Raw genomic sequence first — 72089 nt, 5'->3', positions numbered from 1 at the left:
TAGATCTGTCAGAGGGCGCTCTGTCTTTAGAACTAATTACTTTTTGGCACGCATGCTGTACCCAAATTAACAAAGAATCGTCGATAACTTGTTCATCATCAATCAACTTTCATAAGAAAGCATCAGGCACTCAAGTCTGTGGACGGATTCAAGTTGTTGTTACAAATTCTGTTTTACGTGAACAATACACAAAGTTCCTGCACATGCGCAGGAAAATAAACTCACATATCAATTCAAAAACACAAAAACACCAAAGAGCCACGCTAAGCATGAACCTTTGGTGATTTATAAGGCACCGGCGGGTAATATAAAACCGACACTCTAAAAGTTGACTGACCTCCTCTCGAAATGCTGAGCAAAAAGTATAACTCGTCAAACCATATACATGTATAGGAAACTTGTGACTCAATATTTTTGATCCACACTTTTTTTGCAAGATTCACTTCCAGCCACAGGTGACCTAACAAAAGCGCACCACACACGACTGTATGCAACCTAGAATTGTCGTGAAATATCAAAGTTTGTCCGTTCTTCTTGTTTCACAAGACGATGAACTAATCTCAACACATCGACTTACACGTTCGCTTCAAAAATGCATGCGTCTGGGCATAAGCGTAAGGTTAATCTGGACTTCCGTCTAAAAACCGCGCAATGGCACGTCAGCTGCACTGGTACCTGCAGGTAAGACTTAACTGAAAGAGTGCGTCAAATAGTCAGTCCCAATTTTTAAGTGCCCTGAATCCGGAACTCACGTAGGACTCGACGGATTTTATCCACAAAGAATTCGCTTTCCGTTCCGCGAGCCACCGACTTTACAATTTCCTTTCGGAATAGAAGTCCGACTTCCGACAGAACAGGCATGAATATTTGAAACCTGCCCGGCTATTTCAACTCCGTTAGTCTCACAACTCAATGACCCTACTGATCACGGTGTTACGTCAATACAGACGTCCACGGGAAACTTTATGCAAAGAATTATAGCTTTGCTGTCGTGTAACGAATGAATTGTAAGGCTTTATCGTGATTGCCTGGAAATTGACTTCATGTATACATGTATATAATTGAACCTGTCTAGATTGATCTTGCTAGCTAATACCCAGAGTTTGCGTGTTCGCCTTTTCATTGTTGTTATTTTGTTTTGTGCTTACGCTGAGAAAAGTAGCACTGTTCGAAATCGTACGCATTTTCTATGCTGCTTCCATAGCTCGAGTGGAAAGCTTTTAAGCGGAACAAGCTAAGAGAACATATAGAGACTATAAAACCTTATAGTTATATGAAGCAGGTAAAAAACAGAAAATTTAGCAGTCAAAATAATGGCATAAATTTACACAAGAACACGAAACAAATTTTTGTGAAAGAATTCGAAGCTCTGCTAAAGGTATCATTGTTTTACGGTTTCTGTCGAACTGGGCATGATTGCAGGGTAGTCTCATAACTGCTGACTCAAAATTCTTTCATGGTGCGCTTTACTATCTCTTCATGATCTGTAACATCTTCGTACTATACAGTATTGACAGCTCTCTCTCTCTCTCTCTCTCTCTCTCTCTCTCTCTCTCTCTCTCTCTCTAAAATGTCGTCCTGACCTGCAATGGCACATTCCCTCGCGGCTCCTCAAAGGTATGGAGTGAGAGTCACAAGAAATCTGCATCAATTACTTCTTTCACATATTGTATAACATTCACATATCGGCCGTTGCCTAGCAATTTCTCATGCATAGTCATTTCTATACTGGGTATCTTTTTTGTTAAGAGCATGAATAGACTTCACGCGGTCCTGTTTCTTATTACTTGCAGTTCACCGAAGATACGGATGACTCGTGCAATAATCTACGCACTCAGGTATTTCTAGTACCCTGATTTTGCGAAATTCGAATTTTTGTTTGATTTGAAGAATCGGGCTCTTTCATGTTTACCCGGCAGTGATGCACACGTATACCTGTTCCAGATGCTTTCAACTCTCGGCTTTTTCATTATTCGTTGCGATCGCGCTTATCATGATTCTCGGTCCGCTAAATATCGACATGCGCGTTCGATATTGACATCTTTGGGAGAAATTTGTGTTCTCTTCCGTAAGTTAGTGTTTATTGTCGAAGATAGTTTTCCAATGCCCTGGCATTGCAAGAGACTGACGCCAAATTGGACCATTTTCTTTGTTCTCTCGTTACGGTATTTCAAACTAATAAGCTGTTCTTATATATTAAAAATAGAATTCTGACGTCATTGGGAATCGGGCCTACTCATCGTCACTTCTCTTTTTTTCTTCCTTGCTTCTCCTTTTTACTTCACAAAAAAGGTGAGAAAGGTAATAATATATGGCTTTATGAAACCACTCCAGATGAAATCGCCATATTTCGCCATGGCAACAAGCCTGTCGGACGTTCGTGTATTTTAATGCGTTGATATCGGCATTTGATATTGAAATGTTACATTCTTCCGAATTAAGGTTCCAAGACAAGAAATTGACCCTTTTAAGCTAACAATTCTCTAGTGCTTAATAAGCTCAAACCCCCCGTAAATTAGATATTTATTTTTTTACATTTGTGAACCGTTTAGAGCATTTTATTGATTTACGGTATAGAAAAATAAAAATTATTATTAAAATTATTATTATATTTTCGGAAAGCCTAGATACAGAGCAACATTGTGGTTACCATAGTGTCACCATTATTGACATAACTATCACGTGACAGGTATTTTGCATAACCTTTCAAAAATCGGTTTTCCCTAATTCTGTTTCAATGCTTTCAGATATGTGGCTGAAATTTGTATGAGTGCAAGCTGTTTCAAGGATCTTTCAAAGTGTGTCTCAGAATGTTTTAAACTTTCATAAACAATTTTTATGCCAGAAAAACTGCCAGAGATGTGACTTTTACCCTAGTTGATTTCTTTAAAATTCTGCTCAAATAAAAACTAAGCAAGATATAAAAAATCTGAGACATTCTTTTGAAGACTGTTGTAACAGCTTGCATTCCAGCAAGTTTCAGTCAGATATGTTGAAGTATTGAGACAAAACATAGAGAAAAACAAATTTTGAAAGGTTATGCAAATTACCTGTCACGTGATAGTTATGTAAATAACGGTGACACACTGCTTACCAAAATGTTCCCTTATATCTAGGCGTTCAGAAAATGCATAATTTACCGGGGTTCTGAGCTTATTAACCAGCAGAGAATTGTTAGTTTAAAGAAGTCAATTTCTTGTCTTGGAACCTTAATCAGATTTTAACTCCGAGGTCCCCGTCCACGGGGATCACGGTTTCTAAGAAAGTGCCTCATATCTCCGACCTGTAAACGGAGTTAATGTTGTTAATTTTACTTTGGAACTTATCTTGGGTGTAATTTGCCAAAGCTGCGATCCCTATATCTAAAGCCGATTTCTTATTCCTTTAGGCTGTACTTTGAATATCATTCAGACGAACTGCAATAAAACGTCATTTCTCAAAAAAAATTGACTAAAAGGTGCAATTAGAGCTACGAATCGACAGTATTAGTGAAAGGATTACGGGTCACATGACCAAATTTGTTGATGATATCGCTGATTGAGAAATCTGGCCTTGCCGGATGTTCTCGTGACCCCAGCAGATCAGCGTCGGATGATAAAATCGCGGAAAGAATTTACAAGCTCATTTCTACTTCTCAGTTTGAAGTATGAGTTTTAAACTAGCAAGCTATACCACCGCTAAAACGCTGGATGCCAAATTAAGTGATGTTACCCACAATTCTCTGAGATCACACTGAGATCACTCGTTGAACTAGAGCTAATTTCTTTTGTACACAGTACAGCTTTGTACATATTTCCAAATTCTGACAGCATTTCTTTGATAATCATGATTTTCTTATACCACTTTGAAAAATGATAAGATCAATCCCTCTTCCACGGAGGAGATAGCAATTTTGTAATTTTGTCAACAGATATTTTTGACAGCTATATACAATATTTTTAAGGAAACTAAGGGAATAAGTTGTATCAGTGTAGACAAAAGAAGGGGCATTCATTTTTGTACTGTTCATAATAAAGAAAATTTGCATGTCTGACAGGTTTTATGATGACGTAATCTCAGTTGCTGACTACTTTACCTTGACAAGTGTACACTTTTTAGTTTTTTTGTAGCACCTATACAAACATCCTTCGTATTAAATGATTTTGGAACATATTTTCAACAAATAGTCTTAAACTTAAATTCTAAGTTTCAAAAGTTTGGAAATAAATAAAATCGAATCAGCCTTTAGCAAACAGTGTCTAAGTGCACAAATCAAGGTGAATTGTGGGTAACCTCACTTACTGTGGATGCGTTAAGTTTGCACGTGCAGGTAATATAACCAATTTTATATCACCGCTCTCTGAAAGTGGGTTGAGCGATGCTTCTTGCTCTGTTTGATATTATTTAACCCTCATTCATTGCAGCCTGCGACTGAGTGACGCCAGTAGAGCTAGAACCGCAGTCTGGCTGTCCCAAATTAATCAAATGTTTCTCAGAAACTCGCCAAACAGATCATTATTTGGCGCGTTGGGGTTTCCCCGTCGAACACGCGATTACCTGTAAAATGAGGACGGAGAGCCTTCTTCGGAAACATGAAACTCCTAATCTGTATCTGCTCTCAAGGCGCGACATTTCGTTTGCATTAGTGTAGAGCACTGATTCTGTGAACATTTCTGTCAGACAAAGACTCCATCTTTAGGTAACATTTTTAAAGTCGGGCTGCTGACGACAGAATGAATGAAAGATAGAATGCCTGGCAAGGTGTTTGGTCCTATGAGACCAGATAGAGTTCCGTGCCGTTAGCATGATTCTTGTAGGAGGAAGGCTTTACATATAAACAGGCTCTCTCTCTCGAGCGCGGCATCTGCTCGGTCGACATTTTGAATACTGTTCTCGGATTTGAAAAATCTCTGAAAATGGACACATGCATATGAACCACTTGTCAAAATCTTGAGGAGCTTGAGAGAGAGAGAGAGAGAGAGAGAGAGAGAGAAGAGAGAGAGAGGAGAGGAGAGGAGAGAGAGAGAGAGAGAGAGAGAGAGAGAGAGAGAGAGAGAGAGAGAGAGAGACCGACCGACAGACCGACCGACCGACAGACAGACAGACAGACAGACAGACAGACAGCAGAGGGAGAGAGTGAGTCTATTACGTAGTTGAGTATTTGCATAATTTGCATAATTTTATTTATCTATATTTTACCTTCGAAACTACGAAGATCATATCTCATATTCAATGAAGATTTCTTGCATTCTATAAGCTCTGAAGAGTGCGACTTTTAAGGTTTCATTTTCGGTGTCAGTTTTCCACCCGCAAAGTGCGTTCACCAGAACAGGTAAGCTAGTTTAATGTACACTTCAAAAAAATGCCAGTCTTGTTTGTCAGTATTTGTTTCTCGGGGTGAAAGGTCGCTAAAGAACGCCAGCGTTCAAGGAAAGTCGTCTTTGTTTACTGAGTATGCCGGCAGTATCATGGCAGAGACAGCATTATCTGTAGTTCCATAGAAAATGAGAACGTGTCCTCTCTCACAAGCCACTGCCTCGAGGCATATAATCTTTCTGCCGAAAGAGAACTCCTGGCTTGCATTCACAATCGAACATCATGTACACCGATATCTTTATCCCAGCGCAGTTGTGAGCCGAGCCAGCGCTGTAGCTGTACAAAATGACTTTCAAATTTGTTGACAACTCACGGGCTAGCGGCGATGATGTATATGGAATTACAGCGAACTGGCGGCGATGCACGGGCAATATTCGCTTTCAACTTTTCACTGAGTGTTCACGTGAAATTACTCTTGATAACACACATGGCCCGGACACGCAGAGCACATCCCTGGAATGAAAGAGCATTGATGTACATTATTGGTCCCGGGGAAGTGATAAATAAGGAGAATTGTTTTTGGCAAGCGTTTTCTTGATTCATTATGAGAACGTCGTGAAGAAAGCAGTCAGAAAACGCTTTGATACTATTTTTAGTCGTTCAGAAAAGCAAAGATTTGCGAACTTACATCATGTCGACATAAAATTACGCGCGTGTACTAGTTCGCAAGACATTCTTTCTTCCCGCTTAATTTTTTTGGATAGACCCAGCATGCCCAGGCCGCCAACGTGTATGGAAGAAAACTGCTTCGATTTCGCAAACGACGTTAGGCATATATCAATTATATCTCAGTATAATTTTGAAATGGTCTGCCGGTTGAAATCGATTTGTTAGCGAGAGTTTGAAGAGATGAGTAACAAGCGTCCTTGAACGTCGAATGCCACATTCTTATCAAAGGCATAACCATTTTCCTTTGTATGTATTTATGCCTGTTCACGGGACAGGGAGATTGACGTGATCTGTGCTTCGAAGAAGAGCATGAGTACTGCTATGAAAAGCAGTGCTCAATTTCGTCATCGTCATCATCGTCATCATCATCATCATCATCATCATCATCATCATCATCATCATCATCATCATCATCATCATCATCATCATCACCACCATCATCATCTCCATCTTCATCATCATCATCATCATCGTCGTCGTCATCAATACCACCACTGTTTCTTATGCGGGTTGTAAATGTTCATATTGCAGATCCAAATAAAAATATATAAACCGTTGCCATGGTAATGGCTACACCAAATCAGACTTGTTTATTAAAAATTGCGTTCATATGTTCATAGTCAATATCAGACAACAACCCAAAAGATGAAAATTAAACACAGTGAAAAAAAGACGAAACGTTGATGTTGTCTAGTGCAGTGAAAATCCTCAATTGTACTGTTCTCGGTGAAAAAGTTTACCGTGTAATACGTTTCTATGCAGCTGGAGTTATATCTCGACACAGTCTTACAATCAACAGCTCAGAAGAGACATGGCATTACATTTCTGCTTGCTTTCCAAAGGAAAAAAGTGAGAAACGCTCAATTAGTGGTTATAGTCTCCCCAAGCTTAATGTAGCCTTCTCGAATATATCCGGCTGTAACCATCAAAGTTCTCCGAGTCGGCCAGACAGACCGTGATGAAGTTACATGTAATAAGGCTACTTTCTTCTTCACTGCTGACTGACAGGGAAATGAAAAGGCTGAAGATTTCTGACTGAATGCTTTTCAGCGGATCAACAGCGCCAGTTCTGAAGTCTCAATAACAAGGAAAACAGTGAGAAGAGTTGACTCACAGATGACAAAATGACTGGTATCCATGACAACGAGAACACGTCGAATCTAATTTGCGCGCAGCAATTCCCATTTAAGAAGCGTCTAATGTCATTAGACGGAGAAGGTGTGAATAGGTGTGTATATGGGCAGTGCAGAGAGTCCACCATTTTCACTGAAGTAATAGATTGCGCCAAGCAATTATATTACATGCAGACAGCACTGACGCTGTAGATATCAATACAACGGCTGGGTTTTTTGTCAAAAGCAGAGATTAAGGTGACCCTGAATGACCTGAAAGATGGGCATGCCTGTGATGCACATGTTATTGGCATTGCGAAGATTCGCGGTATACTTTTTGATTTGTGTTCAACACGTTTGTGACAACTCTGTGGTAACTCCAAGCGAAGTTTTTAAAGAGCCTGGAGACGGTAGTTGAAACCAGTCGCAGGATTAATATTCTGTCGGTACACTCGAATTACTCGAGTCGAGATTGGCCAATTCTCTGAATGTCAATCCATCTCTGAACGGATGAGATGTGGTCCTATATTTTATTGCTGAGTCTCTTTGATCAGGGCCACACTTTCTGTTGAATGTATTCTCGCTACAAGGTTTGCAACACGATACGTCGGGCGGTAGGTGGAGTAAAAATCCACGACGACCTCCATTTAGCGATAAAATTAAACTATGTTGCTTTGTATGGTGCATTAAATTGAAAGAAACACAAGAGGTGTACACTTAGATGCTATTAAAGTTATTCTTGGCTGAGTATACCCTGATGGCATGCAAATCACCTGCTCGCGCGGCGACACCATTTTAAAAGTGCCCTTGGGAGCGATGGAATCGTACTCAGTGTAGCCGCTGAGGGCACTGATATATTTTACACCGTTCGTCGGAGTTTTTAAGGTGAAGTAGGTAAGGTCATGACACACAGAGATAAAAGTCGTTCTTGTGAGATTTGATTTTACGAGCAGACAGTATTTGTTTGTCAACCTTTTATAATTGCTTCTGATTCATGTTCAGAACATTCGCCCTTTTTATTCCTCGCTAATAGGCTAATAGGCTCACATGCGTCAAATTTTCAGAGATGTCAGTGACAACTAGGCATTTCGTGTGATTTACCAGCGGCAGGTCAGAAGCCGACCAACGGTCTCTATTTTAACAGACGATAATAATCACCCCTAAAATGCGCTCGCGAACTCTGTGCCGAGGACATTTTGGAACCGCACGGCAGTCGAGTGGGGGCGCTGAGCATGACAGTGTAGAATCAGAGGATAATGATTTAGTGGGAAAGTTTACATGGAAAGGTTTTACTTTGCGTCTTAAACCTATGCCCCACGCAGGATATTCCTTGTAAGCTATCCAGGGTGTTATCTGTTTTCAATCAGATTGTTGTGTTCACAACGTATCAATTACTCAGTATGAAACGAACGTCTGTGAAGACCTCAAAGTGGTCCCCGACTTCAAAGTGGTCCCCGTAGTTGTAATTGAACTAAATTTTTACGCAGTCCAGGGATTTTTTCAGACGTCCGACTTTTCCTCAAGAAATATCTCCATAATGAGCATCGCACTTGTGAACAACAACTTAAGCAACGATGTTTTTTTTAAACGACGACAAGCTGGGAAAAGATAGCAAGTGGTTTTCTCGCTACGTTCTCATAATAAACAATTTTTTAAAACTAGAATGAAAACGATAACTACAAGAACTATCGACATCTTTACCATGTGCCTTGCGCTAGAAAATTGACAACGAAGATTTGTGAATATCATTATTTAGAACAACGAGAGAAAAAACTTGATCATTTAAATAAACAGTATCGCCATGACAACCAGGTCATACAATAAACCAGATATGAACTGAATATGCTCACGTGTTTTACAACAGGTTCATTAATAGTAGTACGCTTCACAGAACAATAAGATATATATATGTTATCACTAAATGAAGCAGGTTTTTTTCAACATCGCACAGTACTCTCAGATTTTAATCACTAATTACAAAACTTTATTTAATATGCAAATGAGCTGTTAATTAACTTGACACTGCTCAATGCTTCATGGGACAATTAGATATCCATCAGATCAACATTTGTAGCACGTTTTATTTAATTTAGTGCAGTAATTTTAGAGTAATGTCACTAATTACAAAGTTCATTAAATATGCAAATAATCCCTAAATTAACTTGACACTGTTCAATGATTCAAAGCACAATTAAATATTTATCAAATCAATATCTGTAGCACGTTTCACAAAATTTGGTGCCGTAATTTCAGAGTTATATACCTAATTACAAAGTTTATTAAATATGCAAATGAACCCTTAATTAACTTTACACTACTAAATGCTTTACAACACAGTTAGATATCTGTCAGATCATTATATGCAGCAGTTTTCATCACATTTGATGCAGTTATTTCGGAGTAATATGACTACTTATAAAACTTCATGAAATATGCAAATGAGCTAATTAATAACTTTACACTGTTCAATGCTTCTCAGTACAATTAGATATTTATCAGATCAACATCTGTAGCAAGTTTCATCAAATTAAACGCTGCAATTTTGGAGTAATATCACTAATTACAAAGTTCATTATATATGCAAATAAACCCTTAATTAACTTCACACAAGTAAATGCTCTACACCACAATTAGATATCTGTCGGATCAGTATCTGCAGCAGATTTCATAACATTTGGTGCAGTTATTTTGGAGTTACACCACTAATTACAAAACTTCATAAAATATGCAAATGACCTATTCATTAACTTGACACTGCCAAATGCTTCTCAGTGCAATTAGATATTTATCAAAACAATATCTGTACCCAATTTCAAAGACTTGGGTTCCGTAATTTCAGAGTTATATACCTAATTACAAAATTCGTTAAATATGCAAATGAACCCTTAATTAATTTCACACTACTGAATGCTTTACACTAAAGGTAGATATCAGTCAGATCAGTATCTGCAGCAGATTTCATCATATTTGGTGAAGTTATATCGAAGTTGTATGACTAATTACAAAAATTCATAAAATATGCAAATGACCTATTTATTAACTAGACACTGTCCAATGCTTCTAAGTATAATGAGATATATATCAGATCAATATTTGTTGCAAGTATCATCAAGTTTGGGGCAGGAATTTCAGAGTTATCTCATTGATAACAAAAGTTCATTAAATATGCAAATGAGAAGGTAATTGACATGACACTCACAGTATCATCATAATGTTCTGAGATTGTCATCTGTGAAAAGTTTCATGAAATTTTGTGCAGTATTTCTTGATATATGTCTACACTGTCATTACTGTCTCCATAGGGAAACCATTGTACGGAAAAAAACAATATTGCATAACTTCATTAATATGCAAGCCACAATAACCAAAATCTAATCAGTTCTTGCAAGTAGCATATGGTACCTGTGTACCAAATCTGACTTGAATCCGTCCAGACGTTTTTGAGTTATCGTGTAAACAGACAGACAGACAGACACACACACACACACACACTAACACACACACACACACACACACACGGACAGACAGACAGACATCGCTATGACAATAGCCCACGTGTTTACACACGTGAGCTAAAAAACTAGTTATATCTACTGGGGTTGAAAATTTGATTCAAAATGTCTAAAGTCTAATCCATCAACCGGACGTACCTTGTCCACATTGTTTGAAACCCCCGGTTCCTCGCAGATTGGAGATCTCTTGCGGAACTTTAAGAAGTATCGCATACCGTTCTATATTACTTACAGATCCCTTCAATAACTGGCGCCACCCGTCCCTGTCATGTCCGCATTGTCACTCATGTTTGCCCAAGGACAAGAGTAAGTTTATTGATAAAAAAATGTCAAAAAGTGTTCTGTTCAATAAAGAGATAATGCATATCAATGGCTTATCATATCGTCGTCAATTTTTAACTCAAGCCACAGTTGCAATGGAAACCGAAAGCGGCCATTAGCTGTCTGTCATTAGGCAGGATACAAAACAGTTATATTTCAAAGTTTCAAAGCACATTTTATGCAGCCAGTGCTCTGTTTTGTTCCCGATTTTCGTCCCTTGCAAAGTTTCTGTTTTATTTCGAAACTGGCATTTTTGCAACCTCCTTCAAGCTCAATTGGCTATTGTCTGCCGAATAAAGAAAAACGCCTTCTCCAATTAGTAAGACCACTAATTAATTATAATTTGACTAATTAATTGATTATTTTATGGATCGAGTCTTCTTTTATATTAAATATAATTTGATACAGAAAAGTGTCTTCCTAATCTAAAAATGAATTGGCCGATTAATGGATTAGTAGACGTCATAATTGGAAGGGGATTGAGAAGAAACAATGGTGAGTGTGACTTTTAATTAATGGTCTATACACATTCGACAAACCAGCGTTCAAGTAGCCCTGGGCCAATGTCCTATTCAATCGTTTTCTTCATCTCGCAGTACCTATGGATCCAATTACATCATTAGTTTGTAGCTCACGGATGTTGGCAAACCTAAACAAAAATAGTCATTACACACGCCCATAACTCTGTCAAAACCAGGGCTAGACATATAGGACAGTTACCTTAGAAGAGAAAACAGGCCAAAATATGTCTTGGTCATCCTACATATCCCGCAAAAATAATTCGGTGATGCGATGCTTATTTCATTTTTATTTATTTGATTTGATTTGATTTTATCTTATGTTGTTTTATTTTATTGCATTTTGAGGATACAAGTAACGATATGGCCTGGAAGAATCACTCTTTCTCGGAATCGCAGCCTCTACTGTAGCCAATTTGAATATTTGTTGAAATTACGTCACATGTAAACATCCGCATTGCAACTATATTTAAGTGCTGTTGGTGATTGGTGATGCTTCTTTTGTTTTCTTCTAGGAACACGTGGAAATGCTAAGAATTTTTTCTGTCAACGAATACTGCCTGTATATGCAATATCTCTATTATTGTGGATACATTGTAGTTTTCTAAAATCTAGGCTGCAAAACGATCATCGTTAACTATGTAACTAGTTGGAAGTAGCCGTTTGAGCGCCAAAGTCAATTTTTGTCGTCTTTATGAAATATATCCCTGTCAGTTTTTTTTTTGAGATTTTTGCTAAAATTTTGATAGAGAAGTGTAGCCAATGAAATGTAATATACATTTGGTCAAAAATTATCAAAAGAATTCAGTTATAGTAAAATGTTGCACTAAAATTTTGGTGGGAAAAATTACAGCACTCAAAGGGTTAAAAAGTAATAATAGAAAAGTCGCTCGCGGCCTCTGTAGCTTTGCCACAAAAACCCGACGAACAATATTCTTTTCCTCTGGTTTTTAGAATGTTTGCACATTGCACACAGCGATAATACTGACTTGCAGAAATGTGCGTATGTTTTGTGATACCATCCGAAAACTTGATCAAAATGTGATAACGTTTTGAACAGCTTTAGGTTTTGACCGCACTGGAAAGTTCTATGTACATGCTATACATACAGCTAAATCTGTATCCTGGAACTGCCACACAACAACAATCAAGTCGAAAAGTTGAATAAGATCGGATCCAAAGTAGGGAACACTATCTGCAGTCTTGGTTACTACTTGCTTGGAAATCGGTGTATTACGCGCATGTGCGATCTTCACTTACAAATCTTTTTTTTATTTTCTGAGGTACACATGGCACTCTGTCGAGTTTAATTTTTATTGGATGGCATCCAAAGTTGGAAACACTAGCTACAATCTCGGTTGCTACTTGCTTGGAAATCGGTGTACGACGCGCATGTGCGATCTTCACTCACAAATTATATTTTTTATTTTCTGAAGTACACATGGCACACTGTCGAGTGTAATATTTATCCATCCTTCGAATGAAAAAAGCTTGACTTGTTTACGTGCAGAATGAGAAACGAACCAATCCCTTTGTCGACTTCGTTGCGATCTTTTTACCCTAGGACAGAAGGAATTAGATTCTCGGGACGTTGAAATCTAATATGCCGGATAACAAATGAAAGAAATGCCTCAAGACGTATCAGTGCTGAGTTTTGAAATCATCTAAGAATCCTGACTTACATTTGCGATCACGTTCTCCAATGAGAAAGAACGACGTGTAAAGCAGCTCAGCCGACGAACATAAAGGAACGTCGCGGAGTTGAAACTTATTGTTGTCACTTCGAGGTCGTCTGCCTGTCTTTCCACCTTACCATCAATACATGCGAGAGCCGCGTCGTGTGATGGCGTCCAATTGACGTGATATTTCCGGGCGCGGGCGGTAACATTGCATGGAACCACTAGACTATGTAAATATGTCCGTCGTTTGGGTATCAGATTATTTTCAAGTAAAACGAAGTCAAGAGGATTTAAAAAAACATACAGGGAGTTGAAGAGAGAGAGAGAGAGAGAGAGAGAGAGAGAGAGAGAGAGAGAGAGAGAGAGAGAGGAGAGAGAGAGGAGAGAGAGAGGAGAGGAGAGAGAGAGAGAGAGAGAGAGAGATGTGGTCGTGTCTGTCATTAATGACGTGTTTTGCCTGCAGGGTCTCGACTCTATCCAAAAGCCACCTAATATTGTCCGCAAACAAACATGTCTAAATCATGAAAACATATTATTAAGCGTGGAAACCACGTTTCACCCAACAAACTCCCTACCTAATGATCCTTCTCTTCGTCAGTTATGGCATTCGTTTCTGATTACATGCCTCTGTGATCTGGAGAGGAAATTTAATGCGTCGTTTCTTTGAGTATATTGGGGCAGATATCAGGTCAAAAGTCAGCAGAAAATTAACATTTGCCCGCTTTTTGAATCTCAATGACATACATGTTTGCGAAGTAATACTTCTATCATCAGTCTCGGACTAAAGTTTTTCATCGACCTTTGATCTTTTTTTCTGAATAAAATATCCTTGGGCAACCGGTTAGAAGATGAACTCCATTTTAGCATGAACGGAGTGTATAAACGTGACAGGCACATTGTGATTCCTTGATTGGGGAGACTCTGATGAGTTAGGGCCTGTGAGTCTTTTGACAATAAATGTCAGCATGACCGTTTCGTGCTGTCTTTGTCCCGCTCCAAACTTTTCATTACACAGGGCACAAATAACAACAGATGTAATTAATCAAACAATGTTTCAGTTGTGCATTCGATCGCGATTACGAATAATGTGCAATCTAGGCCGTACTTGCCTCACTTTTACGAAGCAGTATGTGAAATGTGAAAACCAGTCTGACTACAAACCAAACTCAAACTGAATCAGCTATGTTTGAACCATCAGACGTATTTTTACATTTGAATAGGTCATGAGCGGCTTTTCGTAAAGAACATCGTTTGCTTAACAATTGCGTCTGATCTGATAATATAATATATTATATATATATATATATATATATATATATATATATATATATTGAAGTATACAGATGTCCTCGAGGGAAATTACAGTGCTCAATGCAAAAAGCAGAGCGTTATAAATAAACAGATTACTTCAAGTACAAAGTAATGAAATCTATTACTTAAGTTTCATGCATCTTGCAATCCTCTATCTGAGGATTGCAAGATGCATGAAACTTAAGTAATAGATTTCATAACTTTGTACTTGAAGTAATCTGTTTATTTATATATATATATATATATATTATATATATATATATATATATATATATATATATTATATATATATATATATTCGTTTGTAGGATATTACACACGTACCAATCTTCTGGTTCAAATAGTTTATTATAACAGCACAACGTTTCGTCCTAAAAGTAGGACTTCCTCAGGTGCTACAGATCAAAAAGTTTCAACACGGAGTAAGTCACAGTGTATTAACGTACAAAGTTACATGTCGGAGAAAATACTAAGTGACAGTATGGTGAAAATACAGGAGTTGTTTCTTACCTATTTGAATGGCTCAGATGTTGAATGGCAATTGGGAGAATGTTTGAATGTGTATTTATAGTGTGGCTGGGAGGGCGCTAGTGTTGGAATTTGAATAAAGACAATGGGAGTAGCTAGCGGTGAATATTTAGGCCGTCAGGTGTTAATGTCTTTAATTTGGAAATCCACAAGGATTCCAGTTTTTTTCGAAGCGGGTCGTCCATTTTATTGATTTTCACAATACCAACTATTGAAACGTCTTGGATTGTGTGTTGATCTGAATTGAAATGGAGCGCTACTGGCATGTTTGAGTTACGACGGATGGTGGACAGATGGTTATTGAATCTTAATCGAAATTCTGTTTTGGTCTCTCCTACGTACTGTTTTTTGCATTTATTACAGGTTATAAGATATATTATGTTTTTAGACTTGCATGTGATGTTTTGTGTAATAGTGTGAACTGTATTATTTGAGTGGCTATGGAAACTGGTGGCATTTGTCGAATGTTTACAGATGTTGCAGCCCCTGGTTGAGCCACATTTGTAGAAACCTGCTGGTGCATCGGACTGTTGTAGTTCACTGTGAACTAATAGATCTCGCAGGTTTCTACTACGGCGGTGTGCTATGATTGGAGTTTCAGCGATGGCACTTTTACAACATCTGAGCCATTCAAATAGGTAAGAAACAACTCCTGTATTTTCACCATACTGTCACTTAGTATTTTCTCCGACATGTAACTTTTGTACGTTAAATATCACTGTGACTTACTCCGTGTTGAAACTTTTTGATCTGTAGCACCTGAGGAAGTCCTACTTTTAGGACGAAACGTTGTGCTGTTATAATAAACTATTTGAACCAGAAGATTGGTACGTGTGTAATATCCTACAAACGAATTTATCATAACCACGCCACCGACAACACTGGGGACAACCTGAAAAACCACAGTCGAACATATATATATATATATATATATATATATATATATATATATATATATATATATATATATATATATATATATATATATATATATATATATATATATATATATATATATATATAAAGTCAAGTTTCTTATGTACTTTGCCCACCTTGGCAAAGTGGACAAATGATCACGTTTGTACCTGAAAGAGTGTCTTACTAGTCTTTTAAAATCGTTAAGAAATATAATCACAATCATACCATCCAGAATCCAACAACAATGGTCAAAATTCGTCAACACATGGTCAATTGTTACAAACACAGACACAAATAAGCACAGAACAGACAACAAAGTACCGGTACATACAATTAAGTCAAATCTATATTTGTAATCTTATATGAACCAATTTTGGTGCCTTCATTTCTTAAGTACAGCATTATTTTGCAGCATCAGCTTTCATCGCCATCTGAAACAACGTTTATAGATATCGTCCATTAAAAATATTCAAACTTAGAGAGGATACTAAGTTTGTTTACGATATGATAATAACAACGTCATCCAAAACCTCAAAGGAGTGACCTAATATCAAGGGCATATGTGCACAATACACTCAAATGCCCACCGTTAAAAAATAAATGACGCGTCGACTATGGTCCAATCATTACTTAAATACAAAAGCTACAAAAATTGAGCGGTGAAGACGTCAAAATGTTTGCGTGATTCGCTTTGAACCGACAGACGAAATTATCGTCTGTAAGGTTCAACCGCAGTTTCTCACTGATCCAAAATGTTTCGATATTAAGCACCTTGGTGTAAATTGAGAAATTGATAAGAAGTGAATGAAAACTCTATGGCTTCCTATTTTGTAGCTTGTTTAACAATGATTCAATGAAATTTTGTCAAATTTGATGTATCCGCTCCTAATATAGTCACCGTTTCTCTGAAATGTGCAGGTCATAGAAACCCAATTAACGGATGTAACTCATAATTTGATTAGTTTTGAACGAGAAGTTCTGTTTCGACAAAATATCCTATTTATTAGTTTATGCTCATGAACAGGGCCTAAAGCGAACAGACTCGTGATCAATCCATGATGTGATAGGCCCTTTCCTTGAAAGGGATATGGTCGTCGGAACTGCGCCTGTGCGAGTTTCTCGTTTACAAACACTGTATTTCGTGCACGATCTCCAGATGCACCTCATCATCATAGCATCATAGCTGCAACACTATAAATTACACGATGTAGATTACGACAGTCATGTTTTAACTTTCATCAATCACCATCGTACCTTGGATACAGTGTTGCCTTTGGTCGTATGGGTCCCATACGACCTTAGAGTCCAGTTCCGACGACTATATCCCTTTAATTGTGCACCAAATATTTCCCATACCATTCAACCCGCCAATTTATTGTAACCGCCTATGAAAAAGGTGACATTGCCACACTATTTGAAGGACAGGTCGTCGAACTTTGATCAGCTGCACCTTGTGAAATTTACGTCAACAATTATCCCACACATTTGCGATAAAATGATGGCTAAGAGCAGATTTTGAGGAATGAAACGTCGTTAGGGGCGCAAAAACGTCTGTACGGTTGCTGAGCGCTGCCTTACTATCTGAAGCACGCAACATGTTCCTGACGTTTGGTGGCGCTAGTTCATTATGCTCAAATACTGGCATAGATTTGTTTTATCAAATGACATCTTACTGAGATCTGCTTATACATCCAGGTTGAATTCAGATTGGTCTAATTTGAACAAAGCATTTTTAACTCTTACAGTGGGAGTGATATATGGTCTTGTGTTTGCAATATCAATTCCACAGTTAATAATGTATATGATAGTTTATGTGAAATGTATGAACAAATATGGCTGAGAAACATTCATAATGATACAAGGAAGTGTGGAATGCAGAGGAACAAGCTCCGAACTTACAGACTATTTAAGACAAAATTTGAATTTGAAAGTTACTTGCTAGATATGAGATCTTTTACCTATAGGAGGTGGCTGAAAAGTATTGTAAGTCTTTAGTTGGGGATGAATTTCACTTTGTAATAGAATGTCCAAAATACAGAGCTTATCGAGATAGTCTATTTTCATCCACAAGTTTGTATAATCCTGGCTTTCTTGATTTGAATGACAGAGAAAAGTTCATGTATATCTTTACTCACAAAGATGAACTACCTCTTGCCGAATTTATTTCTTGTACGTTAGTTCCTCCCCCAGCAGCAGCTTCATCCAGTGTTTGTTGAGTTTTGTAATGTTTGCCTTACCACACTCCTTGAGTGTGTTGTTGGGCAATAAAGTAAAGTAAAGTCATTATAACGTTATGGGTAACAGGAACTGCCAACCGCATGACTCTGTGCAAGGGAAAATATGCTTACAGTGGTCTGGCGCCACCACTCTTCAACTAATGGTTACCGCACATACAGTTTACATTAGCTGGATTTTGCATTCCATCATCAAACAAAGGTCGACTCCATAGCTTCCAGTCGCCACGGTAACCTTACCAGGTAATGACGCTATTCACCCCGTGCGCGCTGTAAGACTTACGTTCGTTGGCGCCACAGCTTCGTTGTTAATTTTCTTATTTATTGCACGTCAACACCAGTCTCTCTTCGTTACCCGTGGAGAGACCATGCACTGTGACCCATTCTTGCGGAGATACGTTGCCGATCTCCGGGAGAAAACGGAGATATAAGCCGCTGATATACACGGCGGCAACACGGTTGGTCAAGGTAATATTAACTGTTATGCGCTTTAAGCGTCACGCATCCACAACATCATTGTAATGCCGCCCTCGGAGCAGTAACTTGTCGATACAATAAATCGTTATGGGGGATGCCTGTTTTTACGGCAGCCGGCTGGGGTGATCCCCGTGACATTTTCCCGACTAATCTACCACCCCCTGCGTTTACTCCAATAGCAAACAAATCAGCTTCTAACTGAGGACATTATTTCCGGAATTAAAGAACTGTAAATTGTTCTACTTCATTCCGAATAGCATACGAACCGGGGATATTTTCGAATTCTCAGTTGAGAATACATAGTACGAAAGAGTATCCGAGAACTTGCATTTTAGCTTAAGCCTATATCGTTTATCGGAATTCTGATTTCTCTATCATCTGTCCAACTATTGAAATTTATTTAATTTATCTGACTTTCAAAGCAATGAGTTGAGAAAAAAAACAGTGAAAAATTTATATATGGAACAGAATGTGCAGTCATGAGAAAATTTAGATTGTGAACTAATTTAATACGTCTTGTCACTCATAAGGCATCGCATATGACGTAGAAAAGTCCGAGCTTTCTTCTCAAGATTCATTAGACTGGAATAGAATTGTTATGTGTAACTCACGCAATCTTTTTCATATCGGTACCCGTAAGCAAATATCAGAATTTTTAGAAATTCTATTCTAATGTTTCAGACATCATTACGTCCCACGAAAGTCATTACACTCCGGAAGACAAGATGCATCATGACGCACTGTCCATACATTTTTAAAAAGTTTTACTGTATCTGTGACGCATTGGTTTTGCTTTGAGTTGTAACAAATACACAGAACAATGAATTGGGTATTTTTAGTGTTCAATATAGTACAAACATTGGCGGTAACATAGTTCGGTAGCCAGAAAGAGGAAAAGCATATTTTGACGATCGACTTTGGTCCGTGACAATGACATAAGATTGCGTGTTTGTTATGTGCTATCGGTAGGCTTATTTTCGCGCGTACGAGACGAAAGTTCAGTCAGGTTTTTTACATGAATCCAATATTAAAGAATCAGTATCAACGGCAGCTAAAAGTGTACATCCCTACAGAGGGATCTAAGACCAAGAACGCTATACAGGCTGCTGTGTACACTGAAGGTCACAGAATGTATAGTGGTCTGCTCAGCTCCTATCACAGTTCTGATTGGTCCTAGGACAGTTCACGCATGAAAGGTGAATGAACTTTTCGAAACGTTTTGCGTTCTGAACAATTAAAGTGTCAGAAACGTCGATTTATACCATGATAGGAAACAAGGGAGAACCGAAGAGAACCGACGAAAAGACGACTCACTTTGAATTTCGTAGCTTAATATGTTCCTCGATATCGTTGTTCTAGGAACGACTATGTTTCTGAAATTTCCGAGCATCTCATTATACATGCACCATACATCAGGAAAGCGCTCATTGAAAGACTTACAATTTCAAGACATATTGCTCCACATTTCACACGCAAACGAATCAATATGTATGTGTGCCTCACCACCTTTCGGGCAGGAAGCAGCGTATTTTGCGCAATTTTTTTCTAGCCCACCTTTCAAAATAACGCACAGTAGCACTGAATGATGCCTTTCCCATCAATTGAGTAATTGTTCGCACGCTCACAAAAGTCTATCATAGTTTACTAAACACATTTTTTCTTCAAGGGGGATTCACATAAGCTTTGGGTTTATGAGCGTCGGTCGACCATTTTGGATCTCGGTTCAAAATTCCTACGGCACAAAACTTGTAATCGGAGACGGTCATGCATTAAATTAGTATATTAGCCGTCTTATACGCTAAAAACCATGCCTCTTTTAGCTTTCTCATATTGGTAGACGACGCAGTCATGATTCCGAATGCCTTTCGGACTTTTCGCCGTCTCCTTTGTGCGGCCGCGGCGTCGGCGCGCTCACATAGACGGCGATTTGCGGATCACTGAAACGAAAGTAGTCGAAATAAATAGCAAATATTTGTCAATTTGGACGAAACAGAATGAGGTCTTCACTGAATCGAGGACGACAAGACATCAAAATCGCCAATATAGAGATCTGACGAGGAAGATCAACTAAAATGAGCCTTCATCAAACTGTAGAGTCATGAGAAAGCGAAACCGTACATTATAATACTGCTTAGCATTCGAGTCACGTATTCGTCAAATTGTGTAATTTTTTAATGATTTGACGGAACGTCTGTCGTCGCCAGTTTGATGTTCTCCATATAAAATTAAATGGCTGAGTGCAGTTTGTTTCTAAGTCATTTTATAAACAGATTACACAAGAATTCCCAATTTTTCAAATCTTTTACTCCTCGTTTCTCTTCGCTTCAGAAAATGGAGTCAATAGCATTCTGTAAAAACGGCATGGTGTGACGACAATCGAAGATATGAGAACAAAAATGAACCTGCGAATCCTTTCTGAAATCGGAGTAGATTTTTTGGTCTTCCGACCAAATGCAAATTTAGGGGCCATGGATAATTAAAACACGCGCACAGTAAACGCAACTTCTGTGTTGGGGGGGGGGAGGGTTGGCTGTATTTCGATTATGGTGCGCAAAATCGCACAACAAGTTTTCCTATCGCAACATCTCGCTACACATTTTTCTGTATCGCAAAATATCGCGCTATATTGTTTGGCGTGTACTAAGCCAGTACGGCACCGGCGCTACACCAGCATTCTTCTGACATACTTGTGATGATCAGTGCACGAGTAAAATAACGTAAAAATCATTTTGGATACAGTTTCATTTTATTCTATTGGTTGCGTCATTGTTGAGTTGGCGCTGAACAGAGATTAATTTTAGAGGGGGTATGCAGGGGGGGGGGCGGTCAGTAGAGTATGCGTGATTTCATAGCAATATAATTACAGATTGTTGGATGCAGATACAGAATGAGGCTTGGTTGAATTTTCGCACTTCCAAACTTTCGTTTAGGGGAGGGGGAGGGGGGGGTTGAGGCCAAACGCACTTAGTTTCGTTTACCGTGCGCATGTTTTAATTATCCACGGCCCCATAGTGACCCGCGCTTGAAGTGTTGTCTGCGCTTGCTTACTCCAACCAACGTTGCGCACCGAAGTCTAATTTTTTTGACGTGAATATACAAAGCTGACTGCATAGACAATTCTCGATATCTCGAACAAGGGTCACACTGGTCTTCAAGGTCGTTCGTCGGTCGGGTCGTGGCACGGGCACAGAATATGTAGAACAAATGCGACTAAAAAAGCAAATGCGCCATATACTTAATCCTCAACGAGTGTCGACTCAGTTCTGGGTTTAATATACAGCAACGTTTACGCTTTCAGTTGCGGTTATTCGGCTTCAAAGGTAACAGTTAACAGGCAAAGAGAACTAGTAACATTGACATCCCTCAACACAACAAATTTCGGTCCATATATTTTTGGCGTGTTGGACGGTAAGCAAAACACCCACAAAACTGCGCAATAATGTACGCAAGAATATCATGATGACAAATAACAGAATGGCACAGAAATTGTGTTCGATACCAGCTCTGTTTTTTATTAGGTAGCAACATATGTTTCATCGACAAATATACACGCAAGGAATAAATTATGAACAGAGGAGATAAAATAGATTAAAAAAACAGTTGGTACTTGTTTTACAGTAACTCACTCACCATAAGTAAACAGAAACATCACAAAACCTGGTGATAGTGTTTCTGTTTGAAGGTTTTCTATCCTCGCCATGTTTGCTTTCGTCTTCACTGTAAGCAATCCGATCGATTGTTTAACAGTAACTCACTCACTATAAGCAAACGAAAATTCACAAAAACCTGGTTGTAATGTCTCTGTTTGAAGGTTTTCTACCTTCGACATGTTTGCTTTCGCCTTCACTGTAAGCAATCGGATCGGTGTCGTATTTCCATTGTTAGGTCTTTCCAAATCTTACAGCACGTGTCGAATTTATCCAGCAAAAATTCCACTTGAATGGGGTTTCTTTTGCTCGACTGACCTGGGTATGAGGGCGTCTGTTATTCGTGACAAGTGAATTTCACGGTTTTGGGGTACTGACCATCGAATTACAATAAACGTATAGGGGTGCATTATTTGTTACCGAGAGGTTTAATGTAAAGTGAATGCACATACACGGTCTGTGAATTTTGCGATCTGAAGAGGATGCCTTTATGAAGGATTTTTGTTCTGTATTCAAAGCCAGAAAGGAGTGATCGAGTCAGATGGGTTCTGATGGGTTTTTGTTCCAAGTAGAGTTAAAAGAAGGGAAAGAAAGGACCCATCGTCGTTTGTATTAGTACTCTGAAAGACAATGTAGTGCGTTTCGGTTAAAATGTTGTGCTTCAATAACTAGACCGCGAAAGATCAATTTAAGATTTTTGACTGTATAAGAAACAAAATATTACTCAAGACTGAATAAAAAATACACACTATTTTTAATATAGCATATGCACATGAGAGAGAGAGAGAGAGAGAGAGAGAGAGAGAGAGAGAGAGAGAGAGAGAGACAGAGAGAGAGAGAGGGAGAGAGAAGAGAGAGAGAGAGAGAGAGAGAGAGAGAGAGAGAGAGAGAGAGAGAGAAGGGAGGGAGAGAAGTAGACAGTTTACTGTTGCAAATATGCATTTTTAAAATTTTGTAACAATAGCATATCGTAAGCGAGATCGACGACACGTCAGGTATCCTGCGTTTCAAAATCAAGAACTCCACTCTGCAGCAACTTGAAAGCTCAAAGTTGCCAAATTGATTATTCATGCTTTGCTGAAATAAAACGGAGAACGGTTCACTAGTCATCGGTTTGAAAACAAACTATTAACAAGTGAGAGAGTGTTTGAAGGAGAACACGTGGGGATTAGACAGGTTCCCAAAGACTTTGCACTTCTAAGAGGACAGACGTAATGTTGAGATTAATCAACTGTTCCTTCCAGAATTCATTTAACGCAAACAGTTCAAAAAGTAGCCGTATTTGATTTATCGATGGTGACGATTGAGCGGCGGATAGGTCCCTACCTGGACGCCAACAAACTTCCCCGCTAAGTCCTTTTAAAAAGCAACTTAAGTGTTCCATTGATGGACGCGGCTCAGGAATCTGTCGGCGCACAGCAAGATAGTAATCAAATTCCGGAGATCCTTCGATCAAGCTGTCGGCCACGTTTTGGATGTTGCCGACCGACTTTGGCGACCATCGCCCAATCAGTGTCACTAAACTTGATTGATGGCTCGCAAATTCAACCAATTGGCCAGTTTTTGGAGCCTGCACAGGACAGAGATACAAAGTCCAAAAAGGGTGTACATCGAGCTTTCAATCAATCTCTCTTGCTTGTGAATCAATTTGTATGGGATTGATGAGGCATTGAACTTGCCTGTGGTGTCGTATTCCTTTTGGGCAAGGCCACTTTTTGCGCGACGACAACCGAGAAAATTCAATTAAACGAATCAATAGGTGAGAAAATTGCCATGCTTATCAAGCGGATATTTCCTAAGAGTGCGCATGCGTATCGACTTCGTTCCCGACCACCTGCTTCCAGTGGAGCACGAGAAGTTCATTTAGATTTGTAGATTTTCAGTTCTTTCAGTGTTTGATGACGTCATTGGCGGTTGACGTTCACGATATGCGGTCCTGTGAGAGATGGTTTTCTTTTAAAACACTGGCCGTCTTCGCTAATTTACCGGCATACTACTTCTTCCCATATTGTAGTTTGATGAAATCAAAGTGTTCTGAGTTCAAATGCGACAACAATAACATATTCTATAAAGCTCCTATTTTTCAGCACTTGAGATAATTGCTGTTCTAAAATTTACTAATATATGCTACCGTTGATTCCATTCAAAAGACAAGTCTAAGAAGATTTTCTACCATTGAAACAATGTCTTTCTTTGGTTTATCGTTCAATAACAGCGTTGGTAACGAAAGAAATCGAGAGCGATCATTACCTAAAAGGGGTATGCTCCAATTCAGTTCCCGCACCCATTTTACTCGGATCTTTACGTTTTTTTTCAGGTGTGGGGAATGTCGATGACCGTACTTAACAGGTATACAAAGGTCAACGATGTTTTGCCATTATGGTAGTCTTAGTGTTAAGTGTATACTTCCCACGGATTGTGAACGTAGTTTACAAGCGAACAGCCCGTTCAACGAAATTGTGTCTGCCGTTTCGTCTCATCACCGGGCTGTCCAAACTGTCATCGGAATCGCTCATAAATGGGTTTGAGGAAGGCGAATCGCAAACGGTCATTTCGCAGTGGTTGCTATGGAGACGCCTCGCATTGGCCGACCGAGTCCTCCTGGTGTAGACCGGCTTCCCGTCGGCCATTGCGATTATAATCGTCCCCCTCTCCCTGGCACGTGATTTCTTAGCCGATCGGCAACAGGAGAAAACCTCTTTGAAGCGACGTCGAAAGTTCTCGCTCATGAAGGCGTAGATGATGGGGTTGACGCAGGAGTTGGCGTACGAGAGACAGTTGCTGAAAAGCTGGAAGCCGTAGGTCACGAGGTCAACGTGCTCCCTGCTTCCGACTCGCACAATGATGTTGACGATGTGAACGGGCAACCAGCACATAGAAAAAATCAGAATCACCACGCACACCATTCGAGTCTTCCTGATCTTTTTGCGCTGTCGGGCTCGCTGCGATTTCGACTGGGTCGTCTGGAACATGGTCGACGACTTCCACACCAGTCGAAGTATCAGGCCTATGCACACGGAAATGATCAGCAGCGGGACCAGGTAGGCGGCCACAAACATGTAGACGTACCACACGAGCTCCCAGGTAGGCGACGGCCATGCCTCGATGCAGAACGGACGTGTGCCATACCAGTCCATATATCTTTCCTGTCTGTATTGAGCTACAGGGATGCACATCAGCAATGAAGCTGTAAGGAAAAGAAATATCTAAATTTATTTAAAATCAGTCTAACTCGTTTTTCGCATTTTAACATTTCTGATATACAAACTCGGTGCATATGGTCGACTGAAAGTTTTAGTTTTGTGAAAAGGCATGAAATTTTACTTCTTGTATAACAGTATTGCAGAGGTCATGTTCAATAAATCGCACGTTGTCGTACTTACAAATAACCCCGTTAGTTTATTACCTATGTTTTCTTTACAAGAGTCATCAACACTTGCGCAGCTTATTTGTTTCTTAGAAATTTATCAATTAATGAAAATTACCTAAACAAAATTCGTGCAAGAAGAATTTGAAATCTTGGAGGATTGAGATTTTGCAGGATCAAATTCTTCACAACCAGAGGAAGTTCTTTAGGTCTCCTGAGTGAGATCTGAGTCTGAATCTGAGCCGTAGGCGAACGTTATGAAAAGTCAACCCTACATCGATAGAGGTCGCTCGAACATGAATTCTTCAAAATTTCAGTTCTCCAAGATTGAATTCTTCTTGCAGTCATCAGATTCAACCCCCATGACAACTTTAACGTTGTATTTCGAATACCAAAATGAAAATTTGTAATGTTAAACTGTAAGGTGAAAGTTAGAATAATAAAATGGTGAGTAATACCCTTGAACTGTGAAATATAACGCTGAATTGTGAAACTGTGAAATGATGAAGGAACAGGTCGAGTAGTATGTAAAATAGAATGTAGAAAGAGGCATAGAAAAGTCAAGTTGTAAAATTGAATATAGAATAGTAATACACAGATGGTGGAATGTTGAGTTGTGAAAATTAATTCAGAATAGAATTTTAAGTTGTAAAATTGAAAATAGAATAGTAATACACAGATGGTCGAGAGAAATGTTGAGTTGTGAAAATTAATTCAGAATAGAATTTTAAGTTGTAAAATTGAAAATAGAATGTTGAGTGTAAAATTCAATTCAGAATTGTAAAATAGAAAGCAGTTATTTTGGCGTGGATTGAACACCAAAAAGTTATATGGTATTAACCAAAAACAGATTCAAGGGTTTTGCTAAGGGTGCAATCTTTCTTGATAATAGGGTAGTTCAAGTTCGAGACTCCCGTTCTCTACACGGAGTTCTTACACTTGTGCACCGATCAACACGAAATAACATGGCGATAAGCAGTACGCGCCTCAAAAGTGAAATACTTAGACTTTTGCTCGAACATTCCTCAATAAAACACTCAAACCATTCTTTTACCAAAGTCGGGAATAAACATTAGGGGGTCATCGTTCAAAGTTTGGTACCAGAGAAATGAAATAGTATACCATTTGAAATTCAAAATGGCCGCCATCCCTGTGTTAAGTCTACAGGGAAAAATTGAATGTTCGAATTTCGAAAAGATAAGACGGTGAAAATTTTTCTTACTTCAAGACTTTTAAAATAAGTCCCCACAAGTGGTAGACCAGAAAAGGATTGCAAAAGTGTGAGAGTCCGAATATCTATCCGCGAGGTGCATTCTACCTTAAGCAGGAAAAATGAAAAACGTCGCTCAAATTCGCAGTGCCAATTATCGATATAAGGGTTATCCCTAGCTGCCAAATTTCTACAGTAAATAAAGCTGGATATCATCTTCCCACGTTTTTTCAATGACAATAGACCCCGTTAAAGGTGGTAAGATACGTACATGATATCTGAGTCGCAGATAGATGCACTACTCTTCACAAAAATCTAGTGTTTTTATGATGGGGCATTTTGCTTTTCGCACAAATATTTCAGCATTAACGCTCGAATGTGAATACCCTATAATCTAAAACCTGAGTAATCGCGAAGTCACGACAATGGGGTACCCGATCATTGACGTACATATAATGACCTCATCTTTTGCATCTCAGGCCATTCAGAGCACGTGCTGCCGCCTTGATCAGGGTGCCGTGTTACCGCAAACTCTAATCGCATTGCCACAGGACTGTTTTTCCTTTCAACGTAGCCCGTTCCATATTCCCTAACTACGGAAATGATTCTCTCCCCTCCTCCAACCCCCGCAACCGTACACAATAGCTGAAATTGATCAAAGCATCCATTCACAAGGGCCAACTCGTCCGTGATCGCGCAGTTGTTAACTATTTGTAAATGCCAGCGCAGTAGTGTGTAGTACGTAGCCTCCCTCCCGATGCGACCTTGTAAATATTAGATTCTTAACGCGTCACTCAGTCTGAGGCAACGAATGTCAATCGATGCTGTTGCACAAGGGTTAACATAGCATACATTCCTTTCGGATCTAAATTAACATCTATCATTCACTTTGATTTTGAAAATCTGATTAAATTCGCAACAGGGAGGCTGTTCTGACTACTTTTAAAAAATCATCCGCCGGAATTCTGTAAACTGATGATTTGACAAGAAAGATCGATGGGTCAACCTCTGCCCGAGATTGGAAACTTTTTTATGTCATTTCTATTAGCAAATCGTGCAATCATAAGTTAATTTTAGCGACTTTCTTTGAAAAATCATCGTAGGTTCAAGCATTGAGCGCCACGAGTAAATGATATTTAATTAACCTGTCGAATAATATGAGATCTCAGACGAACGCAATTCATGACTGGGTTGACATTTTAAGCGAACTATGCTCGACCTTTTAGGTCCACCGTACTCAATGGTCTGAAAAATTCATCAAAGAATAAATGATCACAGCATTGCGACTGTCATAATTAAAATCTCAGTTCACCCCAAAGGTCGATATATGTGCACGACTGCCGATATTTTTTATTACAAATAAACGGAATAGTTTTGAAATATTTTAATCAATCTTTTATGAAAAAATCATATAGAGTTGAAGCGTAGTAGCGACTTTTGACATAAATTGTGAGGTCAACGGTCATCGATTCTTTCCCCACTTGTGCCAAATTTCGAAGCTGACAGCAACAACTTCAATACCACACTGCAAACACTGTTAAGTTCTAAGGAAATTTACACCACTGGCTACAGGTGACGTCAGCATAATTAAGGCGAACGGATAATTCCGCCTTTTATTACGTTGGGGATTTTTTACGTCAGAAAACAGGTCCACAATTTTTTTGCTATAACAATCATGATATATACCGAGCTAGGCGCCTTTGTTCACCAATCTCTGATGTTGGATACAAGAACAGTCATTCACGTCATTAAATAACCAGCACTTTCTATCCCCTTCTTTGACGAAATAGTGGTATATCACCACATTTTGACAACTTTAATACGCGGTGATGATGTAATAATGGTGATGATGTAAGTCTTGTTAAAGCGCCCCCACTATTATACTCTGACGTGTGGCATAGGATGTGACACTATGTCCGTTGTGGCTATTACATTATTGTTATTACGCCGCAGTCATTAAATTCTTTGTTTTGCGTCCCTGCTCGCGTATGGTTGTGGAGGTTTTCACGAAAAAAACCCCACAGTTTTTAAATTTAACTTTACTGCATAGCTTTTCCGCCAAATCTTTGCTTTCATTTTGAAAAATGTACGTAAACGTCTGTATGCTTGCAGAATGTCACATTGTAGCCGAAATTACGGCGGTACAAACGAAGTTTCTGCTTTGATTCTTGAATGCGCAACCAAAAAATGGGTGGTCGCAAAACAGAAAATTGAATTACGCTGGCCGTACTTTCCTGTCAACTTCTCGTTGACGTTCGGAGTGTCTACATCCGACAGCGCTTTCATTAAAGATGGCTTGTTCTGCTCCAAGCAAACTCTTGAAGTTTCTAAATTTGTTTTGTTCGATCTGAGAGCTTTCGAAACTATAGACACAGCGCAGCACGGTCTGTCAATATTTCTACTGGGTTCGTTTAACAGCAAACACAATAAAAATATTGTAGCCGAAACACAATTACATCACTTGGATTTGTCTGTGATGTTTGCTGAATTTATAAGTCTGTTGGGCATTTAGGCTCTTGTGCAAGGTGTGGAAGTAAACGGCGAGCGAAATACTCGCCTCTATGTGTTTCTTGAACACGCTGACACTTTACGCCTCGGAATTTGAAGGTAAGTACAATGGCGACGCCAGCCACGATAATATGTAGCGACTTTTCGGTCGAGGAAAGGAGATTAAAAACGGCTTGCGGACAGATTTGAAAGCTGAAATGATCGACCCTGTCCTGATTTAAGGGGACAAAAATACAACCCTTTTCAGAATTAGAGCGCGAAGCCACTGCAGTGAACTGCAATAAAACTGCTTACACTAATTAGTTTCAGCTGTAGCCGTGGCCACTTTGGTGTTGAACAAGGCTACTTGATAAGACCAAAAAGTCTGCTTGTACAAAGGCAAAACTAGCTCTGTCTGAGGCTCGAGTTGGAAATGAGAGTTTACGATTGGCACCCTGTGTTCAAGATTAAGATACAATGTAACATTACCATGCACTGGTCCATGTACAAATCTTTTTTATTTCAACTTCCCCAGACAAACTGTCTGCATGGGACATACAATGTTGTCGACTTTGCCAGCTGGCTACAGCTGAAACTAATTAGTGTGAGCAGTTTTATTGCAGTTCACTGCAGTGGCTTCGCGCTCTAATTCTGAAAAGGGTTGTAATACACGTTTAATTATCTCCATCAGAAATCTGCTCGGAGACCATGCCCTCAGTTTCTCGTGCCGTGTCGCGGTGGGAGTTCAAATCCACACGACGAATGTTAAAATAGTCAGATTCTTGTAAGTAGACTGCGAGACCACGCCGACCCGGGATGAATGCAAGTGCCATAGCCACCAGAGATGCCTTTGACTTGAATTAATCACAGAAAGGTACGCATGACAAATTCATAATGATCATTGAAAGGTCACTTTCTCGTGAAACCTGTAAAATGCCCTCCATTGATAATCACGGGGAAAGATCACAGCTGCTCATTTGGGATACAGAGAATAAAGAATAGTAGGCGTCCACGGACTATAATTTTTCAATTGACCTGGTCACAAAATCCGCACTTGCACACGATTCGGGGCGAGACATCTCTTTAGATTAGAAGGGATTTGACAAAATCTGTGATTTATCGGCTCAAGTGGACGACATTGAATTATCACTTTTATTACATTGGCGACGGAGTGTCAACAAAGCTGGCACGGGTATACATGTACGCTTGGAAGCTGACGCGCTGACTGCGCATGGGCGGTTAGGTACCGTGAATGACGTCTGAAATGTTTACTTCTTGTAGGAGAAAGGTGAGGTGAGAGGCAAGCTAGAACCGGGGAATATTCAAACTCCTTGTCGACTCAAAGCAACCGCCCAGCAATGAGTGAAGAAAGAAACGTTATTTCAAGCTGCTGAGGAGAGACATAATGTGATCTTAGTGATGACAATATCTAAAACCCGCGCCTCGTCTTCGTTTTCTGCCTCTTTTCTTTTTCGATGACTCCTCTTTGTAAACGTGCAATTCTCTTTCGATTACTTACTTACAAGACAAGATTGGCAAAATCCATTTATAATGGAACGCACTGCCAGGTTATCATGAGCAGACAAGTGAGTTTAAAGCTCAATTTAAAGCGGCCATGACCTTGAGTTTCAAATTCCACCTCGTCCCAATTTACCCTTCTTGGAACAACTATTTTGTTTGAAAATTGTATTTTACAGTGACAATTATACTAAACTATTTGTGTTGCTCGATTAATCATGTCATTTTACGCCAGAAAAGTATAAACCTTGCACTTCTATGTTCCTTGGCAAACAGCTTCCGACTGCATTCTTTAGTGTATGGCTTTGGGCAAACTCATGGTAGACTTGATGAGTAGATATGCGTGTAGGTATTTTACAGAGGATAGTCACAGACCCATTTAATGTCGCTTCAATTATACATTAAGGAAGTATGCGCCTCGAAAGTGGAAGACCTAGACTTTTGCTCAAACTTTCCTCAGTGATACTTTCAACCATTCTCTTATCAAATCAAGAATAAAAAACGGGTCACCTGGCAAAGTTTTACAATGGATAAACAAATCACATAACATTGACCGATATTTGAGATTCAAAATGGCCGCCATCCCTGTGTTAACTCTATGGGAAAAAGTAAAATTTGTGATTTTCGAAAAACTAAGAATGCAAAAATGTTTCTTATTCAAAGAGCTTTAAAATGAGCCCCCATAAGTGGTAGATCAGAAAAATATTGTAAATATTTGAGGGTCCAAATATCTCTCCCCAGAGCACATATATTCTATCTTGTGTGAGACTTCCAGTCGGCAAACAACGCGTCACAGAATACGCTGTTTGGTTTCATGGAAGTGATGAACCTTTGGTAGCAGCTAGAAATAAAATAAACACTATTCCGTTATTTTCTGAGTAATTTTTGGATTTTGCGTTTTCGTTGGGTTCTAGGTTAGTCATCATACTTTGATGCGAAAACTTTTTGGGACACGTTAACAAATTAACTGACAAGGGATGAATTTCGGACACTGATCGCTTTTCAAGCCGGCTTAGAATGGATGATCATACAAAAATAAACATGTATTTGTAATTTTCTACAAAGTTGCATATGTATACTGTTGTAGGCAGCATAGCGAAGACAAAAATATGATGAGAAAAAGAAGTGTTCCTATCTCACTTTTAATGATATATCGTATAGAAATGTACAATATGTTTTAATGTTATGCAGCTCACACTGTGATAAATGCCAGTCCTAAAATATGTAGGGTGCTGATTCATACTGAAGCATTGCTATATCATTGTCCAGTAGTTTAAAGGGAGGCAGTCGTCGAAACTGCTAGGGACCCCTGCGACCGATGTAAACACTGTATCCAAGGTACACTGGCGATTGATGAAAGTTAAAACATGTTTGTCATAATGTACATTTAAATGATGCAGCTATGTTGACATGATGCATCTATATATAGTTTATAAAACACATTGTTTGTAAACAAGAAAGTCGCACAATCATGCGCACTTCCGACCGCCTTCCTTGTATGAAGAAAGAAGTTGACGAAGCAAATTATGAACTTACAATGATGCATTTATGAAAAGCACTAGAAAAACTGTTGAGTCAGTATTGAGTTATTAAATCACAAGACTAAGCTTGTCTGTGGGCTAATGAATAGTGTTGCCATTGATCTTGAAATATAGCATGATGAGATGACTTTTGAATGTTTTTCCTAAATGCCTTCTCTTGTCGCGTCTCTTATTAAAGTTTAAAGGAAATGACAACATTACAATGGGTATGTAATCCTCTACCTTAAGGTGGCGTTGCGCAAAACACAGCGTATTTTACTCAAAATCACTTTTTTATGAAGATTCATTCAATTTTCATTGATATGTTCACCCAAGATGAAAATATTGGTTGGGCTCACCTTTCAGCATGACAGTCGTAAGTTGGGTGAGAAAGAAGTGTAAATGTATGCAAATTTATGCAAATCATCCGATTTTCAGGTTTCATTTTCCTCCTGTCTTCAACATTAAGAAACAAGTTAACTCCACTCTAGCTGGGTCAAATTTGTGATATTTTTTCCATTATGTTCTTTAAATACTATGTAACAAAACGACAATGTTTTACGATAGAGCTCTTACATTTTGAATAAGAGTCATTTCATTAATGCTTCTCATGATTTTAATTCCTTTTTTGAATATCAGTATTTCAACACCTGCCATTTAAGAATGAGAATAGACAATACAAAAATGAAATTATGGTTTGTTTCTGCATATACTCTAGCTTCAAATGAGATATAGATTTCGTCAAATAGCATCGGTTTTTTTTACTTTAATCAATTTTTATCATTAATACCAAAATTTGGTCACTGTAAAAATTTTGGTACTATGAAAACAAATTACCCAAGATTTAACGATATTTGAAATTCAAAATGGCCGCCGCCCCTGTGTTAACTCTATGGAGAAAAATGAAAGTTTTTGATTTTCGAGCACCCAGGACAGTGAAAAGTTTTCTTACACCAGGAGCTTTAAAATGAACCCTACAAGTGGTAGATCAGAAAAGAATTGTAAAAGTTTGAGAGTCTGAATATCTGTCCCCGAGGCGCATTCTACCTGACGTGCGAACACCACCGTAAGTATTTTACAATGTTCAACGACGATCTTTGCGATGACAACATGCAGATAATGCGTTTGTATCGTCACTGTGTTCTTAAACTTTGACAACCCTGAGAGACAGGCTTTTAGCATCCGACAATATCCACGAATTGGAATTACTGACCAGCATAACGCCGTGTATCGCTCTCGGAACTCACTCGGTTTCTCAACAAATGAGAATAAATTGATGTGATCCGTCTACGTGATTATCTTGCAACCATGAAAAAAAAGACTCTTTTCAGGATCGTGTTACCACTGGGATTTCCGCACGTTTAGTCAGGTTACACAATCGGGGAAGAGGGGGTACAAAGTCACGCCCGAACAAACTATAAATAGAACAGCCAAAAGGAAACGAAAATCTAATAAGCATATTTAGCCTAGATGTTGAAATCGGGAAATGAGTTAAAGCGAACAGCATATTTATTGAGGAACATTAATTGCACATGAAATGGTGGACTGTCCTATTGGGCCGGCATGATTTGCTTGCTGTTAACACCATTTCCCATTTCAAATGATGTGAGGTGGTGATCTGATTTGTACATGTACCTCGATCGAGTTATTGTAAATACCGAATTATTTAAAATGATGAGCAAAATGCTGGGTAACGATGCGAGATTGCTGTTTTGGTAATCGCAGCCAAGCAATAATTGGAACATGGAGGCAAAACTCATTATCTACCATACGAAGCTCGTCACACAGTGCCGGCCATGCTTTCATGGCTAAGTTGGCTATCAGTCATTCGCTGAAGTACTGCCAGGAACTGAGAAATGCTTTTACACTGCTGCGCGCGCGATTCTCGATCAAGTACTTTACGCCTAAAAATACCAGTGACACAAAGTGGTTATTCAGAAATCGTGAGAGCGGACAGTACATGTGTTTAGGAATGACAGAATGAAAAAGAAGCAACTGCAATGTAGATGTTCCATAAAGAACACAGAAATGATGAAATTGTAACATTACCATTTGATCGCTCGCTGTCTTTATCGTCTCCCGCATGTTTTAGTGATAATGCTGTAAAAAGCTGTTTTTAAGATTCAATCGCTGAGACAATGTTTAGACAATGGAGATTACATTTGCTTCCTGCAAATAGAATATTTTCAATTAAGTTCGTATGCGTCTCCATTCTTTTCATAAAATTTAAATCTACCCTCTTTATTCCTATTTACTATAGTGTTCTTTTTTCAAAAAAGAATTCATTTTGTCCTTTATATACGATTTTCCTTTTCATTTCACTGACGCCAATTTATTTCATTTTCTAGCCTAGAATGAACGTACGCAAAAGAATACGTTTAACTGAGACAAAGATCTTGTATGCATATTGTTTTCATAACTCTAAAATATTTACTATACATGGTAAGCAAGATAATCAGTATATAATATTTCACGTTTAGTTACTATGTTGTGAAGGTCGACCGATAGTTATCATACATACATATAGACAGACATACAGACAGACAGACAGACAGACAGACTTACATATACATACATGCGTGCGCGTTTGCAATGTTGAGTAATGTCAGTGAGCTAATGTCTATGCATGTAAATTGAACGTAATCTATATGTGCATATATGCATGTATCTATACGTCTGGACAAAATGCAGACAGCCTTTATAGCGTAGTGAGGTAAAAATTTCTCCCCACTACACATGACTGGTTTCAAGGAGAAATCGATTCATTGCCCGAGGTTAGGACTTATTTCCGTGGTTTATCTCCGCTACTGTCTAATGTTTACCGCTTTCCTAGTTTTTTGACTTATAAGGCATTGCCTTTACCCCGGTACAGTTTTATGTCGGTGATATAATTCACTGAAGTAAAGCGATAAATGGGATTTAAATATAGAATCGGACTATCATAATGGGAAATCGACGGCGGATGAAGTATTGATGAATAGCTCATTTTGCCCGGGCATGACCGGAAGGCTCAGGGAGCTGAAATTGATGATTAAAGACGAAAGTAGACCCGATGTGATAACCCGCTGTACTCGAAGTCCACGTGAAAATCTGTAAAGGTCACCCTCTAGAGTAGTGTTCTTAAAGCTCTTGAGAAGTTTTGCGATATTTGAGAGTCTGAACAGACTTTGGTAAAGTACTAATACCGACTATTTTGAAAGAGTAGCGCCGAATGAAATTTCCCGAGCAGATGGCACCTTTCATTACTGGAAAGCTACGTAAATGAAATGTCTCGGGTGATGCGATCATGATCGGCCGGATAAAAGAAATGCATCATTGATTTATGTGAGAAGGCAGAAGCGATATGATAGAGTTCCCCATCCCACACAAAATGGCATCTGCAGGAGGTACTCCTACATACAGTGTTTGCGTGGACTAAATGGCGATGCCCTAAAACAACAAAGTAGATACAGCAGTTTTCCCGAATCAATGGTTTCTCGCCCTTGAAGGAACCCTTACATATCCCAGTTCCCCGAAGATGACGTCACTATTTCCAACCACTGCGCAGCTCGGGTAGCCTATCAGAGGGCATCAGGTTCAAAGCGCCATTGTCAAACGCACATGCACGTAGCCGCATACCTGGCAGACGCTAATGTAACACAATGTCAAACGCAAGCCGCCGCGTCATAGTGCTATTGACACTAATGGAAGAGCGAAGAGCGACAAGTCTGCACCGAGCAACTCCGGTCTTCAAAACAGGAAATCAACCATTACCCGGCTCGAGGGCGACCAATCTCGTGTGTGCCATTTAATAGAGCAATTATTGACTATTCCTGCATCGCTAATCTTGGGCATCATCAACTGATTACTCTTCAGCAGTGTACATTGAATCCAAGACAAGGGTGCACCGTGACCGTGGCCGGTACTTGGCAGAGTATGCACGAAAAAACAAAAGCATCGACTATCTTGAGATGCACCGATTCTTTCCTCGCTTCCTGCAGACGTTACACTGCATTTCCTGCTAACGGTCCCTTTTTGTCTTGCGGCGGGGATTTCTCACAAAAACATTTAACAGTTTGTTTGAAGTCAAAGATTTTCTATAATTGGCGGAGCTCTTGGCGATGAACCAAAAACGGCAAGACAGTTGTAATGGGGGCTTCTCAATTCTTCCCTTCTAACTATAAATCTGTTAAATTATGTTACAAATATAACAGACGGAATATTGACGCCATGTTTTGTGTAAGGGCATGATCTGTCGCAGTCTACAAAAAAAGATTAAACCTTTGAGGATGAACGACGTTAGAGAAACGACGGAATTTCTCAAAAGACGGTGACTCAAATATTGTGACGACAGTAGGGGCCCGAAAGCATCACTGTTGGTATCCTCTGTTTGTTTCAAAGGTGTTCCCGTGTAAAACTATATATAAAAAGGCAGAATAAGAACGCATCTAAAATGCTGTTTTGATGCCATTAAAACACATGGAAGATTTTGAGTTCACTCCTTCGTGTCTCTCCAAATCGAGAAGGGCACAGCTTGAGGTGTGCACCCTGGTTGAAATCTGTGCCTGGGAAGTCTGCCCCCTGACGATCAAACGCTCCTCGAAATTGGAAGACTTAAACATTTACTGAAACTTTCCTCATAAGGGAACTTTCAACCACTGATTCTCTTTCGACATCAAGAAGAGAAAATAAGGGTCACGGTCCAAAATTTTGTACCAGAGACATAAATTACTCAATATTTCTCAACACTTGAAAATCAGAATGGCCGCCATCCCTGTGTTAATACTGTGGGGGAAAATTGAATTTCTGATTTCACAAAAAATAAGCCGGTTAGAAAACTTCAATCAATCCATGCGCTTTAAAATGACCCCCCTAAATGGCAGATAAAAAAAAATACTTTAAAAGTTTGAGAGTCAGCATTAGGGCCGGGGCTGAAGCCTGCGGGTGGTGGAGCTCGTTGCGATGAACCAAAAATAGTGTTACATTTGATGTTTTCCCTCTATTTTTGTTGTCAGTGAAATATAGATGTTTGTTCTACTCCAACAATTGCGTCAAAATGTTATGTGTTCAATTTGTTAGCATAGCCTGTAGTATATGTGGTAATATACGACGTTGTTAATCCTGCCCAGACTAGAATTCATTTGTTAACAATTTTTATTGGCGAGAATAAAATTTGTATTTAAATATTCATCAGGGAGACCAAGTAAAAATTTATTTTGCAAGAAAAAAATATTGAAAAGTTACAACTATATTGTCCCTTCACGTTAATAGACAACAATATGTGTCAGAGTAAATTATGATAACAGTTTGGTGCATGTACAAATGTAGCCTAAAGCGGGTGCAAAACTATTTTATTTTTCGGTTTTCGGCATTCTGTCAGTTTTCATACTAATAACAATGGCAAAATATTACTCAATAGATTCTGCGGCATTTCATCGTGCGTTTTACTACAAAGTGAACCCGCTTATATATTATCGGTGGAAAGTGCTTATTACTTATCGTTATTGTACGAAATACGGCCTTTGGAAAAAACACGAAGGAATTGAGTCAGTCGGATGTCGCGAAGCACAAGAAGACAGAAAGACGGGAGCGGTACAGCTCAAAGACCTAGTTCTATTTATACCAAATTCATCTGTAGACAAGGGGTAAGGTGATAAAAAAACACAAACGTAGCTATGATTAAGCTTTTTTTCAGATGCGTTTGCAGTAATTTTCCTGACAATCATGTACCTGTACACACACTGCCTCTCTCCGTCCACCTCTCTCTCTCTCTCTCTCTCTCTCTCTCTCTCTCTCTCTCTCTCTCTCTCTCTCGCCGTATTTGTGTCGAACCGTCGCTATCTTTTTACATGTCCCAGTCATATGCACGGCTACCAGTGTCTTCCTTCGTCTTCGTTTCCTGAAGACCATCAAGTGCATCTAACCTCTTTCTTCCCTGCCTGTTTGATCGTGTCTTCATGCGACATCCGTGATTGTCAGTTTGCGCATGTTTTTTTTCTCTCCTAACGTGTCCCGTTCCAGTCTGTCTCATTCAGTCTGCCTGTCTGTCCATCTGCTGTCCGTCCCTGTCTCTGTTTTACTGTATCACCGACTCTCTCGCAAAAAAAAAACCTGTAATTAAACTTCAAAGACTGGCCCCTGGGGTTGTTTCCGACTTTTCAATCAGTTTGATGTCATCCCAGGTCACGACAGCGGGGGCCGAAAATTGAAACGAGAAAATTAAACTCACTTAAACGACGATAACCCTAATTTGCATCGCATAGGCCCGTGTCATGCATGGGTTGTTACCCCTAGAGGGACCATCCGAGAATCTCCGTGTCGAGTGATTTGATACAATACTGCGAGTCGCAGACATGATGTCATGTGTCACCTCGATTACTTGTTGGCCATGTTTTCTGGTGATGCCCTCACCGGCCAGGCCAACCGATGACGTCAGCCGCAAACCGGCGCTTTCTTTCAATAGTTAATCAGTCGAATTGCGCACTCCGGCTACTGTCAGTTGTACATGAATTCGAGTGAAATGACAATTTATCTCAATCTATGTTCCTCATCTTCAAATGATCAGAAAAGGTACCCTTCCAATGGTAAAATCTGCCGAGATATCGCCTGGGACGGTCATCTATATAATTGCTAGTTCTTTTTTTTTCTTGGGCCTCAGCCCAAGTACATTTGTTTTCATTCCGTGGGAAAAAACTCTGTAAGGTATAACCATTTCTGGCTGAGACCAGGGAGGGCAAAATGTCTTGGCTTCATCTTTCTTGGCATAATAAATGGCGTAATGATGCTAACTTAAAAAAGTGCTGCTCTCAGCCAGTCATGAATAAGTGAGATGTGAATATAAATGCTTCTCTATCTGAGTTTTTGCCACAAAATCTTCTGAATATAATCAAAATGTGCATCGAAATGCAACAATTAATGCACCCTCCGTTTCCTAAGCGATGGCACGACCCTTGCTACACCCACTGGACGAGCCAAAGTGGGAGGGGTAATTTCAGTTTGGTCGAACAGGAGGGCTCGAGACCAGAATTTAACATTTAAACTTGAAACATGTTAATCACTGACAAGATGTGGACTAGTGTTAATCACAGTGAAAGTTTGAAAAGGAAAGGTTTTATATCCCGGACACAATGAAAAACATTACGACTGGAAACTGTACCCCCAGTTGAGAATAGTAATGCCCACAGCGATGGAGAACACTTATCCTTGAGCTGAGAAAACCAGACCATCATTTCGAAATAGAGCTGCAGATTCGAGAAGCTCGTTCAAAATAGCTAGGTACACCCCATAAAGGGGTGGTTTCGAGTTTTGAGGGCAAATTTCGCTCCTTCATATAGAAATCGTACGTTTGTTTTCCAGGAGAACACACCATTTGACACAAAATTTGCATGTAAAGGGGTCGCCAGTAAGTACGTGGTCAAATCTGGCATAAGAAACAATATGAAATGTTGGGTAAAGCCAGTCCAAAATAAACTGATTTGAACTTTTGTGTTTTGTAATTTATACCACTGCAGTAACATTACCTTTTTTGACAACATCACACAATGTAATACGTTTTGAAACTGAATACTCCGACGTATTCTGTGTCTCCTTTGCTAAAAAATACGGTATGCCGATTACCATGTAAGGAGATGATGACGTCAAGACAGATTTGTAGTGCGTTTGGTCCTGGATGGTGCACGAAGTTTTGTCGAGGTAGCTTGTGTATTTATTTCTTAAAAATGGGAGAGATTAGGGTCGATCTAAACGAAGGCCGAAGAATGTTATGATACTCTAAGAGAGCTGAAGTCTAACGCGAATGGTTGGATAATTTGGAGGATGTCTAGAACAGTCCGGGTCAGCTCCAAAATTGGAGACGCTATACCATAATATTTTCCCCTCTCATTAGCCAATCAGCGGCCAGCGCGCCATCAGTAAAAATTGTATTTCCTGGCAACCTCCACATGCGTCCTTCGTTACGTACGTCATACTGTGTCGAACTCCCGCGCCGTATTCTGTCATAATGTCGAACAGTTGTGTGGCCACTCTGTCAAAACACAATTTCAAAAGTCGCGTACCAGTTTTATTCTGGCTAAGACAACCAAACCCCATACATCGCTGTGATTCCTAGACTCTGGCTTGAAGTCCTGCGAAATATAAATCGTGTACCTACACAGATCGTTCAGAATACCCCATTTGTATCGGAGATGGCAGCGATACAAATTCTACCGTATGGGGAACAGTTGTGTGGCCACTCTGTCAACACATTTTCAAAATCGCGTACCATTTTTAGTCTGCGTTTGACAACTACAAAACAGGTATCGTTTTAAAGCTCTGACATTGCTCTTCTTTCTTGCAAAATGTTATACGCGTACCTACACAAATAACCTTTATAACAGTATTTCTAATAGAGATGACGAACATCCACAAAATGATTCTCGGTACTTGAGCGAAATCGATAAACTGGGGGTAGAAATGAATCGTCAATATTTCGAATATTTGTTCACTAATCGGACTCCTTGTTGGACATGACCTTCTGCAGAACACGTGGATTATGTGGACTGTCGAAATTCGTCGAAATTCACAAGACAGGGGCTTAATAAGCGGCCCAAAACTGCCGATCACACTTGGTGGGTAATTTGTGACCCAGCGTGACCTGTACTTTATTAATGATGTAATCTGGTCGATGATTGGCTGAATGCCGGAATACATTATCATAATGAGTCTCCAATTTTGGAGCTGACCCGGACTGTAGAACCGGGGTCTAGAATGATCTCGTCTCATTAAGATTATTTGGCGGTCAGTATTGAATTTCAACTGCGTCACAAGTTTGCAAAATGAGTATTCCGTCGAACGGTCAACGAACGATGTTTTAGAAATCTGGAGACATGGCACATCGCATTTTTATTTTAGTATTTTATATTTTACAAAAGATTTAAGAAGCAATGATTTTGTCGAAAATTCTGAAAAAAATATAGGAAGATTTGATCGCGAACACATTTTCACTTGGGGTCAACTAGCCCTGCGTACGATGCTGTGTGTTCCGCTACAGTACGTAGGGTCGGTGACTTCAAATCCATTTTGGGACTTCACGTAAAAAGCCAAATTACTGCCGAAATTCAGCGTTCTTGGGCCCAAGTCGTATCCCAGCCTACCTCAGCTACTCGATCGCTTCCAAAAATGACAGTCTTTTATTCACTTCTCGTAAATAACCGTCGATGTCGGCAACTCTCTCGCTAGCCCTGCGTACGATGCTGTGTGTTAGCTGTAGCACATAGCATCGTACGCAGGGCTAGGGCTCAACCGGATGCGCTATTTTGCGGGTTGCGGGTTGCGGGCATGAAAAAATGTGTGTTTTTTGATATCATTTTCGCCCTTCTCACACTTCAGATTAGTTCAACCGCCGATAAAAGCACAATTTTCAAAATCGTTTTCAACGCCGTTTCAAATAATTTTATTGTGGTGAACACGATTATAGTCCTAGGAAACTTTTCAGAGTCACGCTGGATCAAATGCTTGAAGGGGGCATACCGGCATGGAGCGACTATCATACTGCAGGTGCAAGTCATACGTTCATGATATTAGGAGATAAATTATTGAGAGCTGCAGAACACAAACTCATCCAAAAATATTCCTATTAGATCGATTCCTGAAAATAAGGCAACGCACCGGCGTGTTTTTCCCACTGAAATTCTCGCGTAAAATGTTAGCAGAATGTCGTTCTCTGAGGTCGCGACCTCGCTTGAACCGAAACGGCAAAGTAAACTAAGTCCTTGTTGTACGTCGTTTTCTTTTAAAGATTTCATGAAAAATACACGGCATTTACAATACACATCACTTCTACGCTTTTTTAAGTCAAATCTTTCCTTATGCATTGCATTTAACTAGGCATTGTTTAATTTTCTGTATGAGTTGCCCTGGAAACGAATTGTGAATGGATGCATTACAAAGAATTTACTTCCTATGGCCTGATACTAGAAATGTAACAATTTTCATTCCGCGATAAGTGGCGACATTTCCGAGGCGCGATTTTTTTTGTCAGTCTGGTATTACGTATATTTCTCACTCACATCCATGGCAAGAAAGAAAAGTGATTCAGATCCCTAATTATTTGTAATGGCCAGGCAGCTCGGAATAAATAAATTGGTCCTCGGAATCGCCGCTTTTAGTTTAGCAGATTATGATTTTTTTTCAGAAACATGACGTATTTTCACCCATTTGGTTTGGTCTGTTATAGCATCTTTAGTCCAAAAATCAAGTTTACAGCATTGATGTTTTCAACAGCCTTCAAATATACAGTATTACGTTAAAATACACCATATAGTAGTGTTTCATTAATTTTAACCATCTTGACCAGATGGTGAAATATGGACTTCGCAGGAAAAGGGATACTGTACGATAGACCTGATCATCATTATTGATAATAGACACATTCTAAAGGTTTTATTTCTTATATACTATATGCCATATTACATATATTAGAAATCTAGCCATAATTCTAAAAACCCGCAGCCCGCAGCCCGCAACCCGCACTTTAGCAGATACCGGGGTCAACATGGGGTCGCAGCCATGTTGCCTCAAAGCTTATTTCTGTCTGCACTCAAAATGTCGGATATGAACCTGAAAAATCGATGCAATTTCGTCAAAATTCGGCGAAATTTCAGCCTATAGACAAAATTTCATCTAGGTAAGGTAAATTTACTGAAATTTGATCGACAAATAATCCTGAGCTTGAACGTGACAGCTCGCCTTCTCCGGGAAGTCAAGTATCCAGCTGCCCATACACAGTTGCCCATATGGCCAGGTTTATGAGATTGTTTTCAAGCGAGCGAGCCAATAGAGCTAGAGGTCTGATTTTTGGTATATAGGAATAACTTAGCAATACAATTATTTTGACAAAATGTCACGTGACCTCAATGACCTTTGACCTCAAATAGATATATTTGTCCACAACTCAGTAACCACAAGTGCTACACCCTTCATATTTGGTATGATGGGACACCTTATGACACCACATATTGTACCTCATTAATTATGTGCATATCTAATTCTGAGCAAGCCAATAGAGCCGAATGTCCGATTTTTGGTATATAGGGATAACTATAGGGTAGAAATCTAAATATGCCCATCTAAATATTAGACATCTACCATCGAGGACAAAAGAAATTTGCTGTAATTTGAATATTTAAGGAGTTTAAGCAATTTTCACTATAAATAAAGAACCCCTGCCTGAAACTCCACAAAAGTTGCTAGACATATTTTGCCGTTTTCATGCCATTGCTTCGTTTAATAACCAGTTAATCAAATGCCTAATTGACAGGAGGAAATTCGAGACCATATTTGAATAGTAGTATATATTGTCCTCAAAATTACTCTATCACGGCCCAAGTACTCATTGCCTTCAGCAATACTGCCTTGTTTTTCAATAATTTTATGTTTTCCTCGGGAGAGTAATATCCCCGCACGAACACAATCTGGAATTTGGCTCAATCAACGTTATTCATCCCCGTTTTAATCAACCTTTGCCGCCGGTAAAACATACCTTACAATGCAGGAAATAAGACTTTTTCCCCTGCAATCGGTATCGCAACCCGTCACATGTAAGCACAGCAGCTATATGAATCGATCCAATATTTTGGGTTTTTTTATTTTTGATAAGGTGACTTAAATTTTTTTTTGGGGGGGGGAACGAGGAAAATTAGCGACTTATTTTCGTTGGCTTAGGGTTTCTCAATCAGAATCAGCCTGTAGCTCTGAGTTAATCGTAACGCCTGCCTTGCGTCATACGCCCTAGCAGAGAATGAAAATTAATCGAATATAAAATCTAATGATTGGAGCTCGCCCCGAGGGACGCCAAGACAATTATTAAAAAGAACAAATTGCGCAAACAGTTCCAGCAAGGACTGAATCGATTTACGATGCGAACGCCGTATTTTAGGACTTCTGCACACAACACGCGTCTCCACGTCGCGGTAATGTTGCCAGGGAAATGGTATTAATTGCCGAAACAAATTGAGCCGTGCCTCTTTCAATAAGTTGTAAATACTTTCACCGCAGATTTGACCTATCCTTGCCGGAAGGAGGAAGGAGTGAATACATGTTATTTACACGTAGACTTCGGTTTACCCATGGTCTCGCCATAACAGAAGAGGAAAGTGTGCAACACAGAAACGCGTACGGGGTGAGAAGAGCCTTGGTGTTAATAAGTAATTGGGTCTGCGCAAACACTCGGTGCTCAAGGGCCAGTTGGTTGTACTCGAAACCTGACAAGATTTGCATCACAAAATACGAGGCTTTTAGGCAAATGTCAATAGGTTGAATGCCCCATCACGGTCCACCCGAACAAATATCTGCGTGCCTTCACGCAATGGGCAATGAAACCAACTTATTCGCATGCACGAAACAAAAAAATCTATTTCATAGTCACGGCTATTTTGTATATTGTATCAAATACTAAGTGGAACGGATCATGTGGGAAAGCTCAACAGACATCTCTCTCCTTCCACAAAGAAGAAACAGAATGGGATGACACCTGTTGCGCTACTTGATTATCGAATTCGCTGATGATGATGATGATGATGATGATGATGATGATGATGATGATAATGCTATGGAATATTCTATTTTTAGAGGTACATGATTTCGTTTTATTTCATCGTCAAACCAATCTTTGAATCTGTTTATATAAAAGGTGCGCCAATCCTACAACAATGACGTCAATGGCGTTGTGTTTTCCTACGAGCTATATACGGGTCAGCCCCTTTGTTCGAGTGACTGTACTTCAACTTGAACTTTGTAGGAGACGGGTTTTCCAGATTGAATGCAACTAAACTTGGAGATACATGTATATCATTGTCATGTTATAATAGTTAATGCATACATGAAGTGCATAACATATATATATGCGGATATTCATGTATATTTATGAATTATCTATCAATCATTTGGGCAGGTCATTTATCAGCTTATGTAAAAGCAAATTGACCAACTTGATAAAAAATTCAAATTTCAATGGAAAACAAATGGCTAACACAACGTCAACAAGAACTAATACGAAAACCAGGGATTGAGAGCTGCCCCTTAAACTGAGCGAGGTGGATATTTATAAGAATTTCAAAGCTCACCGTAGCGTTATCGTTTTACCGTCAGGATTATAGAAAGAGGGTTCACCAAAAGATTACATCGAAGCCATATACGACCTAAGATATACCACGCAAACTTGGCATTGATTAGTACTTATTGGTATGATAATTGCGTTTGCCGGGCACACAAAGTCACCCAAATGCCTTATTCAGTATCGGTGAAGTCCACGTATGTAATTAACTTTTCTCCATAGGACTTACATCAAAGTGAAAGATAATATGAACTTGTCAATGCACAGCGACCAGGCTCTCATATTGAGTTTCTTCCGGTCTAAGCCTCAGCCCCATGCATAGGAATGAAATCAACTGGCGTGTCACGACCCTTTGCGAAATGCAAGGTTAGCGAGCATGACCTTTCTGCATGATTGCTTGAAGAGATATATACTACACGAGGCACGAATAACATTGACAAAGACTGGTGACGTTCAATAGTCAAGGCTAAGGAGAATTCAACAATGAATCAATCAATCAGTCTCTCTCTCTCTCTCTCTCTCTATCTATCTATCTATCTATCTCTCTATCTCTCTCTCTCTCTATCTCTCTCTATCTCTATCTATCTATCTATCTATCTATCTATCTATCTATCTATCTATCTATCTATCTATCTGTTTTTCAGTCTGTCTGTCAGTCTGTCAGTCTTTCTCAGAATCCAACAATATATCCATCCAACTAATTACTACATCTATCAGTATATACAACCTACCATCCACAAATTGTAGACGATACTGAAAAATGATGATCTTTCTTTCGTAATAATAAATAAATATCAGATCATTATTTAACACTGTGCTTTCCAATCGTCCATAAGTAACTGGACAAATAATCATCAGTATGAACGTACCCGAAATTAAGAACAAACACATATTCAGTATCAATCAGAGAAATAAGCAATAATTATAATTTTGAGAAAACCATCCGTTACACTACTTTTAATCCCGCGGGGAGAGAAAGAGTGAGAGAGAAAGAGACAGAAAGATAGACATAGAGAGAGAGGGAGAGAGGGAGAGAGAGGTGAAAGACAGAGGAGGGGAGGAGAGGAGAGGAAGGATGTCACCTAGCGACGTTATTGACATAAAGAGCTCCAACATGAATGTGAAATTTCAATTTTACTCGAGTTAGATGGTGCCGCATCTGGACACAATATGATCGTCATATTTGATGATCTGTGTTGATATTATATTCTCGGCATTTTATTACTTTTTCGTTTGGGGTTGAGTTATCATGTCAACTATCATAACATAATATGTCAATTTCCACTTTCAAAACGCGCACCAAAGCAAATGTAACATCTGTTCCGTATGGTTCCTTAGTAAACTATGTGCCACTTCTACTATACATTAGTAAATTCATTTAATTTCTCTGCGCTAAAATATCAAAATATTCACACGAACTGTGTATTGATTAAATGAAGGGTAGAATGTATGTATGTATGTATGTATGTATGTATGTATGTATGTATGTATGTATGTATGTATGTATGTATGTATGTATGCATGTATTCATGTATGCTTGCATATGTTTCTTTCTATGTTTCTAAAAGATGTATGTATTTTGTCTGTCTCTCTTTCTGTCTGTCTTTCGACTGATCTATCCGTTTCCTTACTAGACCAATCAATCCATCCAAACTACAACCCTATCCAACTGGCCCATCGCCCCATCATCCATCTATCTGTCTCTGTCTGCCTACCCTGCCTGCCCATCTAACGATTTCTCTTCTTCTTGGTTGAATTTTATACACGGCTGTGTACAATATAACAGCACTGCTAGCATGATATAAATGAAAATGAAGACTTATTGTGCTCTCTGTACCTCATGGTTGTAAACTGTGATACATTTCCCTCGGCGTCTCAAGGCGATCATTCGTCATATTTCAGGCAACTTATTCTCAAACGTATCTGGAGCGTGTCCGAAAGAACGGTTCAGGGTACGCGAAGAAGAGCCTTTTCGATTATTATAGCTTAAAAGATGTTTAAGGTCAAAATTAATCGTGTTTACCAATCTTGAAGCTCAAAATATTGACTGCTATAATAACTCAGAAAACTTCATACTTTATGAAAACCTTTTTCACAAATATTTACATAGTACCACACTACAAATGAAACGATGTGTGGAAACTATATGGCTAACACTTGTATGATACATAAAATACTGAGGATATTTCAACGTAAACTACACATTTATCGCGCAATATTAAGATAAGTGGGACGTTTCTCATATTTCGAGCCAATTCCTTCCTATAAATTGTATGATAAAAGATTTTGCTTCCAGACGTTGTCCTTGTAGGTATTGAGTCCATGTTTTTTTCTTGGAATTAAGAAATGATAGTATTATATCTCAAATCTCCATTGCATAGTCAACACGCTGTAAATATGTTAAAGGAGAGACCTTTACTTCATCATTGAGAATTTTCTTTACGTTTAACGTCAGCGGATTCTATGCATGAGAAACCAACATCTGTTCAATAGACCGTTGTCTTTGTTTCAGCGCGTAGGTTGCCCTCGGGTTTGGTCAGTTGATCCGTCGGGCTTGTCTGATAGAGGGGAAATATACGCTCCCTTGAACATACTTGGATTGTATATTTAACGGATGGTATCATGCGCGCAGTCACTGCATGTAACCAAATGGTGAAGTTTCAAGTATTGTAACGTTAATCAGACACCATTTTGCTTACACTTCGTAGTGAAGACACAGTCCCGACTTAGAGAGTAAAGAGCGGCTAGCATCACAGGGACCGGTACGAAAATCGAGATATTCATATATCCCCTTTGATGATATATTTGATGATTCTAATGAAGAGCTATATCTTTTATCAACGTTCTCCTCTCTCTTTAACTCAATACTTTCATTTCAACCCTCAATCTCTTGATCACACACTGCTATTAGTCCGTATAAGCACTGCCTAATGCGATTAGCTATGGTGTTTATCTTAGCCTATATAGGGATTAAATCCCGTGATTAAATCAATCCGTCAATACCAAGTGCACATGACCTCGACACAGGGTTTGAATGTCTCACCCTCGATGAATGTTTCTTTTTTTCTTCCTTCCAGGTCATTAGTATATCGCAAGATGTTGACAGACTCATTTCATCCCCTGGATAATTTCAAGTCGGTAGCTCATTTGCATCATGACTTTCGTGCGAGTCCCTGTGGTTACATTAAAGGTGGCGTTGCACACTAACACAGCGTATTTTGCTCAAAATCACTTTTTTGCAATAGTTCAGTTAATTTGCCTTAGTTTGTTAACTTAGCATTAAAATATTAGTTGGTCTAAACTTTTAAAATGACCAGCAGGTGGATGAGAAAGAAAAAACACGATTGGAACTAATTTGGGATAATTGGATGGTGAAGTGATGTCGATTTAATCTACAAATGTAAGCTCATCTGCTTTTCTTTTTAAGTTACACACTAGTTTTTATGAGCAATTTGTAATATTGGAACATTCAGTTATACGGCACCTAACACTTTTGAGAAATTTGTCAAATATGAAAATCTAATTATCCCAAATTAGTTCCAATCGTGTTAAAAGTAAATAATATGAAAATCTTTGCAAATCGTCCGATATCCTCGACTTTTGTATCCTGTTCAAGTTTAATCATTTAAAAAATTAACTTCACTCTGACTGAGTCAAATTTTGTGAATTTTTACATGTTCTTTAAACACTGTATAACAAAACAACAATTTTGTTTGGCGATGAAATTCTTACATTTTGAATAAGAGTCATTCAATTTAAGAATGAGAATAGATATTGCAAAAAATGTCTTTCTTTTTTACATAAACTCTAATTTCAAATAAGATATTAAATTTCATCTCTCAATTAAGCTGTTACGCATTTGCATGATTTGCAAAAGCGTGCAATTAATATGCCCATGTCCATGGTTCAGATCTTAAACCTGGCATAATTTTAATACTGTAGACCAATTTTGAAGACGTACCGCGTACGCCTTTGTAGTTATGAGGAATACTGCGCGAAAATGAGTGATCGGTGGGATGTGCATGAGACAAAGCTAGAATATGATACGTCACAAAGTTACAGCATAGTTCACCAGAGCACAACAATATTAATTTTTGTTGGTTGTGTATTTGTTTGTCTGTTTATCTGTTCCAGAAAGCTTCCTCGTGGTTTCTAAGTAGGTCGACTCTTAACTCCGTTTCATGTAAAACTCTCAAACTGACATGTCACTCAAGAGCATATAACTAATGCGCATGAGCAGACGCATGTCACACGAGCGTACGGGGACAGAGGAGCGCGATGTCAAGTTACCCAGGCAATAAAAATCACGATTCTACATCGACGAATTATTTGTCTTATTGGAGCATAAAGAGGGCACCTATGCAGCTAGTAGCGGAACTGACAGGGGTACCTCGGTCAGTAAGCAACGTCAGTCATGTCGAGGAAAAAAACGCGGGGCAATGTGTCAAAACTCTGTTAGGAGTCGTTATGCAAATAATATACATAACAGGTTTTACGGGCAGGCAATGAATCGCAATATGCGTAAATCCATAATTTTGCCGAGGTAAAGGCATTTTCCTTTAGTTGACGGCGTGCGCAGAGAATAGCTCATTGCTTTAATACACGTTGTGGGTCTGTTTAACGCCCGGCATCATTGCTCGATTTCAAATGGGATTAATTCAATACACAAAATGCTTTCTCGCGGGTGATTATTCCGCTCTCACAGTGAGCGGAAATCGTGTCCCTTGTGTCGACTCCGAACCAGCCACTTCCCGTGTAATTGGAGGTTTTGGCTGATTCCAAAAGAAATTAGACGCGTACGTCACTTTTAGCGAAACATTCGTGCTCGAGTACAATACGCCGAGGCCAGTTGGGAGCCGTTCTCTATTGTGAGAAATTACCAGCTCCTAGGGATGCCGTTTGTCGCAAATACAGTTTCCTGCTCGCACTGAATTCTGGGAAGGGCAAATTTTACGACTCAATGGAGGCCTGCCTCTTATGCTCTACTAACTTCACATTTTTACGGGAAAAAATATTTAATCTGCGGAAACGCCAATCAAGAAAATTTCAGAAAGTTGGTACAGCTTCACAGCTAGCTTTGAATAGAAATGTGTTTGACAGCTTTAACGCAAGACATAATAATCGACGCATTTTGATAACTCAGACATCTGGGCTCCTGCCAAAATGCGTTTATATTGTATGCGCGATGAATCGAGTCATGTTGAGTCGCGGATGTTATCGAAAAACTGCTTCAAAATTCATCTATGATTGTTAATATGTCAATTATATAAACATTATTCAAATATTTATGGAGATTGAAGCGCCGTAAATGCGTGGGATACATTCTCTCCAACCTGTATGGAAGAAATATTAAACGCAAAGGAGAGCTATTTTTTTAAAAATCGGCTTACAGTTTATCTCCTCTTTGCATATTATATACCACTGGACAGAAGAGCTGATTTTGAATCTGTTTTTGAAAAATGTTGAATCACCGTGTTTTCGTATCAGAAAGCTATTTGTAGTATCACGGTTGGTATGTGCGTGTTTTTGAAGGATAATATCCCATGAAACGTCGAAAATAATGCTCATGCGCCGACTCTTTTGGATAGCGCCTTTATATTGCACCTTGATCAATTTTATGAATCATTACAGTTCTTCGGTGTAAGACTGTAACATCTGCAAAAGCAACTGGCTTTATGCATTTTGATACCATAGTAATTTTACCCCTTACCGTCAGCATTGCTCATTGCTCGTGTAAGAGTAGTATATCGTACGTTCCTTTTCGAGTCAGCGCACAGGCTGTGAAACATCACAATTACGCAAGTCTTACGGCCAGAAACTTCTGAAGCAGAATAAACGGTACAATTGTGACGCAACGTAAACGTTCGATGAAATCACGCATAATTCGATTCAGACCCGTGGGGACATTATCTTTAGTTTATAGCTCTCAGCTCACACCCCTACACAGCAAGAACCGTACAGTTATGTTAGTTCGGGTGGTCTTACAGATTCATATCTTCCTGTCGTAATGGACTTACCCTTCTCTCTAAAATGAAGTAACCTACGGTGACCACACAGTGTGCCGCAATATAAAGATGACATATGTTACAAGAGAATGCCTCGGTACACTATTTATTAATGTTGAATTCGTACCAACTGCTGTTCAAGGTTTAGGCATTTGCAAGAAAATGTGACCTATGATGACCTTTTATATTACGATCACTCAATGAATACACGGTCCAACGGAAGTACTTTAATACAGTCTAATGGCGTGTGGCAATTTTAATTTACCGCTTATTAGGGGGGTCAAGGGTCATTTGGTATGGCTCGGCGTTGTCGGGCACAGAATAATATCATGCACGCTGCCGATGTAGCCGTTAATCTGTAAGACAGCTTGTACCGCGTACTCTACAGAATAATATGTTAGATGACGCACAAGAACGATATCATATCACAGCGAGACATCTGCCACACAGTGTCTGGCAGAAATACATCAAGAAATCCTTTAATGCTTTGCGTGTAGCTCTACTAACGCTATGTTGCTTATGATTGACGTCAGTTTCTCTTTATAATCGTGATTTATCAAACCGGGGAAGCACTGCCCAGTTTGATATTACACGCAGATTCTAAGAATTTCCGTACATTATCGGCTGAAGTAGATATTCCTTTGAGAAAGATGTAAATCATGGGTTTCATCCTTTCTTCCTGCCTAATGGCTTATTCCCATCCATTGTCTTTGATCCCCTTCTTGAAAGTAGATCCTCATTCATGTATCTTTGAGCCAAGCCAGCTCGGGGTACACGGGGTAAATGGTGCAATATACTTTAACTTTCGTTAAAAGACGCAGGCTATGTTTTGCACTTGACCATGGCAATCGCTCTTCAACTTGCCATTCCATTATCCAGCCACACAGTCAAGTGTCACTGGTTTCACTTAGCCAAAGCGAAGCAAATGCGTCCGTCACATTTCAGAAAACGGAATAAGAGGGCCGTATGGGGGCGTCGATGCGGAGTATCACTTGATACAAAGTCTTCATGCACACAATGAATAGAAAATACACAAAATATGACAAATAAACTACATAAAAACCGAAACAAATATTTCAACTGGCCGCCATGTTTAAAACGAGAGTTAAACGTCGCTGAGTGTGTCTTAGTTTTTATTCCTTATATCCTTTTATTTTCTAAACTTCATGCCTGGAATAAATGTGATGTCCCTTACTGAAGCGCGATGAAAGTGAATGACATAACCTTTCAACGGAGGGCTCGTGGTATATGGCAGCTGGAAGGATTCGTCAAACCAAGTCATCTCCCTTTTTCCGATAGAGGACTTAAAGGGTTTAGCCACAGTGGAATCACTGTCACTATATTGTATATCGCTATAGATAAACTCTCGCTTAAATGAAGGCACATTAATGGATAATCTTGTCCTGGGCGGCTAGAAATAGGGTTGTTTTGGGCTTTTATGGCCGTTAGGGACTTGTCAGTTACTTCGGCCGGGGTGGATTACTTTTTGCGGACATTAAAAAGAGGCTGAACCCTGTCTTTGAAAAAATAAAAAAACAGGGTAACCCCTATTCCGACTTTCGAAACCCCGAATATATATAAAACAGTTGTAGTATAGGAGTTTCAAATTTTAAATTTCAAAGTGTGATTACAGAATTTTGATTAAGCTGTGGATTTATTTCAAATTTTTGTACTTGTGTGCATAACCAGATGTCCAGAACTGTTATAAATAAATTTATATCAATCACTGGTATGAAAAGAGAGAACACAAGTATAAATCAAAAACTTCAGTGGGTAATGAAACTGTTCCCAGCCATCATGTTACAAGTAAGTGTTACATCAATGGTTTTCTCACTGAAAGTCTGCTTATTCCCCATGCGTTTGTGGGTAACGCTTAATATTCAAGCGACTACAGCTATATCTTTTAACAATTTTTTCATAATTTTTTATTCTGTATAGTAACGACAGAAATGCTCAGACTTCAGTTTGTCAATATAGCATACATTTGGATAAAATGGACATCAAAACAGATCCGATACCAGTATCATTTAAGATGCAGAATATTTGTGATATATTAAAGTTATGCGCCCGAAGAACGCGCCGAAAACTGTATAACTGAATGATACAATTAGTGGCTGGTATGATGCATTTTATGCAATTATGAACCTGTTTTAATTCAAATTTCACTGACTCCCCCCCCCCTTGAGCATTTCAAAACATGGTGACCCCCACCATCAAGTCAAAAACGGGTAACCCCACTAGATCCACAGTCACCCCCCTACTGAAGAAACTGACCGGTTCCTTATTAATAGTCTTGACGCAGATTCAGAATGCAGCAAAGGTTGGGCGGGATTTGTTTCAGCGAACATGGGTCACAAGAGAATGGTCATATCCCAAGACTGAGTCGATGGATCGGTACGTTGGTCGATCAGCTTAAAACTTCGTTACCAGATCTCAACGTACGGGAAGACATCTCTGAAGTGACCTGTATTTAGGTTCAATCGGGTCACTAGCAAACCATGCGGACATCACAACGCATGACCGAGATTTGCTTTGTTTTGTTCATCGATTGCGAATATCTGCATATTCGCTAGCAGAGATATGCATAGGCCATAACAAACACATCTGTCCGGGATGGCTGTTAAGATACTAATGTCGTAGAGCAAACTGGTTAACGTCGTACCAGATAATGATGCCACTTAAGAGCAACTGTGTTTATTCAGCCATGGCCCATGATGTATATCTACAGCGCAATTGTCCGGAAATCTGTTACCTGTTTTGGTAAATGATGATGACCGGCAGGAAAATTTTATTGTCACGAATTTCAGCAATCTGATCAAGATCAGTCCTCTCACCCTGACTTTCAATCGACATTAAGAGTGCATTGCTTATGTTTATCAATCTCCATTGCAATCAGAATGTACATTGCTTTTGTTTGTCCATTTCTGTTGCAACCAGCATGTTCGAGACAATAGCTAACAGATGTATGTCATGTAAGCAGTTGCCCATTAATGAGTCTCCCAAGATAAGCGCGCTTCTTGGAAATGCTAAAATAACGAGGAACTCACTAAGAAATACATTTTTGTCAAATAAATAACAAAAAAATCAAACTAATAGGTTTGTTCAACGTAAGACGTATTTTCAAACCCATAGATTATAAGTTTGTCAATTGAACAGAGGAACCGAAATCCATAACTCCAACAAACTTGGGCAGTTTCGACTGCTTCGAAACATATGCCAAGTGAACGCGGACAAATTTTGACTGATATAAAGTACATGTAATCGTTCACGATTTGTAGAACCTGTATAGTTTGACTAGGGTAACGGCTGCACTGGTTTAACAGTAATCCTATTTCCGTATAAGTCGTCCTTCACTGTATTCTACATAGTAATACAGTATCTTAGAATTTAATTTGTGTGAAGAGCGGGAGGTTTCCTTGTTATGACATTAAACAGCGCCGATGCAAATCAACGGATTCTCGTTTGAATCGAATTCAAAAGTGCGACAGTGTACGTATCCGGCTATATTTAATTGCTTGAAAGCGAGAAAGTGTAAATTGGGGAGAACGACATCATTATTATCGGTGAATGGTAATCCACTTAAACGCCGGCTTCGAGACCCCTCATTAAACCTGTTTTTTACCAACGTCACTTCCTACCTGCTTTTGTCTCTTTGCGGTCGTAATTAGCGGGACGTTCACAATGAAACGTCGATGCGGCCACAAACAATTCTTGCCGGCCGGCCGTTTGGGGGAAAAAAACGGAAGACCACTATTAATTTCAAAAACAGTGAAATATAACATTGAAGTTTGCAAATCATCCAATGATGAGATACACCGAATGTTTTCTGATTAAAAGACTAGGGTATTATCTTCTAGGTTCGCCGAACGAGCGAAGATGTGTCGCAAAATCTAAATGATAATTCTCTCAAAAAATACTTCAGAATCGATGCTTTCAAATTTGGCGGGATGTACCTATCACTATGGAAACAATTTTGAGTACATCAACATCCTACAAGCGCTTTGAGATGCGCTTATTTAAATAACTATTTTTCAGCAGGAGTTTTATTTATTTATTCATTATTATTTTATATTTACAATCCATCATCCGATAGGCGAACGCCCAATTACATGATGAGGTACCCATGACCCACCACCAAATGGAGCAATGAGGAGTAAAGTGCCTTGCTCAAGGGCACAACACCGTGCTGGAGTCTTGAACTCACCGTCCTCCGACAATGAGTCCGGTACCCTCACCATTGCCCCACGGTGCCGTATTATTTTATATATCGCTCATTCGAACGGGTGAAAAGTGAGTGTCCTCAATTTCATCTCACACAACTGTACGGATAGTCACCATGGTGTTTTAAGTACGGATCCACCGCCCGAACGGAGACCATATATATATATATATATATATATATATATATATATATATATATATATATATATATATATATATATATATATATATATATATATATATATATATATATATATATGTATATGTATATATCGCTGTAAACACGGTCATCTTCACTTGCCGGTCACCTCCCGTTTTCATTTGAACGCTCAGCGTATTTAATAAGGAGCTAACAGCCGCTAACAGCCAATTTCCTTCAATTGCATTTAATGGGGAGCGCTTAAGAGGGACAGGCCATTAAAATAATGCGAATTCAAGACAGGACACCAGAGTGGAATGCTGTTCCTTCAAACCAAGTGTATTTTCTATCGTGCCGACAGACAGAGACAAGAATGATTGTCGCCGAAATTCCCCTTTTAAGATAGTAAATGGATATCTTTGGATTGTTTTGACGTTCTAGGAGAATAAAGAAAATGTATTTTCTTCGAGTAAAACACAATCACTTCGGGAGACGTCAAAGTACAACAATTAAGCCTACCAATATTTAAAAAAAATCGCCAATCGCATATAGAAGAAATTCGTTCAACGAGTTTTGTGGCTGTTTTTGGGTTTCTGCAGTGTACCGTGCCGCGTGGGTTCGTAATATGACAAAGAGCTGAAAATACGCCATCCGGGGTATTTGCACTCTTCGAAATCAACAAAGTCAGGGTATTATAGTTAATGGAATAGTTATTTGGTTTGCAGTCAAAATGCTCAGCGCGACACTTAAAGGACATAATGCTCCTGAGACACACAACTTTACACATTTTCAAAATCTTAAAAATCTTCGTTGGTCCTATGCTCCGTTGAACAGGACTCACAATAAAGATTGTGTCGCATCGTTTCTCGTGTAAAAATAACTGATTCCATAGAGTGAACACAGAAAACGACGGCCATTTTGAATTTTTCAATGCCTCTTCACACTCTGAATAATTTACCTCTCTAGCCCAAAGATTCAAACTTTTAACGGTGATGCATATTTAATTTTCATTCTCCTAGATAATTATTCGGGTTTCCTTGAGCGATATGTGACCGTAAATTTCATTACTCTCATTTTTAAGGTGCCCTGTAACCTTAATTGCATCATATACATCATATGGGCACCATGATCCTAAGAATATCAATTGTGAAATGGTGTGAAGACTAGGATGATATGATGTGAAGTGTTGTTCTGCATATATGTGATGTGAAGATCAAAACAATTGCGTCTTGAGGCTCAGTATAAGCTGTTATGCTAATGATTGCATGTAAGCGATGCGATGTTCATTAATCGGAAGACGTGGTGTTCAGAACGAGAATAAAACGACGCGATAATTGTTTTGTGGCACTGGAAAGAAATATGCTATGATGCACGGGGTGTGTTCACCAGAAGGCCAGTAAAACCACACGATAGCGAGGGCAAGATCACCATTCCGTTCTTGCCAGAGGGACGGTAATGATATTGATGACGACCAAGCCGAAGGCGAGGGTATTCTCCATGAGCAGCAGCCCGAGGGCAGGTAATAATTACTGACCTTACCCTCGCTGCAATGTGTTATTAATTTCATTACACTGAACAAAACAACTTGTGTGTCAAAATTCTTGCATACAAGTACAAGTACACTTAGAGCACAATCGAGAGTCGCCGACGAGAGCCGATCCGTTTTCCGATCACCATGCCTTGATTCACTGGTCTACTCATTTCTGCAAACAGGAGACTGATTTTTTATAGCCAGTCTTGTATACTTCGAGTCAAATTGTACTGAAATGTTGCTTAATTAAGTAATGGAGTTCTCTCGGCTGTATTTTTGAAGCTGTAGCTATGTAATAAATTCGCAACCAGTGCGCATGCAATAACTGACTATTTAAAGGGCAGCAACGACGCTCACTAATAAAAATTCAAATGCATATTCTTCTCAACAATGTTAATCACTTTCTTTGCTATGTCACGTGACTGTCTCTCAGCCAATCATGATAACCGGATAATATCAAAGATGTAATACTGACGTTCTCAAAGGTGGTGTGACGGTTCAGGCTGGTGAAATGCGAGGCGCTTTGGATCTTTGATATTTTCATTTTTTCATGGCTGTAAAGAATAATTGGTGTGACGCTCCTAAAATGTGTGAAAGTTACGGTGATTTTCACATTATAGTGTGATCTTACTGTCGTGTGATAAGGGAGGTGCGACCATCGCACTGGGTACATAAACCCTGTGGTATCATCATATAGAGTAACTGAGTGGTTGTCTTAACTATTGTGTGACGGGACAATGGCGTTTGGTTCAGAATCTCTACTAAAAGGATGGTTTACTCAGATGTTCTGGCACAAGAAATATCAGTCACACTATTTTAGCCATCGTTTCAAACAACATGGATGCATTGAATGGAGAAAAAAAAACTCGTCCCAGACTTCTTGAGGACGACTCTTTCCGTCAAATCGCCTTCAAATGCTACGTCCGTCTCTTATACAAAGTAGGTGTGCATATCGAGAGAAACAGTGGCCACAAACAATCACGTACATTTATGATTAATGCATATGACGACGTTGTTATGGGATTTCAGTCCTAAGTTGGATAATTTTGTTAAATTTGGAGACGACAGGCGGAACATCTAATTGGAAGGCACTTTTAAATTTAACAAGTAAGTTAATGCGGTCGAGTGTTTCCTGCGACGCTGGGCATCCACACGCCCGCGGGAACCGTCTGGTTTACAATTGCTAATCTTGAGAAAATTGGCAGCGATAAGTGTTACCAACGCCAGGATATTTTGGCTAATTCTGTTTTATACAGCGTTTCATCGGGGGGCAAATTCGTGAGCGTTTTGTGAAATATCGTGTGTGTCACCAGTAGTACTTTGTCGAGGAGCCTCGTTTTCAATTCTAATTTATGCGAATGCGAAAAATCAAATACGAATGTTGTAAACCTCTATACTATACTATACTACTATACTACTCCTTCCCGGCATATTGACAATTTAGAATATTCCCTTCCTTAGCCAATGATAAAGATCACGGGCTACTGTTCAGATATTTTGACTTTGAGAATCACATTATATGCTGATATTTGAAAATATATCCCAAATAGCTGTCGTTATGATTCTCTTTGTTAACCCTACAGGAAAATAAATCTCCGATTTGAACAAAAGCAAGCCTACGTTTAAATTTATCTGCAAGTTTCAATGTAAGCTAAGCAAGCTGTAAATCAGCAAAATCTTGTACGATTTTGAGACTTCTAAAAGCTACCAAAGAGGTACAAGTCTCCCGTGAAAAAAATACATCCCCAAAAGATTATCTTTGCCTAGTGAAATAAACATTGTCGATAACAATCACGATGTCTGATTCGCGCCCACACCTTAAAGTTTTAACGTTCATTTGCAATATCATAAAATCGTCGATATGAGATGCTCTAAAAGAGAGCGATGACTGAGCGTCGCCATTTCTTCTCAGAAGGGATTTGCCTAAATGGACCACAATCGTCGATGATGAGCTTTGCGACGACACATGTGATTTCAAAATCAATCTCGAAAGGCGTGCATCACAGACAACGCCTTGGGAATCCAATCTGTTCTTTCCACTTTAAGGGGGTGATTATGTAAGCGACTTAACGCAGAAAGCCTGCACATAATACAATGTAAATGCCAACGCACTAGATAATATAACGTAACGATAAAATATAACGATTTGCTGCAATTTGACGTACAATTTGCTGAATATCTAATTGTTTCCTACATCTAGATTCCATTAATCTGAATTTTTGTCAAGTATTTAGAAGCGCCCAATTACCATCCCATCAACATTTTTCTTTTTTTCCCTATTCTTCTTCAGACTTGAGACGTCTTTGCATGCAACGTTATGTTAACTTGAGCATTCTACAATGTCGGACAACGAAACATCACTCGCCTCTGTTCCTGTATGTATACCAGCAACGGTAGATAAATCCTTGTCGCGAAGTTCCATATTTATGGTACTGTGTATCATAAATATGTCGAAAAGTATGTCGAAAAACGTATTATTAGGCGAAAAATAAATATTTCTGGCTATTGCGCTCATCAATTCGATACCTACTCGGCATGTCATGTCCCCCCCTTTTTGCCTTCATAGGTATATTTAACAAAGCCCTCATTACGATATTCAAAAGGAAATAGCGAACACATAACACAAACCATATACGATATCGTATCACTGAATTAATATTCCTGATGGGTGCCCTCCCTTTCCACCCCTAAAATGCTGAGGAGGAAGGGGAAATATTTTGCGGTCAATAAATATATGGCTTTTATGGCATTCGTCTGCGATTAACGTGGTTTAGGGAAATTCGAAAATAAAAAATAAAAATAAAATTGCATCATTGTTGGCAAATGCCGAGGACCAGAAATACAAACCTGGCGATTCGTCATCCCAATTTTCATTTAGAAATTACTGACGGTTTTAACTCTCCTTATACCATGATTTCGGCATAGCTGTTGCATCAATTTCATCTATGGCATTGTTAAGACAAATTGTGAGATTACACAAAATGTCCAGAATATTACGGGGCGACAAGTAACCAAAACTGATAACTTCAGCCATGATCCAATATACTGACTCTATGTCAGCTTCAGAAGGCAACAGGGGCACGTGAGCAAGTGAACTGAATTCACAAACATATTATGCTTCGAAGGGTTTTTTGTGCCTGTCATGGCCATACCTCATCCATACACAATTGACTGCAGATGACGGGTATGGCAAAAGAAAGACAAGTGTGTTTCTGTGACACGCCTGGCAGATAGAAATACACTTTCGCATTTCACTGTTGGCACTTGCGGTTTTTTCCAGGTAGGTAATTGCATGGAATTTCCACGAGCCAGTTTAGATTGCACGACGTCATTGAAAATACGCGTGATTTGTTTTGGATCTCGCGGGATGTGCGTGTGAATCAAGCTAATGACTTTACAGAAGGGTCGGAAAGTTTTGAAATGTAGGTCGGGTTTACTGGGAAAATATATGTTACTTTTTCTTGGAGAATGAGGATCCAGGCTTAATTCTTTCACAGTATACTGATAGTCGACACAGCTATATCAAAATCGCCTTACAAGTTTGAATGTGTTCAAAATTAGAATCCTTCATTCAATTAAAAAAAAAATTAAAGAAATTTGGAGTTTCGAAAACCGCAGTCTAACAGAAAACTCACGTACCGGCTTTACGCAAATTCATACATGGAAAACCTATATAATTCATGTAAAGCTCCTGTAAGTACCCCTGTGGGTACACTCTAGTATCAATTTATACTTTTGAATTCATTGTAGATGAGTTTCTGTATTTCACTGATTTACTGCAGGGTAGCTTAAAATCATGCCTCAAGTTATGATTTAATTTTCAAAATCAACCAGAGACATTTTAAAGATTCCCACAAATGTTACCATCAGTAAAATATATGTGCATGTGATTTAGGTCGTTATGATTTCGGTCATTGTAAATTTCAGTTTTTAATGTGCTTGGTAGAGATTTCGTGCAAATTTACATTTTGCAGTACATTGTGTACAATGATGATTTAGAATTGAATTAATTGTTATGCTTTAACTGTAATAAAAACAGGAGAGAGTCAATTTTGTCATCACTTATCAGCATCATATAATGAGGGTTTGGCCCTAAAACTGCATAGCGCTCTCAAAGGAGTATATATCATACCAGTATATTGATGGCGCAATTACAGCTATCTGATTGGTTGGGACGCGAAAAGAACCGTGGTATATTGGCGATATACCACGGCTGGTATACGCACGAGCTCTCAGCCTGAGCAGAAACCCGTTTTTTCACGTTCTATGCCAGAATTTCAATATAATACTGTTATGATATAATAGCAATAAATCACACCCAGCCACGGTATACCACTCGATTCTGACCATTTCACTTCAAATATGCACTCGCTATCGCTCGTGCATATATGTCGTGAACTGGTCAAAATCTCGTGGTATACCATCGCTGGGTGTGCTTTATTGCTTACATATAAAATACCCCTGTAAGATATATCGCACTTGCCTTGTTAAGCAGTCTGTAGTCTACGCATTCAGTTTTCTACCAAGACTTCTAATAGAGCTCTGTTCACAGTCAATCCTAGTAGCTTCATATACTAACCTGTATCTAAAGCCACAAAGTCTTAAAATGGGGAAGCATCGTGAGCTATGTTTAATCCGAGAACGCGAATAGATGAACCATTTTCTAGCAATTAATGTGACCAGTTCCCCGGCATATCAGAACGCCGATGGCGAGGAACAATCAACGCAAGCCAAAGAAGGATACACCGTAATTTTCTCCGCTCACTGGATCGCGTTTCATTCAAAAGGGCGTGACCCCGAGAAGGTAAAGGCCGCAACCTTACAAGTCGACCATTTACCATGATGAGGTGTAACACAAGCTTATTCACTATTGGGCAACGTTCTTATTTTGCTTTATCAAAGCTCACGCCAAAACATGTTACAATTTACGATGTGCTTCATTTTGATAATGATGATTATTGGACCTGATTTGATGTCTATTTACTCTAGTGCGTGTCGAAATGAATCTGAGAAAAGCGTCAACGGACACAAGAACGACCTTGAATTCGCTACAGTGCGCGCGTGTATGCCCACATATCGCCATACCTGTACCAACTCCCCAGCTTTAATGCGCACCTTCTCTGCGCAATGAACTTCTTTCTCAGGTCGCATCCCGAATTTAAGCGGCCACGGTTTCCCCACTAGCACGGTAATTAAGTTTCGCAGCGTGAATAATAGCGCCAAGCAGACATATATCATGTTACCGAGATGCAAAGGGCTGACGACGTCGACCTCAACGAGCGTGACATCTCTCATAAGCAACGGGAATTTTTAGAGCACGTCGCAAAAGGGAAAGTGTGCATTAACCAATGAGTGTAACCTGACACAATATTGCATGTTCCCCACTGGGTTAACGGGCGCCCTTATGTAAACCAACTTATATGTATTCTCTCAAAGGAAATAGTGCACGTAATCTCAATATAGTGATTCGCGTGTCGTACCGTCGATGCGTCACACACAACGTATGGTGCAGAAATAAAAATATAATATGTTTCGCGGCTGGGTATGCCTACTGCAGATGTCATCCATGCGGCGGCATGGTGGGTATTGTCGTGGAATCCGGTGAATACTTTTGAAATATTGACCTCGTGTCATGAGGACACATTGGAAGGTTGAGGGGCTGCAGAAGGTGGGAGACTTACCGATCCATATGCCTAGGCTGACCATCAAGGCTACAGTCGGCGTTCGGTTCTGAAGAGACTTCAACGGGTGCGAGATAGCATAGTAGCGATCCACCATCATGGCCGTCAGGGTGATACAGGTGGCTTGAACGGACACCTGTAAAATGAAACAACCAATCATTGGATAAACAGATGTGCAGAGATGTTCTGAAACACTCAAAGTAAAAAAAAACAGAAAGGAAACGCTCCTCCTCTCTCCTCTGTCTCTCTGACTGAGTGCCTGTCTGCCCCTCTCTGTCTTCTGTCTGTCTGTCTGTCTGTCTCTCACTCTCGCTCTCTCTCCACCCCCAAGGAAAGCGTTGCTTGGCTAAACAAGACAGAGTGGAGCCCCATAAATTGAGTTTTGACGCTGTCTTGGTGTAAAAATCTCAATGATAAGTTTTACAGCCCTAGGATGTGGACATTTGGAGTAAATCTGAGTGGTCGTCTTGGCAACGTTATCGCGTGGTCGTCCTTCATGTCGTCAGGGCGCTAAAAACTACGCATACTTATGTAAGACTTTCATTTATAAAAAACGAGTCTTTAATATCAGTTGTGAACTTACGAGGACGCGCATGAGTTGTGTTCACGGTAATTATAAGTCTTGCACGTGTTGAGATATTTGTAAAACATAGCCACAAGTAGTTTGTATTTGTGGGAAAATAAATAATGGCTACTCCAGAAAATGTCAAAACTCTTTACTCTGAAAATAACATAATTCGATAATGAGGAATGAAGCTTAAGACACATCATACGATTTTAATGTCACTGCTTTATTTCTTGGAGCAATCTCCTGAGAATAAATTATTTAGTGTGCTACGAATTTGTTTTACAAAATTTGATTGAAGTCAACATCAAGCGTTGATTTGATCGGGCGTCAATACAATACAGTGTCTTGTAGTCGCCGCAACGTTAGCGTTGCATGCATCTCCCAATTGTATGCTACCTTGGACCTGTTTCATGCCATAAATCTGAAAAAGGGCAAGATTTTTGATAGTAAAAATACATGTGAGTCTTCCAACGACTTACATAAGGAGATTTTTTTTCAGACGTGACTTATTTTCTGCGATGCGTAGGGGGATTACTTTACACGGAAGCAAAATGCGTTTCGTCTTTCGTAAATCACCATGTCGATGGCAAAGAGGTCGTAGCCGAGGTTTTTGTTGAAGTCATTGTTCATCTGAAAATGTGGTGGAATGACCTTTTATAACGGATTAAATGCAAGCAAAGGAAAAGTCTTTGTGTAAGAGTATTATTGAATATATATCAGTGCACATTTCACATTACTATCACGACTGCCACTATGACAAACTTAAGTGCATTTGGAGTTGCTGTCAAAAACGGTATTCACTTTCAGTTCCAGATTACTTGTTTCAAATAAGGAATATTGGGACATATGTCTCTTCGTCTTGTTTTCTATCCATTGAACTTTTAATAAGACCATTCGCAAAAGCTCCATGACTGGTTGTCATGACAGCTCGCAACAGGCTAGACACGTTATAAGGCTACATTCTATGTGTCATCATTGGGTTTCCTCTTCCAAATTTCCGGTGACGTTTCTCAACATCAATTTTTGATCTCAACGTTCAGCCCAATGGCATGGAAAGTAATTTGACAAAACTCAATAAACGAAAACATATCCGTCTGTCTGTGTATGTATGTATGTATGTATGTATGTATGTATGTATGTATGTATGTATGTATGTATGTATGTATGTATGTATGTATGTATGTATGTATGTATGTATGTATGTATCTATCTATCTATCTATCTCTCCGTCTCTCTGCCAGTCTGTATGTTTCAGAATCCAGCAGATTGAGAATTTCAAATGAGAAGAGCGATAACATATTACCCCTGACACGCTCATTGATGCTGCCATAAATCTGAATCCTTGTTCCTAGTGTCTTACTTTAACTTTAGGCTTGCATTAGAGTGTTATAGAAATGCGAATCATTTGTCATATCTTACTTAATCTTACAAAGATACAAAATTACGCTAACGAATTTTCAAAGTCCTTTACGCCAGGTATTTACACGGTTTTTGTTCAGAAAGACGACAATTAACGGGATTTTAATGACTTGTTTATCAGCGGGAGATATCACCGTTTGTATCTGATATCACGCCAATCCCGTGATGCAATTGAAAATACCACATGCACGTTGACCATGTGATGACAGGAGAAATAGAAAGTGGTCAATATTTTTTCGTGCAATGCGGTGACGATTGTAAGGCGAATACGCAGAGTCGTAAGGCCGAGAAAAAAATTGTGCTCTTCCCATAACCCGACCTACCCTATTTTTTACCTGCCGACCCTAAACATTTTAGAGCTACGTAAACATGGAAGTAAAAAAACCCATATAATCACGCATTTATTACCTGGTATTTGATTTTTGCTTGAACGAGGATGTCTTTCATGTTTTTACTCCTTTTATATGTATGATACGTTTTTCTGGAAATGCTGTGGCCAGTGTTTGATCGCCCCGAATCCCTGAAAAATGCACACTTGAAAATAAAAATATTTTAGAAAAAATCCCTGCCGACCTACCCTATTTTTGAAAACCATGCTATCGAAACAGCAAAATTTATTTTTTTGAAGAGGGATGCATTAAGTCGCCGTGTACTTCAACAAGCGGAAACTACTGCACACTTTACATTACGGTTACCTTTACTCCTAAAATAATGTAACGAGATTTCTTGTTTTTAACGTTGTACCTTGAATGCGGCGATTGTAAGAACTGGTGCAGGCAAGACTTTAATAATGACTGTACGATTTATAGTTTAAGACACGCGATCACATAATTCTGAGGTATGTATGATCATATTTCAAACATTTAAACAGAACACGTGATTTCAAATAGGCAGTAGCTCTATCTATATACCTAGGCAACAACTGAACAACAAGTCATGCATGTGTAATGTTACAAACAGACCGGATCAATTAGGTCCATACAAGTCACGTCAGATTTTCGCCTGGTCCTTCCACGATTCGGTGAATTGGGATCTGAATATTTTAAATAGCAGCGTGATTTTGCTATGATAATCGAAATACATTTGTAATTTGGTCCCATCAGCGCCGAAGAGAACGAAAATTTCACTTAGAACCCGGACAGACAAACACATCGAAAATGAGACACATATAAAGACAGATACATGCTATGGGCGAAGAGAAATCTAGATATATCTACAAGGCATACAGCAAAATATAAGTATAATAATAACACTTAATATGAAAACGCGAAAAGGTTATCTTTCTTAAAGGATTTCATCAAATCCATCTATCGAATGAAAAACATCAATTGAGAAATGACATGGCCCAGCAGGTGCGCCAGGCAGGTGCGCAGTGATTACCCACTGGCATTTTGTTCTTTGTACCTTTGAATCTTTCAAAATAATTCGTTTCGGTGGGCTGAAAGAATTGTCAACACACGTAGAATAGGACTCCCTTGCAGTGGAATTGTCTCCTGTGCATAAGGTTAATACGGCCTACAATTTGATTCGAGTGCATATGCAGCGATCATTACTGGGCCCAGGGTCTGCGAGCGGAGTACCTATACGTACAGGCACGACTGCTCATGTCGAAAAAATCACACCTTATTTTCGACGCCCGGCAACGGTGAAGTCTCATTGGAAACATGCCGGTTTGGAAACCATTTTGACAACTTTCAGAAATCCTGCGTCACAGAGTTGGTTTGAATGGCTACTTACACTGTGACGCGTCGTTCAAAACATTTATTTACTGGAAACAATCTCAAAACCTCATATCCCTCGCCCGCCTATCTCACTCTCATGACCTTTTGACCTCCTTCACATACTATCGTCACTTCCTGCATGTTCGTAATTGTTCGTTTAATTTATGTCAAGTTGCTTTTTTCAAAGTTTGATGGTTTGTTTTCATCCACTTGCAATATTGTAAGGTGTAGTTAGTTAACTCCACCGTAAATTGAAAAGCATGCTTATAGTGGTGCGCGTTAATTAAACTCCTAGCGAAATCGTTTGATTCAGTGTGTCGGCCGACCGTTTGTTTGACTGAACCGAACTGAAAATTGAGTCAAAGGTTGATTGACGTTGGTAATATCAAACGTGCCGACATCCGTCCGCTTGGGCAAATGTGTGAGATTTAAATCAAACTAGTAACCATACAAGCACTCCCCAATCGTGACTTAAGCACAGGCTGAGCGCTTTCCGATCTCAGACCGCCTGAAGTCCATCTGAGGCAGCTTTCGCTTTGAAAGGTGCATCCTTCCAGGCACTGGGGATCGTTCGATAGATTCAAAGAATGTGAGAAAGAAAATAACAGAGCGGGAAATTAAACGCGTCCTGCTGAGCTGTCGGCAGTGGCATGTAATTGCGGTTGAGGACTTGAGCTGGAGATAACACCAGAGTTCAAGCAACGTCTGAGAACCGAGCAACCTCAGCGCAGAAGGTCCGGTGCATGCTTTTAGCCTCCTGTAATCTCAACAGTACATGTTTTCAAGATACGAGCATGCAAGAAGAGAAGACAAATGCTTGAAAGGTTATTAAGCTACGTGAAGTATCTAACTCAGGCGAACCCGCGATCTCGTTATTAGAAACATCACATCTATCAATATATGTTGTGTGATATACAGAGACAACTGGAATTTTTTTTTACCACTGAAAGATTGCAACTAAACGTTTGTGCGTTTGACTTCAAATAAAGCAATTGAAAACTAATTACGCAGCGGGCATGCTCTATACCCCCGCAATGCAGTCGGAAAATGCGTTATTGCTGTTGCTGGACATAGATGGTAATTACCAGCGACAGACAATATTGTCGTAGAGCGCGCCTTAAAAGCGCGCAGTGCAGGGGTGCAGCGGCTTCTATACCAATCTTTTCATGGGTACGGGGACGGGTCAGAGATCAGCGTCTTGATCGTGCGTGCTCCCACACTCATGGCGTGTTCGTAACAAATGCATCGAGAGATTGGCTTGGACTCGAGGCACGTAGCTGACAAGATAGCGATGTTGTGGAAGGGACATAGTGATGGAATGCGTGACGGATAGGTCAAAACCGGCTGGAGAGCATAGACGAGATAAAAGATAGTATACTTACATTGATAAGGTAGAAACTGAATTTGCACATGAAACTACCGTAGTACCACTGGGTGGAGTTCACGGCGGCCGTGAACGGCACGCAGAAGAGCAGAAAAGAAAAGTCCGATATAGCCAGGCTCAGAATGTAGAAGTTTGTCGTCGTCCTCATGCGCTTGTGTTTCAGGATGACGAATATCACCAGAAAATTGCCTGTCACGCCGACCAGGAAAATTAACGAAAATATCGCAGGCATAAGCCAGGTTTCCGGGAACATTGGATGCGTCTTCGGACCAGTATCGTTGGCTGCCTGCGTGGCGTCGATCGATTCTTCCAGTGCGGTTTCCCCCGCCAGGTTGGCGATGGAGAGATTCGCGGTTTCCATCAATAAATCGTAGAGAGAGTCAAAAGGTGTTCCTGTACTCGGCGAGCCGGTAGACAAACTCACTTTGGATTCGTAGGTGGAGTTGCCGTCCCCGGCGAGCGGCACATCCTCTCGACCAATGGCGCTGTCTGCCATGTTCATCTGTGACGTCGGGGTATGCGTGCACAGGGGACACTTGTCACACGCTACACTCACGGCCTTTAGGCGCAAACGTTGACGACCGAAAGCTAATTAGGGCGCATCGAAATCCAACGTTGGTGGTGCCAACTGGAAAGGATGCGAGAGAGCTTAACCAAATGATAGAAGACGAGATATGCTTCTCTCGATGATAAAGGATAGCTACGTTGAAGAACAATTACTGAATATATGCACCATTATTGGGAAAGCGTCGCTGGTTAGTTCTAGGCAAAATATCTTCGCACTGGCATTCGTATTTTCTTTCTTCCGTCACCTGTACATGACAAAATCCGAGTAACTTTTTTTTACCTGGCGACAAATATGCACTCAGCGACAAACTGAATATGACAGAATTATGATAGCGACGAGAGCAAAAACTTCGGTTTGGAACGTGTTCAGAATCGTTTGCGGATGTCAACCGAGCTGACAATCGTCGGCGGTGACGGTCGTGTGCTGTGTCGGCGATTGCGTTCCGTCTTCTGAGCACAGACTTCTGTCTGTATCTGACTATTATCCCAAATGCAGCGATATTCGTATTTCACATTAATGTCGAGATTGATGGTAGCTGGTTTTGTGTACGAAATCGATGTAAATTGTCATCAGGCCTCAGGGCGGAAAGGAGCACCGCTATTCATACAGAACGAGTTTCAACCTGTGTATGGAAGAAAAACAAACCAGGATAAAAAAAAAAACCTTACAGTTGTGTCCAAGTATTTGCATCGAGCGATCGTCGATTGTTTGGTTAACTCACAGATGGCAGCAAGGCCTGATATACAATGCAGTTACTGCTGCGAATATGTTATGAATACGACTTTAAAAATAACATTGCCATGAAATTTCACAAAATCGAGCATTTGACGCTAATACAATGCGGTAAAATGCTACTTTCTTTGTCTCGTGTTCATCTCTCACGCTGACACTGGCTTCTCGTTTTCCTGATTAATGAAAATCGTTACATCGAGTGCAGCGTGGAAACGACGCCACGTCTACTTTGGAGAGTACAGTGTTGCTAACAAGATACGGATGAACTGTTAATGCATAAGTAAGCCTGTTGATGGAGAATCAAAACCACGAGAAAACAGTGATTCGGACGTAAATTTCCTCTTTTTTTCTGCAAACCCTTTTCCCCCAGAGAATTGCCGATATACTCGCTTAGTTGCTCGTGTCTGTTGAGCGACTTTGAGGGCAACCCGGCAGATGAAAGCGTACGCGTACTTACGGTTAGGTTCGCTGATAAAAGTTGAATCGATGAGACCCACGTTATATAGACTGCTGCGCGGTTTGTACACTCATTGACGTCATCGACATCCGGGCCTTTCAGGGGGAAATAAGCCTAGGACTGTAAGTGATTCTGTACATGGGGGCTTCCCTCACGTCACGTCATGTATCAAATACTCTGGCAGATGTTAGATTGATCAAGTACGGCTTGAGTTTCCGATGATTAGTAAATTTCCAGTCTTTCCTTGTGAAATGAATCCTACGTGGGTTAGTCCGGGCAAGCACAGGGGATATGTGTCCGTATGTGACGCGGCTTAGGCAGAAACAGTTCTAGTGAATACTTAGATCAGCGTTGAGGGCATGTCAGATAAGCGTGTTAATTTTACGAGTACTACCGTATCGGAGGAACGTTGAGGCATAAACTTGTATAAAGACAATTAGACATGAAAAAACCTGGGAAAAGTAAAATAGCGTGGGCTATGTCGATAAAATTTTAACTTAAATGTGTGACAAATTCGTTAACTGATACAGGCACGTAAAGGCAGAAAATGTGTTGATGAGCAGCTGACAGAAGCATGTTTTTATTTTCTCGTTCATGTACTACATGCGCAGGATTCGTATTATTTGTGACAGCAAGGACCGACGGCACACCGGGAACATATAGGAACAGTCCAGATTGATGAAATGTCATGCAAGCAATGATGACGACGTCAACGAAACAAACATAACATTTTAATATTAAAGTGATAATAACTATAGTCTTTTGATAGTATTGTCATCATTTTTTAGTTTCATGAAAGAACGTATGCATAGCATGATCTTTCTCTCGATAGGATGTTGAACTGCACATTATTAATCTTGCCAACATAATCCATTGTCTACAATAAACGACAGGATTTTAAAACAGTCCGGTTCAGCCTAAACTTGTCAGCAATATTTGTGGACTTGACACACATATAGGCTGCATTGTTGCGTTTTTTATACGATATTCGGAGTAGAACAAGATACTGTGTTTCACACACGGAATGACACGGAGGTAAATATTCAAATTTGGACTTGATGGGGTTTAAGATAGAACGCACCTCATGGACAGAAATTCGGACTCTCAAACTTTTACAATTCTCTTCTGATATACCACTTGTGGGGGTTCATTTAAACTTGTGGTGTAAGAAAACTTTTCACTGGCTTAGTTTTCCGAAATTCTAAATTGTTATTTTCTCCATACAGTTAAACAGGCATGGCGGCCATTTTGAATTTTAAATATTGGTAAATCTCGGTTTTTTTGTTTCTTTAGTTTCAAAATTTGCACCGTGACATTCGATTTTTATTTTTTGATTTTGAAAGAGACTGTGTGAAAGATTCCTTAAGGAAAGTTTGAGCAAAAGTTTAAGTCTTTCACTTTCGAGGCACATACTACCTTAAGGTTCCCACATTAAAGACAATGCAAACAACGATATATTTCAATCATCAGATAAAATGAACATAAATTTCTCTCTAAGAACACAATTACTTTTACATGAAAAGAGTTTGTTGACTGTCATGAACTATTAAATACGACAATTGAAAAAATCGCCAATGAAATATTTATTTGTGCGTAGAAGCTTATAGACTAGTGACGTAAATGGTGATTTCCATATGAATATCTTGTAACAAACGTTTTCCATCAACACGTACAGCACATCATTGGACGTAGACCTGTCATGCGCCCTGTGTGTAAAAGGATTTTCAAGTTCAGATCTTGGATTGAGTATGGCAGCCATATAGTTGGTATGACGAGCGGTGTTTAGAAAATTGTGCTAAACTCCCGGCACATTTGAAAATGTCTGAAAATGACGCCGGGAATCCACCGAGACTTGAGGCAGAAAATGAAATGGAAATAAATCGTCCTAAAAGCTATCACAGCGTGTAGCACAACCATTACAAATCTCTCCTATCTTCTCAATGTGATATCTTTGCCGGACCAGACGCAGAACCCATGCACAAGACATCATGAATGGACTTTACAATGCAAGACTGATAAAAAAACAAACAAACAAACAAACAAACAAACAACACCTCTTCAACAGAATACGAAAGACTCGTGTATCAGCCGACACTGGTATCATGTGTGCTGTTGATAGTGTGTAAAACACTCCAGGTGATGAACCTTAATGCGTGGCGGCAACCGAAGTGATGCTCTCTCGCTTAGGGACGATTTACTAAAAAAGAAAGG

The 72089-nt window shown here is 39.5% G+C and overlaps 1 protein-coding gene across 1 annotated transcript; it reads right to left on the bottom strand.

The window, feature by feature from the left end:
* Positions 1–22120: 22120 nt before the first annotated feature.
* LOC139140600 (G-protein coupled receptor 54-like) lies at positions 22121–69951 on the bottom strand. Its single transcript, XM_070709946.1, has 4 exons — positions 69879–69951; positions 68120–69311; positions 63030–63165; positions 22121–25468 (listed from the first exon to the last, which is right to left on the bottom strand). The coding sequence occupies exons 2-4, from the start codon at positions 68621–68623 to the stop codon at positions 24711–24713; spliced, it is 1398 nt and encodes a 465-aa protein (XP_070566047.1). The 5' UTR covers positions 68624–69311; positions 69879–69951; the 3' UTR covers positions 22121–24710.
* Positions 69952–72089: the final 2138 nt, after the last annotated feature.

Source organism: Ptychodera flava, chromosome 9, assembly GCF_041260155.1.
Source record: "Ptychodera flava strain L36383 chromosome 9, AS_Pfla_20210202, whole genome shotgun sequence".
Taxonomy (NCBI): domain Eukaryota; kingdom Metazoa; phylum Hemichordata; class Enteropneusta; family Ptychoderidae; genus Ptychodera; species Ptychodera flava.
The sequence above is the reverse complement of the archived record's forward strand: the minus strand, read 5'-3'. Positions and strand labels throughout refer to the sequence as shown.

Coding starts and splice junctions, on each gene's coding strand:
- LOC139140600 (XM_070709946.1), bottom strand. CDS start 68,623: ATGAACATGGCAGACAGCGCCATTGGTCGAGAGGATGTGCCGCTCGCC. Junction 63,166..68,119: donor TCAGTTTCTACCTTATCAAT/GTAAGTATACTA, acceptor TTCATTTTACAG/GTGTCCGTTCAAGCCACCTG. Junction 25,469..63,029: donor CAGCCTAGGCATATGGATCG/GTAAGTCTCCCA, acceptor TTTTCCTTACAG/CTTCATTGCTGATGTGCATC.